This window comes from Hemiscyllium ocellatum, chromosome 4 (genome assembly GCF_020745735.1).
Source record: "Hemiscyllium ocellatum isolate sHemOce1 chromosome 4, sHemOce1.pat.X.cur, whole genome shotgun sequence".
Classification (NCBI taxonomy): domain Eukaryota; kingdom Metazoa; phylum Chordata; class Chondrichthyes; order Orectolobiformes; family Hemiscylliidae; genus Hemiscyllium; species Hemiscyllium ocellatum.
This window is the reverse complement of record NC_083404.1, coordinates 37,120,477-37,192,565: the sequence shown is the minus strand read 5'-3', so window position 1 is coordinate 37,192,565 and position 72,089 is coordinate 37,120,477. Positions and strand designations below refer to the sequence as shown.

The 72,089-nt window shown below is 40.7% G+C and overlaps 1 protein-coding gene across 1 annotated transcript; it reads right to left on the bottom strand.

Annotated features, from left to right (window-relative positions):
* Positions 1–23,570: 23,570 nt before the first annotated feature.
* stard3nl (STARD3 N-terminal like) lies at positions 23,571–54,126 on the bottom strand. The gene is made up of 9 exons (XM_060822931.1): positions 54,037–54,126; positions 51,207–51,466; positions 48,553–48,630; positions 48,389–48,466; positions 47,733–47,786; positions 44,768–44,888; positions 39,918–40,016; positions 34,046–34,089; positions 23,571–26,442 (listed from the first exon to the last, which is right to left on the bottom strand). Exons 2-8 carry the CDS (start codon positions 51,423–51,425, stop codon positions 34,049–34,051), a joined length of 690 nt encoding a protein of 229 aa, XP_060678914.1. The 5' UTR covers positions 51,426–51,466; positions 54,037–54,126; the 3' UTR covers positions 23,571–26,442; positions 34,046–34,048.
* Between the last annotated feature and the right edge of the window lie 17,963 nt (positions 54,127–72,089).

The following is a 72,089-nucleotide window of genomic DNA, read 5'->3' as shown; positions in this document are numbered from 1 at the left end:
GCATGGATGAGTTTGACTGAAGGGTCTGCTTCCGTGCTGTACATCTGTATGACGACATGATTAATCGGCACCGAATGCCTTCTGAAAAGCTAAGTGTAATATATCCACGAGAACACCTTTATCTACAGCACGAGTTACTTCTTCAAAGAACTCCAATAAATTATTTAAATTTGATCTCTTCGGCAAAACCATGTGGTTCTGTCTGATTATTTGAACTTATCCAAATCTTTAATAATAACTTCTAATGTTTTCCCTATTACAGATGTTAAGTTAATTGGCCTTTAGCTTCCTGTCCCCTTTCGAATAAAGGAGTTATAATTGTTATTTACCAATGTAAAGGAATCTTCCCAAAATCTAATGAGTTTTCGAAAATTAAGACAAACGCATCAAATATCTACAATTACAATAATCAACGATAATTTTGAACGGCTAACATCTCTTTAGCTCTCTCTATAGTCAAGGATTTTAGGTGCATTTTGGTAATGAAATTGCTGACAAGATTCAGTAGCACTGACGCCATCTTTAATTTTACAGAATATTCGCAAGGGCAATTAAGGTTGGCTAATAAATGCCCGTAAAGGAAAAAGAGTCTGGGAAGTTTTTTTTGAAGCCAATAATGACCATATTCCAGATGTAACGTGGCGTCAGTTTTACGGTCTCAGCAGTACAACGTATTGACAGCAGGGCAGAGTGGTCAGTGTGTTGTGTTGGAAAATGTGACGCAAAGTGACCCCAATAGTGAATTGTTGATCTCCTTGCTGGCTGTAGCAGAACGCGGAGGTCTGCCTGCCTGTCACTTTTGTTGAGTAATGTCCTCAAGCTATACATTTTTCTCTTCACTTGTGAGAGATGTCTATGGCTAATTACAAAACACAGAGGTTTATAAAATCATGAGGGACATGGCTAGGATAAATAGACAAAGTCTTTTCCCTGGGATGGGGGTGTCCAGAACTAGAGGGCATAGGTTTAGGATGAGAGGAGTAAGATATAAAATAGTCCTAAGGGGCAACCTTTTCAAGCCGAGGGTGGTATGTGTATGGAATAAGCTGCTAGAGGAAGTGGTAGAGGCTGGTACAGTTGTAACATTTAAAAGGCATCTGGATGAGTATATGAATAGGTAGGGTTTGGCGGGATATGGGCTGGGTGCTGGCAGGTGGGACTGGATTAGGTCGGGATATCTGGTCGGCATGGACCAGTTGGACTGAAGGATCTGTTTCCATGCTGTACATCTCAATGACTCTATGACATCTTAGCTTGCTGATGTTCAACTTTACTTCACAGACAATTCTGTGATTTCATATGCAATATATATAATATACATATTAAAAGTTGTTGATTTTGTCAGTTTCATACATTTTTCTGAAACTTGTAATGCAATGAATTTTGTTGACAAAAATATTACCTCTCCTGAATATATTCAGAACGAAGCTAAAAATCACACAACACCAGGTTATAGTCCAGCAGGTTTAATAGGAAATACTAGCTTTCTGAGTGCTACTCCTTCATCAGTTGGCTGTGGAGCAGGGCCATAAGATACAGAATTTAAAACAAAAGATTACAATGTCATGCAACTGAAATGATATATTGAATAAACTCAGATTTACATATTAATAAAGCAAAACTTGCAAACCATTCTAAAAGATAACAGCAATCGAGGTTTGTTCAATGTATCATTTCAATTGCATAACACTGTAACTTTTTAACTTTGTCCACCCCAGTCCAGCACCAGTTCCTCCACATCATATACTCAGAACCGTTACAAGTGGAAAGGTCAGCAAACTAACGGGAATGTTATGTATATTGTTCGAGAGGTGTGCTCTCCTCAAGGGGAATAAAGGATTAAGCGGTCGGAACGCCAACTATTTGTAAGTCGGTAACTCGCACTGTTCATGTAAACTCAGTCCCTTTACCAACTATCCTGAACATGATAGTAACATTCCAGATCCATGCTCGACAAAAGCCATTTCTCAACGACCGGTAGAAATGTTCACTCTGGCCGCCTCCCTCTACGGTTTTATCCAGAATCCGTCCTCTGCCCTAAACTTTAGGAGGCACCGTGTTGTCAGTAGTTAGCAACGCTGGCTCACAACGCCAGATTTGACGCGTGGGTTTCCGCCGTGTGCTCCAATTTCCTCCCGCAATCCAAAAATGTGTGGGTTACAGTGGATTGGCCGTGCTAGGTTGTCCCTAGTGTGCAGGTTAGGTGGATTAGCCGTGGCAAATGCGGACAAGACGGGCCGAATGACCTCTTTTCACACTGTAGGGATTCTGTGATAAGTGGACAGGAGCCTCGGACTGTGTTATCGTCAAGGAAAATAACAGTCCGATCACTTCTCTTTGTCTGGCCATGCTGAGGCAGTTCCAACATCGCCTTACGTTGAATCATAAAGAAGCATTAATCACACTAAGTTAGAACAAGCGCTTGGAGTTGATTATCAATGTAACTGCATTTATTTTAAACGCTTCAGACAAGTTGGAGTTTTTTTTATATTTAGCGATTTTTTGTTAGCGGGTTTAATGCCAGTTCAGTAACAGCCAGGTTGGTCTTCATTGACTGTCAAAATAATTAATCACTTAAATCCATTCACTGTTCACTGTGAACGCAGCTTTTAATTGGGATCTCTTTGTAAAATGAACACTTGTCAAATATGACCATCATTTTGTGGCAAATGCGATTCATCCGTACACATAAGAAGGAGTAAATTACCGATACACAAAAATTCATGTGAATGAAAGAGACACTGACTGACGTGAGTCGAATCGTTTCTGGCTCAATTTCTTGCTGATTTTTTCCCCTGTAAATTACATCCTGCGTTTCAACGCGAACCTAATTCACTGAACTTCGCAGACTTTCATCAGAAATATCAGCTAGCAATGCTCGCGAGTTATTCGCGTTTTGTACCTTGCAGTTTTTGTATTTTTTAAAAACAAAATTGTTCAAATTTGGACATCGCATTAACCCAGCAACCTATCGGGGTGATAGACTTTAATTTCCCCATATTCAAGTACAATTAAAGGCGCATTTATCATGTATCATATTTAAACAGTTAAGGTGTTGAATTAAAGATTAAACAAACATTTTCTTTTCTATAACCTGTAGCAAAAGATCTAGAAATAAAACTCCGTTAATCTGCACTTAAATTACAACTTACAAAATTGCTGATATAAAACATGTAGAACTCTTAGAATCTGTCTTGTACCACACCCGTGTAAATATTGACAGCTGATTCAAGCAGAGACTGCTTTTCGTACATGAAGCCTCGAGTTTCAGCAGACTTCACCTCTCTGAACTTTTGTTGTTTTTTTTGCCCTCAAATTCTATGTAAGTAGAATGGAGATTAGATTACAGTCACTATTTAACAAGTATCTAGTCAAATCTCGGGAGAAACAAGGCGTTGGATAAAAGATTGAAAACGGAGAGTAGGGACAAATGGGTCATTTTTGGGGGGTTGGCAAGCTGCATTTAGTATATTGACAGGGTCAGGGCTGAGGCTTCAACTATTTCCAATCTATATTAATAACTTGGATGAATGGATCAAATATGTGGAAGATAAATTATTTGATGGCACTAATGTTAATAGAAAACTAAATTATTGAGGAGATAAAGAGTCTGCAAATTCATTTACATTCATTACGTGATTTGCTAAAACAATTTACAGATGAAGCAAAAAAAAAGTGGGAAATTGTGATCTTGTTCACTTTGGCAGGAAATGGAGAAAAGTGACAAATTATTCACATGGAAAGTGATTGCAGGATTCTGCAGAGCAGAGAGCTCAGAATCCTGATCGATGCCTCAGTAAATGTTAGTATGCGGGTACAATAAGTGATTAGGAAAACAAAGTGATTTTTTTGGAAAGCAAACTGGAATATAACGGGGGGAGGTTTCCTATTGCTGTACAGGTCTTTGATGAACAAAATATCTGGCCTACTGTGCTAAGTTTTAATTTTACTTTAATTTGTATATATACACACTCGCAGCAGTTCGAAGAAGGTTTATACCTGAGATGGAGTATATTTAGTTAAGAAAAGCTGAAGATAAATCAGCTTTTTACCACTTGGAATTACAATAATGAATATCTTACTGAAACGAATTAAGTTGGAGAGAGAAATTGGATAGTAGGATTCCTCTAGTTGGGGTAACTAGAACTAAGGAGCACAGTTTAATAAAAGAGCTTCCTTTTAAGACAGAGATACCGAGCAATTTTTTTTTCTCTCTCAGAGAGTTGTTAGTCCACGGAATTCTCATCTATTAGTGAAAAGCTGAGTTAGATTTTTGTTGGACCGGGGAGTCGAAGGTAAAGAAGGAGCAGATGGGAGAGTGGATCCGAGACCACAACCACACCAGCCATGGTCTGTTACAATGGTAGAGCAGACTTGAAGGCAAATAGCCACTCCTCCTCCCAAGTTCCATGTTCACATCGTTCAGTAACATTCCAAATGAATTAAAAAACTTTAATGACTGGAATACCCTCTCCCAGTTCGGGATGTGACATCGGTATTGTATCCCCGACAATATTACTGGCCCCTGTCTCCGGTTGTCTGTATTATTCATGTCTGACTGGTTACGGGAACTTTTCAACGAACTCAGTGAAAAAACGTCAAACTTTACTTTTCAAAGTTCACAGTCACTCTTTCCATCCCCCCCCCCCCCCCCCACACACACACACTCCCTCCACAATGGTGTCCTGCGAGACTTTAAAATAAAAACAGCTCTAACTTCACCAATGTCAGAAATGGTTCGTTGTCCCTGAAACCTCACCTTGGCAGTTAAGGAACGGATTTGAACGGCTGATTTGTTCAAACTATAGAAAGAAGCTAAGCTCCTTCTCCGCATAACTAACGGACGGATTCTCGGTCACACTAACCACATCTGTTAAAGAGAGTGAACGACTCTCGACATCTGGAGTTTTGGAGGTTTTGTTTTTTAACCTCGACAGCTCCCACGCTGTAATTCTGAAAATTTTATGTAAAGCCAGGGCGGATTACCCTCTCCTCACCTCCCTTATGTTCTCTGCTATTTAATCTATTTTTTCCTTCTCTAAATACAGTTTGCATTTTAAACAATCCGAATCTTAAGAAAAATGATCGTATTTTCTAAATTGTTGAGACAAATGGCCCAACTAGAATGCAGCACAAAGCCGTCAAACTATTCATTTTAAGGCCAAAAATAACACACGTTTTGTAGATGAGTTTTACGCAATTTCTAACACAAGTTAAATAACTGTTTTAATAGACTTGACTGAATGCCGAGTTACAACTACCGGCGACAATTGCTTCCACTGAGACAACTGTCCCTGAAAATGTGATTATTTCTTCATTGCGCCACGGGCAATGAGGTGCAAAACTGATGTTTAAAGCACCTAGAGCACTGATGCAAAGTATATACTGTACATTGAAGGTTCTAGGTTATGTCCCCCACATAAATATAAATATTGAGTATAACGTTACAGAATTCGAGATGAACATTTATACAGCATCAGTTGGTTTCAGCTCGTGTATTGTATTCGATTTTGGGCACTAACGTTTAGAAAATAGACAAGACTATGGAGAGGACATGGATAAGATTTGCTGGATTAGATTACAATGGGGGTGGGGAGGTGGTGGGATGACAGCTTTTATTTATGCCCTCACGAGAGCTCGGAAGCGTTGGAATTGTTCTCTGCACAGCAGGCAAAAGTGAGGGCTGCAGATGCTGGAAATCAGAGTCTAGATTAGAGTGGTGCTGGAAAAGCACAGCCGGTCAGGCAGCAACTCCTCACAGCGGTACAGTTTAAAGGGGAGATTTATTGCAAAAGTGCAAACAATGATGAGTTTTGATACAGTAAATCAGGAGAAACTACTTGGTGTCAGATGGCCAGAAAACAAATTTAAAGCAATTGGTAAAATACCAAAGGGAGATGAACAGTTTTATTTTTACATAATGAGTGATGATGTGGGAAACGCCGTCTGAAAAGGTGGTAGGAACAGATTCAACAGTAAATTTCTAAAAAATAAATTGGATAAATACATTTTAAAAGAGAGGTGAGGTAAAATAGAACATTTGACACAATGTTCAGAGTTGTAAGCAAAAATATGAACACATTTTACACCGTTCTCTTAAACATTCTACAGAATAAATATTTTATGGTTGTGTTCTGTTCAGAGCATTCTCCCAACTTCCTGTTCTCAGACAAACATCCTGCAGTTGAGAAAACAGGAAATTATATTAACTAACTGTTGAATCAGTGAAGTTTCTAGCATTGAGACTAGTAATTCGAACAACCAATGAAGTTCTGGTCATCTTTATTCTGTTCAGTCGGCTCCAGAACTGTAACACATTTTACGTCAGTATCTCATTTAATGCGGTCTTCTTTGTTGCCTCCAGTACTCTCTTACATCATCTTTTAAAAACTATGCAAGCAAATACAGGTGGAAGCAATATTATCTTTTAAAATAATCTATTAATATAACAATATTGGGAAATAGAATGGCTGCCAGCAAATATTTTTCTGAAACAAAGGCAGGAATATTAAGTAATTATGTTGCTTCAGCATTTACCAGGAGGAAATAACAAGTGGGAATTAACAAAGTCAGTAAATATTTAAATGTTATTAATCATTTATAATTATATCATAATGGAATAAGTCTTTTTAAAATGAAAAAATGCAATAAATCATGTAAATAAACTCATAAGTGGATATTATTCATTCAGAGAACACAAAAAGCATGAAGTCACCATCTGACTGATTGACCTTTTCTCATTTGGCCAACCCAACAAATTTAGGTTGCTGCCTGCACACTTACCAGGCAATGGTCATTTCCAAACTTATTGGTTGTTTGTTGTTTTAGTGTTGTCATATGTACCAAAATTCAGTGAAAACTGTTGTTTTGTGTGCTCTACAGGTAGATCATACTATACAACGTGCATCAGGGTAACAGAACAGAGTGCAAAATGTAGGGTTACAACTGCAGAGAAGGTACAGAGAGCAAGAGGTTAACATTATCATTTAAGAGCTCCATTCAAAAATAGTGGGGAAGAAGCTGTTCTTGAATCTGTTCGTACATGTGTTCAAATCTAGCTGCCTGTCCTTGTTAGGGTTGGATTAAGACATGCTGAGGCCATCAGCAATGCCAAACTTAAGAGGCTTATAACATTATCAAAAAGTGTATCATTCTCATTGAAAGGACAATGAAAATAGAAACGTCAAAGCTTTTTGCATATATACATAGGTGAAGATGCAATAACAACTAAAATCTAATAAAATGTGCATCTTGCAATAAGCCAATTGGCATTATGAAATACCTTCAAATGAAAGTACTTTATGTTTTCTTAATTAGCATCTCTGACATCATTTAACCTGCAGCAACACAAGAACAATAACACAGATTAGTACTTACAAAATGGGTGCAACAAAACAACCTGCAAAAGTGTTAAAATACTCTCCTTTCATATTTTCAATTAGAAATTTATCTGATGATGTCTTCAACTGATAAGCTATGACATTTATCTCTTCTTATGCACATAATGCTTTGTGCAGACAACTTTCCTTATACCATTGTTGGCTGCAACTCATGCTTGACGTTTCTCAGCTGAGCTGATCACCTTTCTCCTCAGTAACTCTCCTGAAAAAAGAGCCACAGTATTGCTTCTCCATCAGGGATAACCAACTGAATTCTATCTCAGAAGATGACTTCTACAGGCCCTGGCAGTATATATTTTTTTTTACCTGAAAAGCTTTCTTTGAAGGAAAGGTGTTTTTTTTTGTTCTCCAAGAAAATTAATATTAATATCACAAAGATATTTTTCATCAGACATTTTGCACTTCTGAAAAACTGTTTGCAACATTTTCATGCAATTGCTGTTTTGTTCAAGTTAGTTTCTGGTAAATCCATCCTTAGGCAGAAAGGATTTAATTCAAAACTTGATTCTTGATGAGAGCATTTCATCAACATTAAGTGCATCACCATCACCTTTCTTTTTTCACATTCTTTCCCTTTTAATCACGCATGTAGTTTACATAGAAAAAAGATCTTCTTTTGTTTTGAGTTAAAATTCTTCAAAACTTTTGGGAGTTTCTTTCAAAGAGTGAGACAGTGATATGTAAAGCTTTGCACATGCACTGAGTGTTATCCCTGCTATTCTGCAGGGCATTGTTAGATTTGTAGAAGTGATCTAACAAATGATTCCAAGGTTCTATCATGAACACAAACTCTAACTCCTTCATTTTCTCCCCTAGAATATTAACTTCTCTCTTTGTATCATGTTTTTCACTGTCACCAGTATAAAGATAAGTAAGCTAATCAGTAATTGAACTGAAACTCTCAGTTAAAGATGGAGGGGTTTTTACATGTACTTTCCACATAGTAACAGAGAGATGTTTGGTATAGATTTCTAATTTCAGAATTTAATTTGCGAAATTACATTCCTATTGAGCAGAACTAATTATTGCTTCTCCATGTGACATCATATCGTAATTCTGACTGCTTTTCAACCCAATCTATCTAATTCTAATCATCATTACTTTCATTCTCTAAACCTGCTGTTTGATACTACAATAAAGAGGATTTAAAATGGTTACATTAAAATGCACCAAATAACTTTCTTCGTAGTGATTATTGTGCAATTTTGTTAAGAGATACTACAGAGGGGTTGCTTTCAAGACTATCTTCAGATAAGAATATCTCCCAAATTGATGAACTGTTATTGGTTCACAGGTAATGGGACCAGTAGAAAGTGGGAGGCCTTAAAAAATGTGATAATGACAGTTTAGAGATAGTATGTTCCTATTAGTGCAAAAGGCAAGGCTAGTGGGTGTAGGGAATATTGGATGATGACAGAAATTCAGGCTATAGTCAAGGAAAAGAAGGATGTATATGTTAAGTATAGACAACAGTGATCAAGTGAATCCCTGACAAGTATAAGGTAAATGGAGCATATTCAAGATGGAAATCAAGAGGGCAAAAAGGTGATGTGTGATAGTCATGAAGAATTGAAAAAGATTCTTAATATATTCTACAAATATGTTAAGGAGAAAAGAGTAACTAGGGAGCGAATAGAGTCCCTTAAAGATCAATAAGGCTGCCTATGGGTAGAAGTGCAGGAGTTAGGTGAGATACTAAATGAGTATTTCGCATCCATGTTTACATGGAGAAGGATGTGGAAGCTAGAGAACTTGGGGAAATAAATAGTGATATCTTGAAAATGTTTATGTTGCAGAGCAGGAGGTGCTGCACATCTTAAAACACATAATGGTGGGTACATTCCTGGGGCCTGATCTGGTATACACCAGAACTTTGTGGGAAGCTAGGTAAAGATTGTTGGGCTCCTTTCTGAGATATTTGTATCATCGATAGCTATGGGCAAGGCACCAGAAGACTGTAGATTGGTTAATGTGGTGCCATTATTTAAGAAAGTTGATAAGGAAAAGCCAGCGAACTGTAGATTGGTGAATCTGATATCAATGGTGAGTAAGTTGTTGGAGGGGATTCTGATGGACAGAATTTACATGCGTTTGGAAAGGCAAGGACTGATTAGGGGTGGTCAACATGACGTGTGTTTGGATCCCTTTGGATTCTCCTTAACTCTGCCCCCTTTTTGGCCTCCTGATTTCCCACTTAAGTATACTCCTACTGCCTTTATACTCTTCTAAGGATCCATTTGAATTATCCTGGCTATACCTGACATATGCTTCCTTCTTTTTCTTAACCAAAACCTCAATTTCTCTAGTCATCCAGCATTCCCTACACCTACCAACCTTTTCTTTCACAAGTAATATTGTGTCTCTGAACTCTTGTTATCTCATTTTTGAAAGCTTCCCATTTTCCAACCATCCCTTTAACTGTGAACATCTGCCGCCAATCAGCTTTTGAAAGTCCTTGCTCAATACTGTCAAAATTAGCCTTCCTTTAACATTTTGATCCTTTTCCATGACTACTTTAAAACAATTAGAATTATGGTCATTCATCTCAAAATACCCCCCAAATGACACCCCAGTCACCGGCTCTGCTTAATTTCCCAAAAGTAGGTCAAGAAGTAGTCCTACTAGTTCTCTAGTAGGTACATCTACATACTGAATCAGAAAATTTTCTTGTACAAACTTAACAAATTCCTCTCCATCTAAACCTTTAATACTATGGCAGTCCCAGTCTATGTTTGGAAAATGAAAATCCCCTATTATAAACACCATATTATTCTTCCAAATAACTGAAATCTCCTTACAAATATGTTTCTCAATTTTGCGCTGACTATTAGGAGGTCTATAATACAATCCCAATAAGGTGATCATCCCTTTCTTATTTCTCAGTTCCACCCAAATAACTTCCTTGGATGTATTTCTTCCTCAGTACAGCAGTAATGTTATCCCTTATCAAAAACGCCGCACCCCTTCCTCTCTTGTCTCCCTTTCTATCCTTCCTGTAGTATTTGTATACTGGAAAATTGAACTGCCAGTCCTGTCCATCCATGAGCCATATTTCTGTAATTGCTATGATATCCCAATCCCATGTTCCTAATCTACCCTGAGTTCATCTGCCATCCCCGTTACGCTTCTTGCATGGAAATAAATACAGTTTAATTTATCAGTCCTACCTTGCTTTCTGCTTTGCTCCTGCCTGCCCTGAGTGTTTGACTTGCTCCTTTTCCCAACTGTACCAATCTCAGATTGATCTCTTTCCTCACTATTTCCCTGGTTATAATATCAGTTTGTGTCAGCTACAACTCCATACTCTAGTACATCATCACATCTTGTGATTCCTCCACTGTCACTAAATTGCCACACCGCTTCTCCAACATGCAATATTGGATTAAGAAAAATTTCCTCCAATTTAGTTTTGAACAGACTGAGCCCATTGTCATTAGTCTCTACAATAAACTACCTCCGCTTTTCCATTTCCATGCCTCTGCTTGGCAAATATCTGAGGCTGCACATGTCTCACACCTTTATCCTGACCTGAGCTCTTCATATTCACAGCATCATGCAAATCAAAACCTCCACTGTTAAGTTGTCCAACTCTTCCCCTGCATTAGCTCATTTGTTACTGAAACCTTCACCCATTCCTTAGTTACCTCCAGATACGATTTTTTATTGCATTCCTGGCCGCTTCAGTGGCTTACTCTCTGTAAACTTGAAGTAGATGTGATGGTCAAGAAGGCACAACAACATCTCCTCTTCTTCAGCTGGGTCAGGAAATTTTGGCATGTCCATAAGGACCCTCAACAACATCTACAGATACACTATTGAAAGCATTCTGTCCAGGTGCATAATGGCCCAGTATGGCAACTGCTCTGCCCAGGACTTTAAGAAACTACAGAAGGTGGTGTGCCCTCTGTACATCCTTGCTTACTATGACCAGCCTGTACTGCTCATAAACAAAGTTTTTCACTGTACTTTGCTACACATGACAATCATTTAGTCAATCAATCAATCAATGTCTGCAGCCTTGTGGGCGGCACGGTGGCACAGTGGTTAGCACTGCTGTCTCACAGCGCCTGAGACCCGGGTTCATTTCCCAACTCAGGCGACTGACTGTGTGGAGTTTGCACGTTCTCCCTGTGTCTGCGTGGGTTTCCTCCGGGTGCTCCGGTTTCCTCCCACGGTCCAAAAATGTGCGAGTCAGGTGAATTGGTCATGCTCAATTGCCTGTAGTGTAAGGTAAGGGGTAAATCTAGGATATAGGTGGGTTGCGCTTCGGCGGGTCGGTGTGGACTTGTTGGGCTGAAGGGCCTGTTTCCACACTGTAAGTAATCTAATCTAATCTATGTCCTAACCAGCAGCCACTTCCATTCTTCCATTCGCCCAGTGCTTACTGGCTTGCATTAATTCTTGATTAAGCAATACTTCAATTCAAATTCTCACTGTTTCAAAATTCCTCTATTCGTATATCCATCTGTGACTGTGGAACGCCCTATAACCCTCCAAAATTATTTGCACTCCTTTAATTTTGGCGGCTATTTTCCCAAGTTTATTCTCCTTGCTTCATTATCAGCGGTTGTGCCTTTAGCTTCTTGAATCTTAATTTTTCTAAGAGTCCCCAGACACTTCAAGATTCTCCATAAATCTAATGTCAGATGTGGTTCAGTTGTGGTTCAGTTGGTAGCACTCTTGCCTTTGTAGATTGTGAGATTCAGGAATTGAGCACAAAAGACTGGACTGATTTTTCCAATGTCGTACTAAGGAAATCCTACACTGTTGGAGGTGCTGTCTTGTGAAGATGAAGATCTGTCTGCCCATTCCAATGGATGTATGGGATCCATGGCATAATTTTAACAGAAGTCTTTTCCTGGACAATATCTATTCCTTACTGAAAACTATAGGATTATCTGGTCATTCAGATATTGCTATTTGAGCAATTTGTTTGACTTATCGAGTTAGTTGTCACATATGCTGAATTACTATGTTTCAGAAAGTATTTTGTTGACTATGATATATGATGAGCTGAATGTGATTCTTCTCTGCTACATTGCTCTGTGGTTGTTCTAAATACTTTGACATTTTGACTTGTTCTGAAAGATGCCACATTACTTTAAGTCTTGTTATCAAAAACCTTTAAAGCTTTTGACCATTCGTGTTGAATATCTTTTCATGTTATGTCATAGAGTCATAGAGATGTACAGCATGGAAACAGACCCTTTGGTCCAACCCATCCATGCCGACCAGATATCCAACCCAATCTGTTCCCACCTACCAGCACCTGGCCCATATCCCACCAAACTCTTCCTATTCATATACCCATCCAATTGTCTTTTAAATGTTGCAATTGCACCAGCCTCCACCACATCCTCTGGCAGCTCATTCCATACACGTACCACCCTCTGTGTGAAAACGTTGCACAGAAGGTCTCTTTTATATCTTTCCCCTCTCACCCTAAAACTATGCCCTCTAGTTCTGGACTCCCCAACTCCAGGGAAAAGACTTTGTCTATTTATCCTATCCATGCTCCTCATAATTTTGTAAACCTCTATAAGGTCATCCCTCAGCTCCAAGCTGTTCAGCCTCTCCCTGTAGCTTAAATCCTCCAACCCGGGCAATATCCTTGTAAATCTTTTCTGAACCCTTTCAAGTTTCACAACATCTTTACGATAGGAAGGAAACCAAAATTGCATGCAATATTCCAACAGTGGCCTAACCAATGTCCAGTACAGCTGCAACATGACCTCCTAACTCCTGCACTCAATACTCTGACCAATAAAGGAAAGCATACCGAATGCCTTCTTCATTATCCTATCTACCTGTGACTCCACATTCAAGGAGCTATGAACCTGCACTCCAAGGTCTCTTTGTTCAGCAACACTCTCTAGGACCTTTCCATTAAGTATATAAATCCTGCTAAGATTTGCTTTCTCAAAATGCAGCGCCTTGCATTTATCTGAATTAAACTCCATCAGCCACTTCTCAGCCCATTGGCCCATCTGGTCCGGATCCTGTTGTAATCTCTTCGCTGTCCACTACACCTTCAATTTTGGTGTCATCTGCAAACTTATTAACTGTACCTCTTATGCTCGCATCCAAATCATTTATGTAAATGACAAAAAGTAGAGGGCCCAGCACTGATCCTTTTGGCACTCCACTGGTCACAGGCCTCCAGTCTGAAAAACAACCCTCCACCATCACCCTCTATCTTCCAGTTCTGTATCCAAATGGCTAGTTCTACCTGTATTCCATGAGATCTAACCTTGCTAATCAGTCTCCCATGGGGAACCTTGTCGAACGTCTCACTGATGTCCATCTCGATCACATCCACTGCTCTGCCCTCATCAATCTTCTTTGTTACTTCTTCAAAAAACTCAATCAAGTTTGTGAGACATGATTTCCCACGTACATAGCCATGTTGACTTTCCCAAATCAGTCTTTGCCTTTCTAAATACATGTACATCCTGTCCCTCAGGATTCCCTCCAACAACTTGCCCACCACCGAGGTCAGGCTCACCAGTCTATAGTTCCCTGGCTTGTCTTTACCGGCCTTATTAAACAGTGGCACCACTTTTGCCAACCTCCAGTCTTCCGGCACCTCACCTGTGACTATCGATGATACAAATATCTCAGCAAGAGGCCCAGCAATCACTTCTCTAGCTTCCCACAGAGTTCTCGGGTATATCTGATCAGTTCCTGGGGATTTATCCACCCGTAACCATTTCAAGACATCCAGCACTTCCTCCTCTGTAATCTGGACATTTTGCAAGATGTCACCATCTATTTCCCTACATCTTCCATATCCTTTTCCACAGTAAATACTGATGCAAGATATTCATTTAGTATCTCCCCCATTTTCTGTGGCTCCACACAAAGGCTGTGTTTTCATCTTTTTTTTATAAACTCCTGTGACTGCCTTGGAACTCCTATTTTGTTAAAGTTTCCAAATGCTTTTGAGATTTTTTTTGTTGTGTGGAATTATGTGGCAGTGTTTACCAGATTTAATGTAACACCCATTTTGTTGGTGAGAAACTCAATATGTACTGTCAATGTTTCATCACCAGAGGGAACAATTCGTTGTTTGCTGTGGTTTTGGAATGACGCACTCAACATCATCAGATTCTACAAAATGATCACTTCCTTTTCCATTGCAGAGTCATATAGTCATAGAGATATACAGAACAGAATCAGACCCTTCGGTCTAACTTGTCCATGTCGACCAGATAGCCTAAATTAATCTAGTCCCATTTGCCAGCACTTGGCCCTTATCCCTCTCAACCCTTCTTATTCATATACCCATCCAGATGCCTTTTAAATGTTGTTATTGTACCAGTCGCCACCACTCCCTCTGGCATCTCATTTTGTACAAGTACCACCCTCTGTGCGAAAAGTTGCTCCTTGGGTCACTTTCAGATCTCTCCCCTCTCATCTTAAACCTATGTGCTCAAGTTTTGGACTCCCCCACTCTGGGGAAAAGACCTTGGCTGTTCACCCTATCCATGCCTCTCATAATTTTATAAACCTCTATAAGACCCCCCCCCTCAGCCTCTGATGCTGCAGGGAAAATAGCCCGTGCCTGTTCAGCCTCTCCCTACAGCTCAAACTCTCCAACCCTGTCAAATTTCTTGTAATATTTTCTGTACCCTTCTAAGTTTCATAACATCTTTCCTATAGCAGGAAGACCAGAATTGAATGCAGTATTTCAAAAGTGGCCTAACCAACAATCTGCAAAGCTGCAGCATGACCGCCCAACTCCTATACTCAATGCACTGACCAATAAGGCAAGTATTCAAATGTCTTCTCCACCCTGTCTACGTGCAACTCCACTTTCAAGGTACTGCAAACCTGCACTCCAAAGTTTCTTTGCTCAGTAACATTCCTCAGGACATTACCGTAAAATGTACAAGTCCTGCCCTGATTTGCCTTACCAAAATGCAGTGTCTCACATTTATCTAAATTCAACTCCATCAGCCACTCCTTAATCCATTTGCCAATCTGATCAAGGTCCCATTGTACTCTGGGGTAACCTTCTTTGCTGTTCACTACATCTCCAATTTTGGTGTCATTTGCAAACTTCCTAAGCATACATGTTATATTCACATTAAAACCATTTTTATAAATGACAAAAAGTGTTGGACCCAGCACCAATCCTTGGCAGCCTGCTAGTCACAAGCCTACAGTCTGAAAAACAACCCTTAACAAACATGCTCGGTCTCCTACCATCAAACCATCAAAGTTTGTAATAAAATGGCTAGTTCTCCCTGTGTTCCACGTGTTCTAACTTTGCTAATCAGTGTACTATGCAGAACCATGTTGAATGCATTACTGAAGTCCATATAGACAACATCCACCACTCTGTCTTCTTTGTCACTTAGATTCACCGAATCATAGATGTGTACAGCATGGAACCAGACTTTCTGGTCCAACTCATATATGTTAAATCCACTCAGATGGTGGTGCATGTATGCCATGAGTTGCCAGGGGAAGTGGTAGAGGCTGGTTCAATTACAGCATTTAAAAGGCATTTACAGAGGAAGCTCGATTATTCCAAACAGATGGGTGGGCACTATTGCGTTCGGATAATTGATTATTCAGTTAATTGATTTCCTCTGGGGCTTGGAGTTTTCTGTGAAGTCTGTTCTCCATTCGGGAGACTAGGCAGCAGCACATCGCGCATGAGCCCCTGCCCGCACCCCCACAACCTCATCCGTCCCCATCCCCAACCTGCTCCCAAACCCTCTCCGTGCCCACCCCCACCCCCTGCCTGCCCCCAAGCCCATCTGGGTATGCCCCCACCCCGCCCCCGCCTGCTCCCAACACCGCACTTCCCCCGTCCACCCCCACCCACAGCTCTTTGACATGATTCTATCAGAACCTTGAGATCCCCTTCGGATAATCCCATATTCGGATAATTGGTATTTGGATAATCGAGGTTCCTCTGTAGTTGGGTATAAGAATGGGATGGGTTTAGAGGGATATGGGTCAAGTGCTGGCAAATTGCACGAGACTAGGTTAGGACATCTGGTTGGCATTGACGAGTTGGACCGAAGGGTCTATTTCTGTGCTGAACATCTCAATAACTCTATGACATTCTGGGCTCCATGAGGCCACATGCCACTATCTTCTCTCTGCTACCTTCCACTCAATCCACTCCTGGTCCTCTCATATTGCATTCAATATCTTCCTTCATTCACTCTTAACTGCCTCCATCATCTCCCTGTGTCCTCCCACATCCTCCGTCCCCCTCACCTGCTATACACATACATGCACTCTCGATTTTAGATGACCTCCATACTGCCTACTAACTCACTCAGGATACCTCACTACTTTCCCCCGCACACTAGTGCAAGCTATTTTCAACTCACACAATCCCTCCTTTTGCCTCATTCTCGGCAAAAATGACTCAGAAACAGACAGAAAGAGCCTAGAGAAGTGATGGAGTACAAAACAGAATTATTAGAGAAACTCAGCAGATCTGGTAGCATCTGTGGAGAGCAAGCAGAGTCAATGTTTCAGGTCCAGTGACCCTTCTTCAGTTCCACTTCATTCTCTGGCCTGTTCGGTGTTTTTCCAGCATCTGCAGTTGTTTTCTTTTTATAGGGGAAGGGATGCCTGACTTCCATCTCTTCACCCAAGAGGAGAGAATCCCAGCCTTTGCAAGAGACGACTCTTGTGGTGATACTGAAATCTCCATGTTCCAGCAAATAAATTAGATTTGCTGTCAACTGCTATGCTGTTTTCCTATTGTATTCATCCCATATACTCTTAATGTGCCTGAATCCCAATCCTTATCTGCAACTGATTTCCTCTTTTATCTAATGCAGATTCCAGTGTCAGCTGTACAATCTCTGCCCTCAAGAAAACAGCTCCATAAAGCATTATCTCCTCTGCCTTTGAGGAAGAAGTAACAGATGCCCCAGAGGATGCATTGGCAAAGCCCCCTGCATCCTTCAGCAGTTCAGACTGATACCTTGGTAGTGATTAAAGCTACATTGGAAACAGGAGCACATGCTGGTGAACACATCATTGCATTATCTCTGCAGCTGAACGAGAAAGAAATACTCCATATTACTGGAACTCAGAGGACTGCCATTGTCCTGGTAGCAGCAAAACCTAGCCTTAGCACCAATACAATGAAAGGTGTCAGTGCACTCCAAAACTACACTGAAGTGGAGAATTGCATTATAGGTGGATCAGAGGCTTGCCATGATAATATAATGAGGCTGGTCTGTTCTGATGCCAATCTTCATGGGAAGGGGGCAAGTATGGGCACTAAATGCCCATGGATTTTAACCTATGTTGTAGGTACCTTCTATCAATATGGAGGCTCAGAAGGGTAAGCAGTGAATTGGATCCTCAAAGTACCTGCTCTTTCATGCTAGGAATTCTTGCTGTCTAGTTTCTGACAATTGGAAGAATAGGAAAGTGTAATCAATGAGGCAAGATTACTAATGGCATGCAAATAGGCCTCTTACTGCTCATGAGCAAATTCTCATCATGTCAATCAAAACTTAGATTCCCTTCAGTGTGGAAACAGGCCTTTTGGCCCAAAACATCCACACCAACCCTCCAAAGAGTAACCCATCCAGGTCCATTTTCTTCTGACTAATGTATCTAATACTCTGGACAATTTTGAACAACCAATTCACCTGACCTGCACATCTTTGGAATGTGGGAGAAAACCAGAGCACCCTGAGGAAACCCATACAGACACATGGAGAATGTGCAAACTCCACACAGACAGTTGCCCAAGGCCAGAATTGAACCTGGGTCCCTGGCGCTGTGAGGCAGCAGTGCTAACCACTGAGCCACCATGCCTCCCCCAGTCACAGAATAGATTATTTTTCCTTTGAAGTTGTGAATCTTACCATATTTTCTGAACTGACTTGACATTGCTATGCCCTTCAAAGGCTGGGAAGATACTGCTGTATATATTTATGTTTTCAATTTACTTACTGTGATGGTCAGTCACTGAACATATTCACAATGGGGTTGTTAATATACATTTAATCAAAGAACAAAACACTTATTTTTTTCACTACACAAGAATATAATTGAAAAAAGTTTTGTTACAAATATAAAGAATAAAGGTTCAATTCTATTGCCCTCAACATTACATGTACTGAAACTGCATTGAAGTGTCACTGCTTGCATTTTAAAGATTATTATTCAGAGAACATGTCTAGTTGGTTTCTGTCTGGCAAATGTCTTTTCAGGAGACCCTTCAACAAACTAATGCATCACACATATTTCTTAACGCATGTTTTTAAAATTCCTCTTTTACAGCCTTCAGGTTCTTGAGCTTTCCCTTACCTATTTAATTAGGACATTTTTTCTGTGAAATTACTTTAAAAAATGATAATAGCCCCCTTACTTTCAAAGATCTGATTGCTCTAACAGAAACTTGCACCCTTACTGTACTTCTGAATAGTTCTGCATTTCCAAAAGCAAAACTATTTCCATCTCCTCATTTATTGCTAGGCAATAGTCCAGTTTTATCCCTCCTATTTTCTACTCTTATTTTTCTAAAGCACTGAACTAATCATCTCAAGGGATTTTCCTTTTTTAAAAAATTGCTCATCTAAATGCATGCAAACAGGTCTCCAGATACCACAATTTCACTCAAAGAACTCAAAAATGAAGTCAAGTCCTTCTCTTATTCACCCACATAATATAAAAATACAGATTAAACTTAAAATTATACATTCACTTTAGAAATGAAGTTTCCAAATAAAAGTAGTCTGAACATTTTTAACAAATTCAAATTGTTAAGTTATAGAGTCATATAGATGTACAGCATGGAAACAGACCCTTCAGTCCAACCTATCCATGCCGCTCAGATATCCCAACCCAATCTAGTCCCAACTGCCAGCACCCGGCTCATATCCCTCCAAACCCTTCCTATTCGTATACACATCCAAATGCCTCTTAAATGTTGCAATTGCACCAGTCTCCACCACTTCCTCTGGCAGCTCATTCCATACACGTACCACCCTCTGTGTGAAAACGTTGCACCTTAGGTATCTTTTATATCTTACCCCTCTCACCCTAAACCTATGTCCTCTGGTTCTGGATTCATCGATCCCAGGGAAAAGACTTTGCCTATTTACCCTATCCATGCTCCTCAATTTTGTAAACCTCTATAAGGTCACCCCTCAGCCTCCAATGCTCCAGGGAAAACAGCCCCAGCCCATTCAGCCTCTCCCTACAGCTCAAATCCTCCAACCCTGGCAACATCCTTGTAAATCTTGTCTGAACCCTTTCAAGTTTCACAACATCTTTCCGATAGGAAGGAGACCAGAATTGCACACAATATTCCAATATAGTGGCCTAACCAATGACCTGTACAGTTGCAACGTGACCTCCAAACTCCTGTACTCAATAAAGGAAAGCATACCAAATTCCTCCTTCACTATCCTATCTCCCTGTGACCCCACTTTCAAGGAGTTATGAACCTGCACTCCAAGGTCTCTTTGTTCAGCAACACTCCCTAGGACCTTACCATTAAATGTATAAGTCCTGCTACGATTTGCTTTCCTAAAATGCAGTACCTCGCATTTCTCTGAATTAAACTCCATCTGCCACTTCTCAGCCCATTGGCCCATCTGGTCAAGAAGCTGTTGTAATCTGAGGTAACCCTCTTCGCTGTCCACTACACCTCTAATTTTAGTGTCATCTGCAAGCTTACCAACCGGAATTCTTATGCTCACATTCAAATCATTTATGTAAATGACAAAACGTAGAGGACCCAGCACCCACTGGTCACAGGTCTCCAGTCTGAAAAATAACCCTCCATCACCACCCTCTGTCTTCTACCTTTTTGCCAGTTCTGTATCCAAATGGCGAGTTTTCCCTGTATTCCGTGAGAGCTAACTTTACTAATCAGCCTCCCATGGGGAACCTTGTCGAACGCCTTACTTAAGTTGATATTGGTCACATCAACCAATCTGCCCTCATCAATCCACTTTGTTACTTCCTCAAAAAACTCAATCAAGTTTGTGAGACATAATTTTCCACGCACAAAGCCATGTTAACTATCCCTAATCAGTCCTTGCCTTTCCAAATACACATACATCCTGTCCCTCAGGATTCCCTCCAACAACTTGTCCACCACCAATGTCAGGCTCACTGGTCTATAGCTCCCTGGCTTGTCCTGACCACCCCTCTTAAACAGTGGTACCATGTTAGTCAACCTCTAGTCTGCTGGCATCTCACCTGTGACTATCAATGATACAAATATCTCAGCAAGAGGCCCAGCAATCACTTCTCTAGCTTCCCACAGAGTTCTAGGGTACACCTGATCAGGTCCTGGGGTTTTATCCATCTTTACCCGTTTCAAGACATCTAGCACTTCCTTCTCTGTAATATGGACATTTTGCAAGATGTCACCATCTATTTCTCTACAGTCTATCTTCCATATCCTTTTCCACAGTAAAGATGGATGCAAAATACTAATTTAGTATCTTCCCCCATCTCCCATGGCTCCACACAAAGCCGTCTTGCTGATCTTTGAGGGGCCCTATTCTCTGCCTAGTTACTCCTTTTGTCCTTAACCTATTTGTAAAAACCCTTTCGATTCTCCTTAACTCTATTTGCCAAATCTATCTCATGTCTCCTTTTAGCCCTCCTGATTTCCCTCATAAGTATGCTCCTACTTCATTTATACTCTTCTAAGTATTCACGCGATCTATCCTGTCTATACCTTACACGTGCTTCCTTCTTTTTCTTAATCAAACCCTCAATTTCTTTAGTCATCCAGCATTCCCTATACCTACCAGCTTTTCTTTTCACCTTAACAGAAATATACTGTCTCTGGACTCTCGTTATCCCATTTCTGAAGGTTTCGAATTTTCCAGCCGTCCTTTTACCTATGAACATCTGCTCCCAATCAGCTTTTGAAAGTTCTTGCCTAATACCATCAAAATTGGCCTTTCTCCAATTTAGAACTTCAAGTTTCAGATCTGGTCTATCCCTTTCCATCATTATTTTAAATCTAATAGAATTATGGTCACTGGCCCCAAAGTGCTCCCCCACTGTCACCTGCCCTGCCTTATTTCCCAAGAGTAGGTCATGTTTTGCACCTTCTCTAGTAGGTACATTACTCTCCATCTAAACCCTTAACACTATGGCATTCCTAGTCTACGTTTACAAAGTTAAAATCCCCTACCATAACCACCTTATTATTCTTACAGATAGCTGAGATCTCCTTATAAATTTGTTTCTCAATTTCCCTCTGACTATGAGGGGGGTCTATAATACAAGCCCAATAAGGTGATCATCCCTTTCTTATTTCTCAGTTCCACCGAAATAACTTCCCTGGATGTACTTTCAGGAATATCCTCCCTCAGCACAGCTGTAATGCTATCCCTTACCAAAAATGCTCCCCCCCCACCCACCCCCCGCTCCCTCTTGCCTCCCTTTCTATCCTTCCTGTAGCATTTGTATCCTGGAACATTAAGCTGCCAGTCCTGCCCATCCCTGAGCCATGTTTCTGTAATTGCTTTGATATCCCAGTCCCATGTTCCTAACCATGCTGTGAGTTCATCTGCTGTCCCTGTTAGGCCCCTTGCATTGAAATAAATGCAGCTTAATTTACTAGTCCTGCCTTGTCCCTGCCTACCCTGACTGTTTGACTCGCTTCTGTTCTCAACTGTACCGGTTTCAGATTGATCTCTTTCCTCACTATCTCCCTGGGTACCCCCCCCCCCCCACCCCCATCTTACTAGGTTTAAATCCTCCTGAGCAGCTATAGTAAATCTCCCTGCCAGTATATTAGTCCCCTTCCAATTTAGGTGCAATCCGTCTTTGTTGTACAGGTCACTTCTACCCCAAAAGAGACTCCAATGATCCAAAATGTGAATCCTTCTCCCATACACCAGCTCCTCAGCCATGCATTCATCTGCTCTATCCTCCTATTCCTGCCTTCACTCGCTCATTGCTGCGTGAATAATCCAGATACTACTCTCAAGGACCTCCTTTTTAAATTTCTGCCTCTCTGTAATCTCCCTTCAGAATCTCAACCATTCCCCTTCCAATGTCATTGGTTCCAATGTGGACAATGACCTCTTGCTGGCCCCTCTCCCCCATGAAAACCCTCTCTGAGACATCCTTGATCCTGGCACCAGGGAAGCAAAACAACCTTTACCCGGGGCCCCTGTTCCCCCACTCACACGCCCACACCAGGGCTACTCTTTCTCCTCCCCCACCCCGGGGCCCCTCTCTCCCCCCGTGCTCACCCGTAGAAGTTCTCAGATCCTCCCACCGCCACCAGGCAGTATGTGATGGTGAGTTTGACGAAGCAGCTGACCTCATTGTTGTTCTCGAAAGATGCTCTGACCGCCATCGCCTGAGGTCAAGGGTTACACTAAAAAACACATTATTTTGAAAGATGCATTCAAATATTATTCTGTATAACAACACTGATGTGATTAACAGTTGAACTTTGAAACTTAGAGCTCTTCATCAAAACTGGATGCAGGGTTGTTAAATGCTTTGCAGAAACAGATTTTAAATGTCTCTGGTAGATCATTTAATACCAACAATCCTGTCTCTGGGTAATTTGACCTTTCCTGACCACTAGGCCTGTTCTGAAATGAATGAAAAAAAATGTATTAATGAGGCTACCATAATACATGTAGCAATTCCACAAACATAAACAGGGAGGCAAAGGCTGAATGGTATTATTGCTGAATTGTTAATCTAGAAACTGGGGTGATATTCTGGGTTCGAATCCAACACAGCAGATTATGAAATTTGAATTTTTAAAAAATTCTGAAATTAGGAGTCCAATGACGACCAGGAATAAGTTGTTGATTGTCTGATAAATCTACGTGGTTCACTAATGCCCTTTACAGAATTAAACTGCCACCCTAACCCTCGTGTGGCCTACATATGCCTCCAGACCCACAGCAATGTGGTTGACTCTTAACTGTTCTCTGGGCAATTAGAAATGGGCAATAAATGCTGATCTAGCCAGAGATGCCCTCATTCTGTGAATGAATATAAAAAAATTAAGGCGTTCAAAATAATTAGGTAATTAGAAATCAAAACAATAAAATTATTTGATGGGTTTAAAACACATGACTTTGTCAGGACAGTAAAATCAATAGATTAAAACAAGGTGATAAAAAGGCAGAGAATGGATCACAAATCAGTAAGCAACAAAAGACACTTTTCCTCTAATTCCACTGCTCCATTTACTTTTATTGCAAATGAGTTAATGTATAAATTGATCCATTTATTTCAGTGTAATAAAACAAGGCATGACTTGAAAGTTACAGACATAATATAACATGCACCAGCATAAAGGCAGGAGCTGAATTGATTCTGCTACCTCAGTTTGCATTTGTAGATTCCTTTCATCTCTTAATGATCTCCTGTGTTGAATATCAGTAGTTTGAATACATAGAGCCCAAAATGCCCGGTGTAATGTTTGGCCAGGGAGGTTGATGTGAATGCAATGCTGCAACAGTCTATTTCAGCAACACATAGTCTTGCTCCCATATAGAGTTGCGTTTTTAAAAGGCAGTCAGATTCGACCTTGTAAAGCCAAGTGACAGGAAACTCCAGAAGAATCACTAACAATGGAAGAGACATAAGTGGAGGAGAATGAAGGGCAACATTTGGAATATCAATCCTGAGAGGGAAATTGAATCTTAAGTAAAATCTGAATACAAATCAATCCATGACTGCAGCCATAAAAAGGATGCATGATGTTTATACAAGATGAACATCGAATTATTTAAGGAATTTATATATGGAGTCTGCTCTTAATAATTCAGCGTTGCTTTATATACTAAAGCATTTTTTTCCCAATAATTTGAAGTAAGTAGTGCAAATAAAGAACTAAAACAGTTATTGGAATTTTAATTAAGACCAGACTTCATTTGTATAAGTTCTGGATGAAGTCTATCACCTGCTTTGAGTTGCATTCAGAAGCAACCCAACTCTGAGAAGACACCGAGCTGAATAAGATGCAAGTCACAAGTCTCAGGTACATGCAGTAAGCAATTATAATCATTTCAGTGTGACAACAGATTTCTTTATATCACAACATTAGCTACTTTTACTGAAAATTAGTTATTTTCATAGCACCCTGGGGTTTTACATATCTATTTATATAAATTATGCTGGAGATGTTCAATCAAACACATTAAAGCAGTTGATTAAATCCAAATTATGTACATATCCATTCAAGCCAATTTAGGCTATTATAATATTTTCTCAAATGGTAGGAGGGTGGGTCTGGGTGAGATACTCCTCAGAAGGTTGATGTGGTCTGGATGGGCTGAATGGCCTGCTTCCATACTGTGGGGACTCTATGATCTGGGATCTTCTACAGCTGGTTAGATATTATATTTGAATATCCTCATGCCCAGATATTTAGTCTCGGTGAGGGGGGGGGGGGGGGGGGGGGGGGGAAGGTATAAACTATGTGCAACTAAAAGAAGAATACATGATTGTCTATTGATAGGGGTGTTGTCAATGCAATATGACTTGTTTTTATAAGTAAAGGAAAATGATATACACCTTTAGAACATGCTTACGCTAAATGAGATTCACCTTCCTTCAACTGTAGAGGTGGGTCTAATTTATTCCAGATCAAAAATTCATCCACAACCCACCTGGTGGCTCAAGAAATATTAATCTTCACTTCATTTTGACACCCAAAAGGTGAGAGGCTTTGGAAGGGTTAATGAACAGGTAAAGACATCTGTCAGCAGAGGAAGTTCTTATAGGATAGGGAAATGAAGCAGGGGCAGCCTTCCTACATGCCCAGGGTCAGTTTGTCTTAATCAAATAAGCCGCTTTGTTGCATAAAAGTCTGAAAATACAATATCATTTGCGCACAAGCTGGGGAGAAGGTCATCCACAGCTGGAGGATGCTAGGAGGATTTTTTAAATGAATGTATTAATACCTCATTGTACATATGTAATATTTACACAGCTCTTTAGGTAATCAAAATTGATTATAATGATTAATTGCATTAAATTATAAATCTACTGTCATTATTAGAAAGAAATATATTTAAAACATAAGGGTGCACATATTAAAGGACTGGACTATCTGCATTAATGCTTCTCATCCAACAGCATGTGCCAGATCATAAGAGCTTGCAGTGTGAAGAGTGTATTAAAATGGGAACATGTTGCTTAACATAAACCAACAGTCATTCGCAACAGAAAGTGCATCCTGCCACCTACACTGAACTTTGGGATGTTCTGCATTCGCCAAGTAGTTAATGGCAGAAGAAAACCATCCCTTAACTTTTTGCAAAATATTTTGCTTGGTTTTATTATCAAAGATGAAATGAACAATTTTGCCTAATTTATATCTAGTTTCAGCTAAATAAAAATGATTTTTAAAAATTTCCTTCAATAAACTTGTGTCACACAAAGTAACAACTGCAAGTTGTGATGTGCATCAATACTTCGGAATATTACCACTGCACAGTCAATCATCTGCAAACTTGTGCAATTCTCCCTCCACGTATCTTAAATACATCCCTTTGCAAGTAAGGCATAAATCTATAAAAATCGAATGTTCAGGAACACTTCATAATTTATAACGGTTTGTTGTATTTGGTCTATTTCATTTAAAATAATGAAAGACCTAACCAAAATAATATAGAATTTTAGTGCAACATAATGCTTAAAGTGAAAAGTACTGATCACATCAGTCAGGTAAATGAATCACACTCGTTGGTGATTTTCAAATGTTATTACAGTAGAATTACTAAGCACTGAAAATGACTGGATTGGAGCCTAAAATGAGCTATTTTGACAAATGTGCAGCAGCTGATTCTGGAACTGAAATTAGTTCAGCGATGGCAGGATCCTGAAGCCACTTCAGAGCTGGCATAAGGCAGTAAAGTGATAAACTTCCAACAGCTGAGTGTTCTGAGCATAAAGTGAATCACAGATTTCCCACCGCCAGTTACATCATGTTCTTCCCCAAAAGGAATTTGAGTATTGGGGGAATTCCGCAGCTCAGCCTCTCTCAGAAACGTTTCCACCATCCCTTTCAGCCCGAGCTGTGTCCATCTAGTGAATGCTAAGGGTGAAGTGAAGAGAAAATAAGTCAAGTTCCTTGCAATAAATATCTACACAGCTGAAAACATGGATGAATAACCAATGATCTAATCAGTCAAAAGTGCATGGGTGATATTTGCACTTAAATTTGGATATAAAAGCAAAGAGTAAGACAATTTTAGCTGTCATAGGAACGTTTGCTAAATACATACTGATGAGATTACAATTTAATTATAAGTAATAGCAACATAGTAGAAAGCAAAATATTGTAAGGGATGGAAACCTGAAATAAAAGCAGAAATACTCAGTAGATTAGACAGCATTTGTGGAGTTAACATTTCAGGTCTATGACCTTTCATAAGAACTGAAGAAAGAGAATTACAACAGACATCAGTAAATAGAAAAATACAATAGACATGCAGCAGTTTTTTTGGGGGGGATATTGTGGGAAGAGAGTTGCATTCAAGAAGAACAAGGATCAAGCCAAAATGGACAGGAAGCAGCTGTTTGTGAGAAAATCTACATCAGAACAGTAGTTGTTGTTAAAAGGAAATAATGACAGTGCAGGGCCAACACGTTCTTGTAAATGGCGAGGAGTGGGAGCTAACATTCTACAGAATCCTGGATATTAAGGATTGTAAAGGATTGGATAAGGAAATTAAAAAAAAGCTTAAAAGGCTTAAAACAGTAGATGCCCTAGAAGAGTATTGAACACGCAACAGGTTATTAAAAGTTAGGAAATTGAAGCAGGAGCATGACAAAACACTGGCAACAAAATATAGGAAAGTCCAATGCATTTTATAAGTATATTAGGGTAAGAATATAACCAGGCAAAGAGTGGGACCCATTTGGACTTAAGTGGTAAACTGGGAGGAGCCAGAATTTATAAGTGATGTTTTAAATGAGTACTTTACTGTATGCATGATAAAGGAGAAGGGTGTAGATACAGAGGAAGAGGACAGTGATGTACTTGAGCAAATTACAATTAGGAGGGGAAGTATCAGTGCCCTTTAATTTGAAAAGTCCTCAAGCCTGGATGAGATAAATTTCACGCTGCTGTAGGAGGCAAGGAAGTAAATTGCTAGGGTCCTGACATTACTTTTCAAATCCTCTCAGGACAGAGAAGGGTCCCAGAGGACTGGAAGACAACTAATATGGTACTAATATTCATGGATCTATAGGCCAGTGAGTCCAAATCTCAGTGGTAGGGAAATCATTGGAAAAAAACTCTGAGCGACAGAATTAATCTCCACTTGGAAGTCAAGGATTGTCAGCATGGCTTTGTGAGGAGAAGATCACTGCTGGCACGCTTGATTAACCTTTGAGAGGAGTGATTGGGGTATGGATGAGGGCTATGCCTGGATATTGTACACATGGATTTTGGTAAGGCTGCTGACAAGATCTTGCATGGGAGACTGTAAAGAAAGTAAAAGCCCATGAGATCCACAGCAACTTGGCAAACTGGATCCAACACTGGATTAATGGTGGGAGGTAGGGGATAGTTGAAGGTCATTTTTGTGACAGGGAGCTTGTGTAAAGTGGTGCAGTGCAGAGTTTGGTGCTAGGTCCCTTGCTGTTGGTAGTGTATATTAATGATCCAGAATCTCGAAGGTCTGATCAGTAAGTTCTCAGGTGACACAAACGTTGATGGTGTGATAAATAGTGAGGAGGAAAGCCCGAGACTTCAGCATGATATAGACGGACTAGTCAAATAGACAGAAGAACAGCAAATCGAAATTAATCCTGAAAAATGTATTTTGGGAGGACTAAAGACAATGGAGTACATGATAAATAGAAGAACCCTTGGAAACAACTACTGGTATTTCTAATGAATACCGAAGTTTAAAATTACTTTGTTCTGATATAAAGTAAATTGGTGCGAGTTGCAATGTTAAATATTCAAAGGGGAAATCACTCCATGTCTCAGGTGACAGCTGAAAAGTAGTCCATGTGGTCCTGTTCATGGTTCTGCCTCAGAAACGTTCCTCAATAAATAAAAGCAACCACTTACTAAACTTATCAGTCCACCAGCATTGCTGCCTGGGTTTGGGATCATTTAAAATTAATGAAATAGACTCATTCTGAATAAATCTAGTTTGTTTTGTAAACAGGTAAATCACAATTTAGCTGAATGGCAGAAAAAGCATAATGAGTTGAGGGACTTGCTGCTGTTCCTAAGGTACAAAGCTCTCCAATAATAAAAAGGATTTAACTTATCATAGTTGTCTGAGTCAACTTAAAACACAGGCTATTGCAACATTTGCTTAAAATTAAGAATGTATGAAATTTTATTTGGTTTTCATTTGAACCTGAAGCATAAGATTACTACATAAAAGTATTTCAAGTCAGTTGTGGACCACAACAACCTGAATATAGGGTTGCCTTTGTGTCAGGGATTCATGCCAGGAGCTGTTATGATAGATTAAACTGGTTATAACAGCTTAATCACCAGGTGTGAAACTGTCACACGGAAATTCACTGTTTTTTTTAATCAAGAACTATGCCATTGCAACACAATTACTGTGTTTAGATGTAGTTCTGAAGTTTCAAGGGATTAAACAATTATAATGGTGTCCAGCAGCTGGCCACTTTGGAGAGATGAATCCAGCATCATGGGTAGCTTCTCCACAAGAACAGAGAGAATATAATAAAACTAACAGATCTCTTTCGAATGTTAACCTGTCTTTTTTTCCTTTAGTTGTATGTGGCTTCCCTCTTAAGTTATTAACGCGCTCTTTATAGCACAGATGGGAGGCAATGGCCTAGTTGTGTTACCGCCGGATTGTTAATCCAGAAACTCAGGTACTATTCTGGGGATGCACAGCAGATAGTGGAATTTGAATTCAATCAATATCTGGAATTAAAGTCTAATAACCATGAAAGAATTGTTGGGGAAAAACCCAGCTGATTCGCTAATGCCCTTTAGGGAAGGAAACTATCATCCTTACCTGATCTGCCTTATATGTGACTCCAGACCCACAGCAATGTGGTTGACTCCTAACTGCCCCCAGGGATGGGCAATAAATGCTGGCCCAGCCAGGAATGCCCTCATCCCATGAATGAATTAATAAAAAGATATATTTCATTCCTTGTGATACGTGTTAGTCCACTTATCCCAATGTTTGAAATTCATGTTTAGGCCCTGCACATTAAAATTTATATGCCTTTGTTAAATCTTGTTTAATTCCAGCATTTATTCAAATTATTTAACGGCTACTACTATGGCCCGATGCACAACACCTACTACAGTTATCAATTTTAATTTTTAGTTTGCGCTATAAAATTTTCACCGTCTGCCTCTTGGTACATCCTCCCTTGTTGGAAATGATTTAATCCGTAATTGTTAAAACTTTTCCTTCTCCCTGCTTTTCCTTTAGATTTTGTAACCTGATATATATAGTTCGAGTTGTGACATGGTTTTGAAACATATTCACGCATGGGTCGTGGCTCACTGGCTTTTTCTTGTGGATTTCTATGCACATGAGAAGGTGGTGGTGATTTGTCATCTTAAACTAGTACTGTCAATATGTTGTATACGTATCAACAGCTATGTTCCCTCTAAATTGCATGGCTATACTTAGGCTCAGAGGTTCTGTGCAATACATTGTTGTGGGATTCTTTGGTTTCTGAGGCAATGGACCTTACAGATCTGTACAGCAGAAAAAAAATAATTGGGGGAAATCGTTGATCCACAATGCCGATAGGAAGGGAGTTCCAGGATTTTGATTCAGCAAAGGTGAAGGCAGAAACATGGTTCCAAGTCAGGATGCTGCAAGGTTTGGAGAGGAACTTGTAGGTGGTCACGTTCCATTACATCTGTTTATTTTGTATCTCTAGCTGGAAGAGGATGCAGTCTCAGTAGGGTGCTATTAAAATTATTATTACAGCAAGTTATTGCAGTGCACCTTGTAGATGGTATATACTTCTGCCACTGCATCGGTGGTGGAGGGAACAAACGTTTAAGGTGGTGGATGGGTTGACAATTGAGTAAGTTGCTTTTTCCTGGATGACATTGGCAATTGGGAGAGAACTTCATCACAGCTCTAAACATGTGCCTTGCAGATGGGGATTACATTTCGGGGAGTCGGGGGTGAGCTACTTCACTTCTCGGTTGATGCCCTGGGCAACTCCCAAATGGACTTGGCAGAAGTTTAGATTGAATCCGCGGGTTCTGGGATCACTTAGTCCTCTGTTGCATGTTGCTTCCACTGTCTGGCATACAAGTAGCTCTGCATTGTAACGCCAACAGATTGACACCTCATTATTAATTTGTGTTCTCAGCATGCCCACTTGCACTCTTCAATGAACCAGATTAATCCTCACGATGCCCTGTCAGTCTGGAGGATTGGAGGTTTATCAAAAACAAACTTATTCATGTCCCATGGGCTTTGTTGGCTCAGCCAGCAATTATAGCCTGTCATTAGCTGAATGGGAGATGGCGTTGGCAGTGAATGGTCTTCTCTAACCGTTGAAATCCATTTGGTATAGGTAAACCCACAATGCTGTTAGGAAGGGAATTCCAGAGTTTTGATTTAGTGACAGCGAAGGAACATCGATATATTTCCAAATCAAGATTAAGTGTGGCTTGGAGAGGTATGAAAACACACAAGTTCTACGAATTCATCTGCTACCCTTGGCCTTTGCTTTGGTAGTGGTCATAGGTTTCGAAGGTGCTGTCCAAGAAGCCATGGTGAATTTCCACAGTGCATCTTGTAAATGATACACACTACTACTACTGTGCATCGTAGGTGGAGGGAGAGAATATTCGTGGATACAGTGCCATTCAAGCAGTTAATCTGACAGCATTCAATTAGATTCCTGACTTGTGCCCTGCAGGTGATGTACAGATTTTGAAAGGCAAGTTACTCACTGGAGGGTTCCTAGCATCTGTCCTTCTCTTGTAGCCATAGGATCTACATAGCTAGTCAAATTTGGATCCTGGTCAACGGTAACCCCAGGATAACGATAGTGGAGGATTCAGTGATGGTAAAGCCATTGAATATCATTAGCAAGAGTTAGAGTTTTTCTTCTTGAGATGCTAATTGCCTGGCGTGGAGATGCAAATGTTATTTATCACTTATCAGCCCGAGCTTGGTTATTGCCCAGGTCTTGCTGCATGTGGACAAGGACTGCTTCAGTACCTTAGTTATCACAAACAGTGCTGAAAACTATGCAATTATCATGAGCATCAGACTCAGACCCTATGATGGCAGGAAGGTGATTAATAAAGTAGCTGAAGATGGTTGTGCATAACACATTATCAAGAGAAACACCTGTAGTGATGCCCTGGAGCTGACAAAGATTGGCCTTCAACAACCACATCCATCACCCTTTGTACTGAGCATGACTCCAATCAACTGAATGGTGTCATCAGTCACTGATGATGGGGATATTTGTGGTGCTTCCTCCTCCAAATTGTTTAATTGCTCACTACTATTTATAGAATCATAGAGATCTGCAAGATGGAAAAAGGCCCTTTGGCCTACTGTGTTCATGCCAGTTAAAAACCACCATCTAACTATTCTAATTTCATTTTCTAGCACTTTGCCCACAGCTTTGCAAACCTTGGCATCATAAATGTAATGACTGGAGATGGCAGGACTGCAAAGCTTATATCTGAAATGCTGCTGATTGAATCACTTAGCCTTGTTCATCACTTGTTTGGCCCTTGAATAGTGTATGTGTGTGTGTGTATGTTCCAGTTTACCCAGGCTGTCACTTTACTTTAGGCATGTACGGTCTTGTGCTTGGCATGCCCCATCAGTACTTTTCTTCCTATCAAGGTTGATCTACTGGTTTATCAGCAATAGTACACTGAGGTAAATAGTAGGCAGACTATCTTGCAGTACAATTCTGCTGCTGCTACTAATAGCCCAAAACATCTCTTGGATATTCAGATTGAGTTGCTAGATCTGTTGAAATCTAACTATATAGCATAGTGCTAGTGTCACATGTGGCAGAGTACTGTCCTCAAATATGAAGATGGGACTTCATTTCCACAAAGACTGAGTGATGACTTCTCTTACCAATACCATCACAGAAAGTTACATCTGTGGCAGGCAGATGGAGGTGAGTGAGAGGAGATATGTTCTTCCAACTTGTTGGTTCCTTCACCACCTACCACAGACCCAGTCCTTTACAACTCAACCAGCTCACTGCTGCTGAACCACTCTTGGCTATGGGCATCAAAAGCCTCCACCCAGACCACATTCTGTGCCCTAACCAGCCTCAGTGCTTCCATCAAGCAGAGTTCAACATGGAAACATGGTAATTGTTAGGAGGCAGGAGTTTCCTTGCCCAAGCTTGACTAAGTACCATGATATTTCAAGGAAAGATCTACAGTCAATGTTAAAGACTGCCAGAGCAACTCTGTCCTGACTATACCACTGTGTCGTTACCTTTGGTGCATCTGTCTGACGAAACATAGCCAGGGATTGTGGTGGTCATGGCTGAGAAGTTATAATTCATACTTTGCAATTCAGGTTGTTGCTTGACTAGTACGTAGGGCAGCTCTCCCAATTTTGGCACAAGTTGCCAGCTGTTAGAAAGGAGAACTTCGCAGAACTCAGTGGTTTGCTAGCCTACCTCAAAAGGAATTTAAGATTTGACCATATTGCTGTGTCTGGAGTCAAATGTGGAGCAGACCAAGCAACAGCAGATTTATTTTTGTAAAGAACTTTTGTGAACCAGATAGGATTTTACAATAATTGGCAATGCTTTCATGGTCATTATGCAATCAATTTGTAATTCCAGATTTATTATATGAACTTAAACTCTCTTAGCTACTGTAGTTAAATCTGAACCACATACGGCTTATGCTCAAAACAGCGATTCTTGTTGGATGCTGCCTGACCTGCTGTGCTTTTCCAGTACCACACTCTCGACCCCCATGTACTAGGTGAATCAATTCTAAATTACTGGTCCACTTACATTGCCTCTAGCAACTCCCCCATGTCTTGCAGTCATATATCTATAATAGCCACCATGTTAGACTCTTCAAATTAAACTTGGGCCTGGAATTCACTTAAGGGGTTTACTATATTCTACAACGTTTTATAAACCTATTGGACTGCACAGGCTAGCTGCCCTTCTGGTTTCAGTTCTGTTTTTCTCTTCTGGCTTAAATTACTTTACATTTTATTTCCTCATTTACCTGTGGTATCTAAAGCAAAACTTTTGATTATTTCTTTACTCTCTTCATCTTTGTCCATTTATCTCTACTAATGTTCCCATTCAGCCCCTTCTCTTCATTTACTGGCTTAAGTTCATCATCCGCTAGGTTCCAGCCTGGTTCAGGTGGAGTCCATCCCAATGGTACAGGTTGATTCTGGAAAATCCATCTGCACTTACTCAATGAGCAATGACGCTGGTTATCTGGAACCCTTTGGGTTGTGTTTCTAAGTATAACACTTTTCAGAGGACAGGGAGAATGCTGTATGTTACTAAGATCAGTGGAGACCAAATTGAGCATGCACGTGCCAGGGAAAAGAGATCGAAGTGAAGTGCAATTATCAATAGCCTCTATGTTTTTGCCTAACTGAAACCATGCAGCTGTTAATATTTTCAGTTAAAAGTCTGGATTGATTAGTGCAAACAGGAATCAACAGCTCTGCCATTTTCCACACCTGTTAATGTTTTGGATTCTCAGCATCGTCTTCTTCATCAGAATCTACAAATTAAACAGAAGCAATAAAGGTCAACCTCTGTGCTTCAGAGACAATGGAAGTGAATTATGCCAACAAGCAGGCAGATACATGTTCAGCCAATGCTACTCACGGTGTTTTCTAGTCTGAAAATGATTAATGAATACAAACACATCATTGTAACACAAATGGGTGATTCTGTCTAATCTGTTCTGTAGGTGTTACATTTAAATCCCATGTTTGTCTTGCTATTTTCCTTCAAACACCTCTTAACCGATTTTAAGAAGTTGGTATGGTTCTGTTTCAGTTAGAAGTGATTTGACAGTCTTATAATTTCAAGGGATTTCTCCTCCTTCCAAATCTCTTAATTTAATCTTTTATCAATGGACTGTATCATGTTGCAGCTGTGTAGGACTTTGGTTTGGCCACTTTTGGAATATCGTGTGCAATTTTGGTCTCGTTCCTATCGGAAAGATGTTGTGAAACTTGAAAAGGGTTCAGAAAAGATTTACAAGGATGTTGCCAGGGTTGGAGGGTTTGAGCCATGACGTGAGGTTGAAGAGGCTGGGGCTGTTTTCCCTAGAGTAGCAGAGGCTAAGGGATGACTTCAGATGTTTATAAAATCATGATGGGCATGGATAGAGTTAATAGACAAGGTATTTTCCCTGGGGTGGGGTAGTCCAGAACTAGAGGGAAAAGGTTTAGGGTGAGAGGCGAAAGATTTAAAAAGGGGCCTAAGGGGAAGCTTTTTCACACAAAAGGTCGTGTGTGTCTGGAATGAGCTGGCTGAGGGAGTGGAGAAGGCTGGTACAACTACAACATTTGAAAGAGATCTGGAAGGGTATATGAATAGGAAGGGTTTAGAAGGATATGGGCCAAATGCTGATAAATGGGACTAGGATATCTGGTCAGCATGGACAAGTTGGACCAAAGGATCTGTTTCCCTGCTTTACCTCCCTGTGACCCTATGACGCTTGATCGCAGCCTTCACAGCTGGAAACACAGTCTGCTTCTATCAATTTTGCCTCTCTTCTCATAATCTGTTTCTCTCCATGATGTTGCCTAACTTGCAGAGTATTTCTAGCATTTTTTCATTACTATTTCAGATTTCCAGCATCTGCAGAATTTTCCTTTTGTGTTAAACAGACACTCTCCCATTAAAGTGAGTGGAATGGCACTGAAAGCTAGAGCTCCCTTGGTAGCGAATTAAATACAACTTTAATAAAATTAAATAAACATGAAAAAACCAAATCAATGGATGTCAGTTCATAATTTAATAGGGAACCAAGGTGAATATGGGAAGTACAGAGGAAACTGAAAAGAAAAGGACAAAGAAAATACATGAATAGTTTTGCAGATAATGGGTGGTTTGAGAGTTATATTATGGAGCTGCTGAGTACATTGGCCATAGCCTGTATTCTAGTGATGATGGCTGTAGTGTAGCAGCAAGGGAGACATGAGGAGCAATATTGGATTGGGTAACATAAAGAGAGGTAGTTAAAAGGTTTGACAGCAATTAACTGGCACATATAGGTGTAAACCCTAGGTCACCAAAAGTGTAAATTGTGGAGGAAGTAAGCACAATCTTCCAAATATCCTTAAATAGGGGAGCTCTGAAAGGGCACAGAAGGTTTAAAAAAAAACCCCTCAACTCAAGAAAGGAGACAGATAAACTGTTATACCTCCAGGATAGCCAACTTAACATTAAATGGTGCAAAAATCTTAAAGGCCCAAGATAAAATGAATTGCCATTTGGAAAACATGAGCTAATATGAAACTAATGGTTAAAAAAACACCCAAAAGAACTACAGATGCAGGAAATATGAAGTGAAATCAATTTGCTAAATATATTAATTTCATCAAGACGTTTGAACTAGACAGATTTGATGAAGGTGGTGCAGCTTATATTGAGTATATGGATTTTCAGAAAGTCACTGGATAGATGACAATATAATAGAGTTGTTAGAAAAAAAGCTATAGGGAGAGGTTGAATAGGCTAGGGTTGTTTTCCCTGGAGCATCACAGACTGAGGAGTGACCTGATTGAGGTTTATAAAATCATGAGGGGCATGGATAGAGTGAATAACCAGGGCCTTTTCCCCAGGGTAGGGAGTCAAAAACTAGACAGCGTAGGTTTAAAGGTGAGAGGGGAAAGAGGCAGAGGGTGATGTGTGTATGGATTGAGCTTCCAGAGGAACTGGTGGAGATGGGTACAATTACAACATTTAAAAGGCATCTGGATGGGTACATGAATACATAGGGTTTATATTGGTCAAATGCTGGCAAATGGGACTAGACTAATTTAAGATATCTGGTCGGCATGGATGAGTTGGACCGAAGGGTCTGTTCCACACTGTATGTCTCTATGACTCTAATCGAAGTGCATGGGCTTCAACTGAGCGACCATCGATACAAAGTTGGCTAAGAGACAAAAAGAATCAAGCAGCGTTGAATGGTGGTTTTCAGTTGCAAGGAAACATATATGCACCCCCCAGGGACTAGTAATTGTTTTTAAAAAAAGTATACTAAGATGGCCTGGACACAGGTATATACGGTAAAACTTCAGATTTTGCTGATGATATGAAACTTGGAAATGTAATAAACAATGAGGAAGTTGGAAACAAATTTCATGTCTCAGGCTGGTGAAATAGGTAATGTATAACAGGTACAATTCAGTGTGCAGTGATGTACCTAGGTATGAAGAATAAGAAATGATATAAACTAAGTTATATAATTTTAGAGAACATACAGAGACTTGGAGTATTTACATAAATAAGCCTTTGATAAGGCAGGACAAATTGAAATGGCACAGAGTGTCCTACGTATTTTGAGACATTTTAAGGACCACACTTCAGGTTGTCAAGCCTTAGAAAGGATGCAGAAGAAGTTGACCAGAATGGTACTAGTATGAGAGATGGGCATAGGTAGAGAAACCAATAATGCAGCTGCTCTCCCTACAACTGAAGAAATGCTTCCAATTGATTGTGGAGATAGGACAGTCTTGAAATGACATGAGGAATTTTTAAAATTTAAAACACATCAAGTTGCTGTGATCCAGATGAACTGCCTGAAAGATGTAGACACAGATGCAACAGTAATATTCAAAAAGAGATTGGAAAAACATTTGAAAAGAAATATTTTTAGATGCTATCTGGAAAGGGTAAAGGGGAACTATTTTGATAGCTCTATCGAAGAGTTAGCACAGGCTCAATTAGCCAAATAGCCTCTTTTTGTGCTGCATCATATGCTGCCAGCTACAATCTTGGTTCAACACAAACAATTCTAATTTAGATCTTTTTCACATTTCTAACTTCCTGCAGTAGGCAGTGGTCCAGTGTATCTGTCCTGCACATATCCATTGTCTCAACATCTTTCTTATAAATGTAAATGTATATTTATTATAATTGCAAAGGTTACCCCAACTGTTGTCTTACTGTCCCCTGGCAAGGCTTTTTAACACATTAACTTATTTTGTTGCACAGCACAAACATGTTAAAACATTCAAATATTACTCAGCAGAATATTTAAATGCTACACGGACAATCCTTTCAGTTACAGCTAGCCTGTGCAATTATATTTTAGTTCCTCTTAAAGATAAACATTTTTGGAATTTTTTTTATTTATAGCAGATTCTGAAGGACAGCCCCCAAGATAAGTGAATTGATAGTTATTCTGTGGTTAAAAACAGTTAAACTCCCACAACTCACACCTGCAACACTTAACCCAGACAAAACAGCTGCAATTAACACAATGCAGGAAATACTCACTGCGGTTTAAGATCATGAGTTGGCTCTAAAGATTTAGGAAACAGGCCCCTGCAGCAGAGAATCAATCCCTCAAAAGAAAAGTTTCAATCCACCCTTATGAAAATAACTGAACAAGGGAGGATATGGTGGAGAGATGGTGCTCCTACTGTATTGCACATTGTTCAAAAAATTGGCAACTGAAATGGCACAGCCCACAAAAAGGGGGTCTTCTATTGAATGTTGGGCTCATTAACCTACAATAAGTTATGCATCCTAGTTTATGGAGAAAATTGAATTATTTCCAAAGCAAAAATAAAAAAAAAAATCAGCACTCATGATAGCTTCAATGCAAAATGATCACATCAACCCTGATCAACCAACCTAAAAATAGCAATCAGCATGGTTACATTGCAGGATAGTCATTGGTTAGCAGCTGCTTTGTGCTTCAGAAAAATGTACTTCTGAGAATCAGCGTCACTTCAACCTCTTCCGAACTGGTTAGAACTGAATTTACACTTCAAAAGACTGTCCAGAGAACAGAAGACCATGTTTGAAAAATGCTCAGCAATTGCTCATAACACAATACAATTCAAAAATTGAGTTTTGTCCTATGGTGCCGGAAAGCATATTCTGGAGAGGAATAACAATAACTATTCAGTCAGCATTTTACTCAGGAATATGAATAGGTTGTAGCTTATTTTAAGCATGCAAAAAACAAATATAAGAGCAAACTGGAAAAACTGCAGCATTTATAAAAAAGTTACAAAACCTTTGCCAACATCTGGATCATAAGCTTATTAGTGAACAAGTGAACCAACACAATTCTTATGAGAGCATGTTAACACTTGATTTTCTGCATGTGCTTCTAGCCAGCATGACTCTTGGTTCACAGTCAAAGATAAATTGATGACGCCTACACCAGTGAAAGGCAAGTACCTTCTAGTACCACCAATGCTTAACTGTTTAGAACTTGCTTACAGAAGGACTGGTCCCGTTCCGTGCAAGAATGCTTAAATTTCAGAAGCACTTAGGAATATGATATATAATACATTAGGAAAACAATAATCTGTATTTAATTTGTATCTTTACCATAAAAACTGATTACATAGACACATGATTAGACAAAACACAAAAATAAATATTTGATGAGTGGTCATACTACTTTGTGAAAGAGGAAGTGGAAAGTGAAAAGCAGCAGAAGTACAGATGGAAAAAAGTTCAGGAGGCCAGGGATCAGAGGTTTTATTGATGGTGCAGGTGAGACAGAATTTCACTTGGAAGAGGAACTTTCTTCTACCAATGTGGATGCAGCAAGTGGAAGATGGTTGGGACACTGCAGATCTGGAGGAGTGAAATTGCTCCCATTGTATTCCACCACTGACAGCTGAGTTAGTTAGTGGTGGAAGACTATGGGAGGAATTTAGTTCTAGGAGATGGTGGGTTTCAGTGGCTTGCACCAAGTGTTAAGGCAGGATTAAATTGTCTATGATAACAGGTGCTAAGAAAGGGAATGCAGTGCCAGTAGGCACTAGATTCAGAACCACATTTTTTTCCGCAGACTACAGCGTGCATTACAGCATGCAGTCAGTTTATGGGTGGAAATAAATTGTGCAGGGAAGTGGATAAGTTGGAAGTCCAAATTCTCAAGAATGATGTATGTCACACAGGGAGAAAAAAAGAGACTACTGCTATTATGAGAAGAGTAGATGGGACCATAGAATAACACGCCCACTCAGTTTCTGAAGTGTCCTGGACAACTGCCATTTCCTGAATATCTCATGGGTTTCCTTTAAGCCGAAATTTCGATGAACGGTTAATTAATGCAGATTTGCAGTCAGGATAGCAATCAGATATTTAAGTGGAAATTAATTAGACCATCCATATTCTTAATATGATTGTACATTTCACACAATGAACACAAATCTGTTGCAAATTAACATTCCATGGTGCGTAAAAGTGCATAAATCCCCAGGACACGATCAAGTGTACAATAGAACTTTGTGGAAATCTAGGAAAGTCATTAACAATCCATTAATGATTATTGGTAGTTATGAGCCTGTACAGGTTGAAACTTCCCCACAATTTCCATTGCACATCTATGATACTCACCAGCAACAGATTCAGGAGGAGAATAAAACTGTCCATCAGATAGGGGGCCAGGAAGAATAAGAGGTGCATGCTCTGATACATCAGACACCACAAAGACTCCTAGAATAAAAAGAATGATACTTGTATTACAGATGCTGGAAAAAAAAATGTATATGATTTATTAGCGTTTATAAGCCAAAGCAACAAGTTAGAAGTTATAATTTAATTTACAGACCTGACATGCATTATACTATCCAATATATAAATAAACCTATTATTGATTTAAATGATCTTACAAGATTAGAATGTTGTTGATTCATGAAGGAGAAAACCAGGACTGAAATTTACCAGAATTCTTTGAGGATGTAACAGCAGGATAGATATAGGGAATACAGTGGACGTAATTTGTTTGGATTTTCAGAAGGCATTGATACGGCAACACGTTAGGCTGCTTAATAAGGTAAGGGGAAAAGGCAAGGCTGGTAGGGAAAGCTGAATGTTGAAATAAATTGAAGTTTTGATTAAGAACAAAAAAGGAAGCATGTGCTTGGTATAGACAGCAGAGATTAAGTTAATTCTTAAAAAGGATATAAACGCAGTAGGAGTATAATTAAGAAGGAAATCAGCAAAAAAACGGCAGATGAGATAACTGTTGGCAAATAGGATTAAGGAGAATCCAAAGGGAGGTTATAAATTTATTAAGGACAAAAAAAGGGTAACTACGGAGAGAATAGGGCCCGTTAACGATCAGCAAGACAGCCTGTGTGTGGAACCAGAGGAGATGGGGGAAGATTCTAAAGTGAGTATTTTGCATCAGTGTTTACTGTGGAGAAGGACATAGAAGATATAGAATGTGGGGTAATAGATGGTGAAATCTTGAAAAATGTCCATATTACAGAGGTGATGGTGCGTAAAAGTGCATAAATCCCCAGGACACGATCAAGTGTACAATAGAACTTTGTGGAAATCTAGGAAAGTCATTGCTGGTACCCTTGCTGAGATATTTGTATCATCAATAGTCACAGGTTAGGTGCTGAAAACTGGAGGTTGGCCAACGTGGTGCCACTATTTAAGAAAGGTGGTAAGGAAAAGGCAGGGAATTATAGACAGGTAAGCCTGATATTGGTGGTGGGCAAGTTGTTGGAGGGAATTCCGAGGAACAGGATCTACCCGAATTTGGAATGGAAAGGACTGATAAGGGATAGACATCATGGCTTTGTGCGAGGGAAATCATGTCTCACAAACATGGTTGAGTTTTCTGAAGAAGTGGTGAAGAGGTTTCATGAGGGCAAAGCATTGGTCATGATCTATATAGACTTTAAGGTATTTAGAGTCATAGAAATGTACAGCATGGAAACAGACCTTTTGGTCCAACCCATCCATGCTGACCAGATATCCTAACCCAATCTAGTCCCACCTGCCAGCACCTGCCTCATATCCCTCCTAACCCTTCTTATTCATATACCCATCCAAGTGCCTCTTAAATGTTGCAATTGTACCAGCCTCCACCACTTCCTCTGGCAGCTCATTCCATACACTTAACACCCTCTGTGTCAATTCGATATCTTTCCCCTCTCACCCTAAACTGATCTCTAGTTCTGGACTCCCCGCCCCTAGGGAAAAGACTTTATCTATTTACCCTATACATGCTCCTCAATCTTGTAAACCTCTATTAGGTCACCTCTCAGCCTCCGACACTCTGGGGAAAAGAGCCCCAGCCTTTTCAATCTCTCCCTATAGTTTAAATTCTCCAACTCTGGCAACATCCTTGTAAATCTTTTCTGAACCCTCTCAAGTTTCACAACATCTTTCCAAAAGGAAGAATTGCAAGCAATATTCCAACAGTGGCCTAACCAATGTCCTGTACAGCCGCAACATGACCTCCCAACTCCTGTACTCAATACTCTGACCAATTAAAAAGAAAACATACCAAATGCCTTCTTCACTATCCTATCTACCTGCAACTCCACTTTCAAGGAGCTATGAACCTACACTTCAAGGGGTCTTTGTTCAGCAACACTCCCTAGGACCTTACCATTAAGTGTATAAGACCTGCTAAGATTTGCTTTCCCAAAATACAGCACCTTGCATTTATCTGAATTAAACTCCATCTGCAACTTCCCAGCCCATTGGCCTATCTGGTAAAGATCCTGTTGTAATCTGAGGTAACCCTCTTCGCTGTCCACTACACCTCCAATTTTGGTGTCATTTGACAAGGTCCCTCATGGAAGACTTGTTAGCAAGGTTAGATCGCATGGAATACAAGTAGAAGTAGCTATTTGGATACAGAACAGGCACAAACGTAGAAGAGAGGGCAGGGTGGAGGGCTCTTTTGTCAGACTGGAGGCCTGTGACCAGTGGTGTGCCACAAGGATCGATGCTGGGTCCACTGCTTTTTGTCATTTATATAAATGATTTGGATGTGCACGTAAGAGGTATAGTTAGTAAGTTTGCAGATGACACCAAAATTGGAAGTGTAGCGGACAGCAAAGAAGGATACCTCAGTGTACAATGGGATCTTGATCAGATGGACCAATTGGCAGATGGAGTTTAATTTAGATAAATGTGAGGTGCTGCATTTTGGAAAGGCAAATCAGGACAGGACTTATACACTTAATGTTAAGGTCCTAGAGAATGTTGCTCAACAAAGAGACTGTGGAGAACAGGTTAATAATTCCTTGAAAGTGGAGTCACATGGAGATAGGATAGTGAAGGTGTTTGATATGCTTTCCTTTATTGGTCAGAATATTGAGTACAGGAGTTTGGAGGTCATGTTGCAGCTGTACAGGACATTGGTCAGGCCACTGTTGGAATATTATGTGCAATTATTATCTCCCTCTTATCGGAAAGATGTTGTGAAACTTGAAAGGGTTCAGAAAAGATTCACAACGATGTTGCCAGGATTGGAGGATTTGAGCTACACAGAGAGAGGCTGAATAGGCTAAGGCATTTTCCCTGGAGTGCTGGAGACTAAGGGATGACCTTATAAGAGGTTTAAAAAAATCATGGAGGGGCAAAGATAAGGTAGACGGACAAGGTCTTTTCCCTGGGGTGGAGGAGCCAGAACTAGAGGGCATAGGTTTAGGGTAAGAGTGAGAAATTTAAGAGGTACCAAAGGGGCAACGTTTTCACGCAGAGGTTGGTGTGTGTGCATGGAATGAGTTGCCAGAGGAAGTGCTGGAGGCTGATACAATTAAAACATTTAAAGGGAATCTGGATGGGTATGTGAATAGGAAGGGTTCAGAGGGATATGGGCCAAATGGAACTAGATTAGGTTTGAATATCTGGCCAGCTGAGTTGGACTGAAGGGTCTGTTTCCGTGTTGTACATCTCAAGGGATCTATGACTCATGGTGTTCTAGGTAGTATATTAGCATGAATAGGTGATTAGCGAACTAATAAAAGAGAGAGAGTGTTGGGGTAAGGAGGCCATTTTCAGGACAGTAATCTAAAGTTACTGGTGTGCTACAGAGATCAGTGGTGGGGCCACAATTACTTACGATATATATATACAGATTACATGGATGAAGATAGTACATTAACTATCTGCAGATGACACAAAAATAGTTGAGAAGGCTAATAGTGAGGGTGTCTGTAGAAGGAAATAGACAGATTAACAGAGTAGACAAAACTTGGCACATAGAATATGGTAAAATGTGAGGCAAGGAAGAAAAAAAAAGTTGATTATTTAAATGAAGAAAGACTGCAGAAAGCTATGGAATAAAGGGATTGGGATCTTTTGTCTACGAATCACAAAACATTAGCACCATGTTCAGCAAGTAATAGGAAAGACAAATGGAGTGTCGGCTTTTATTTAGAAGATAACAGTGTGTAAAAAGAGGGAGATTTTGCTAAAACTATACAAGGTACTGGTTAAATCACAATTGGAATACTTTGAACAGCTTTGGCTCCCTCATGTAAGGAAAGATATTCTGGCATTACAGGCAGTGCAAAGAAGGTTCACAAAGCTGACACCATGACAGAGGGACTGTCTTAAAATGTGACATTGAGTAGGTTAGGTTTCTACTCAATGGAATTTAGATTAGATTACTTACAGTGTGGAAACAGGCCCTTCGGCCCAACAAGTCCACACCGACCCGCCGAAGCGCAACACACCCATACCCCTACATATATCCCTTACCTAACACTACGGGCAATTTAGCATGGCCAATTCACCTGACCCGCACATCTTTGGAGTGTGGGAGGAAACCGGAGCACCCGGAGGAAACCCACGCAGACACGGGGAGAACGTGCAAACTCCACACAGTCAGTTGCCTGAGGCGGGAATTGAACCCAGGTCCCTGGCGCCGTGAGGCAGCAGTGCTAACCACTGTGCCACCGTGCCGCCCTTCTTAAAAAGAATAAAAATAGAAGAAGGAGAGACGACTTTATTGAACATGCAACACTTTTAGGGGTTTTGGCAGGGTAGATACGGAAAGATTGTTTCCCCTTATCGAGAACAAGATGGCATAATCTCAGAATAAGGATTCGCACATGAAGACAAAGATGAGGAGGAACTTCTTCTCTCAAATGATAGCAAATCTGTTGGAATTCTTTACCAAAGAGCGTCGTTGAAGCCGGGTTGTTAACCGTGTTCAAGACTGAGACAGAATTTTAAATAGAAAAGAAATCAAGGGTTACGGGGAAGAGGCAGGGAAGTGGAGTTGAGGATTATCAGATCAGTCATGATCTCATTGAATAGCCTATATCTGCTGTATGTCTTGTGGATAAAATTAGGACTTGAACTGGCTTCATTGCAAAATTTGGTGTTACAAATCAAATTATTGTGTACCATCTGTATCACATGCCTATAATTATCTGAGGACAGCCTGTGGGGAATAGACAACGCAAAGAAGCAGTAGATGTACTTACTGTTTTCATCCTTTGCCTCTTGTGGCAACACTTTAAAATCCAGGAACCAAGTCTCAATCCAGGCTAGTATGAAGGAGATGATTGGCAGTAAATAAGCAAAGGCAGTACCTTGGACCAAGAGCTAAATTAAAATGAAAACCATTGACAAATTAAAGATAGTGATGGAAGAAAACCTCAGTTTTTAATGGATTTATTCTTTCACAAGATGTGGATGTTGCTGGTTAAACTCAATTTATTGCCATGTCTAACTGCCCTTGAGAAAGTGATCATGAGCCGCATTCTTGAACTGCTACAATCCTTGGGTATACCCAGTACAAGGAGGAAGTGAATTCTAGGATTCTGAACCATGACAGTGAATGAACAGCAATATTGTCCCAAATCAGGACAGTGGGTGGTTTGTAGAGGAGCCTCGAGATGGTGGTGTTCGAAGGACCCTTACAATATTCCATAAACAATGCTTCAGAATGTTTACACATTCATTTTAACATTTCACACTGTTACAGTATGATTACAATACTGGCATCCACTCAGCGTATATGTCCAGTAGATAAAAAGCAGAACAAATTTAACCTGGTTAATTATTGCCCCATCAGTTCACACTCACTTATCTGTAAAAATGATGAAAGGAATCTTTCACAATGCTATTAATCAGCAGTTACTTGGCAATAACTTACTCACTGACACTTAATTTAAAGTTCTGCTTAGGTTGCTTAGCTCCTGACTTTATTATGGCTTTGACTCAAACATGGACAAAAGAGCTGAACTCCAGAGTGAAGTGAGAGTTACAGGCTCTAGGCATCATGGCTGTATTTGACAGTGTGCCATTAAGGAGCTCCAGCAAAACTAGTCAATGGGAACTGTGGCAAAACTCTGTGCTGATTGGAGTCATACTTCGCACCAAGAGATAGATGGTTGCAGTTGCTAAGAGTTTAAACATTTTGGTTTCAGGACATAGGTGCAGACATTTCTCAGAATAGTATCCAAGAGCTAACCATCTTCATTGATGATCTTCTTCCCATCATAGGGGTCAGAAATGGGAACACTGGCTAATGACTGCACAATATTCAGTAGCATTTATGACTCCTCAGACACTGACGCAGTCTACGTCTAAATGCAGCAAGACCTGGACAATATCCAGGCTTGGACTGATAGGTGACAAATAACATTTACCCTACAGAAGTGCCAAGCAATGACCATATCCTTCAAGTCAGAATCTATCCATTGCCCCATTACATTTGAAGGTATTACCACTGCTGAATCCTCCACTGCTGACATCCTGGTGGTTACTATTAACCAGAAAATTGCCATATAAATACTATAGCTACAAGAGCAGGACAGAGGCTAGAAATCCTGCAACAAGTCACCTACCCCACACAGCCTGCTCTTCATTTACAAGGCACAAATTAAGAATGTGATGTAATTCTTCCTAATTGTCTGAATGCGTGCAGTTGCAACAATGCACACCAAAGCTTGACAACATCCATGACAAAGCAACATGAATATTCAATCTCTCCATCACAAACACACGCTGGCAGTAGAGCGTACCATCTACAATATGTATTATAAAAATTCGCTAAAGTTCCTTAGACAGCACCTTCCAAACCTCCTACCACTACAATCTAAGGGGCAGTATGATGGCTCAGTGGTTAGCACTGCTGCCTACAACACCAGGGTCCCAAGTTCAATTCCAGCCTCGGGCGACTGTCTGCGTCGGTTTCCTCCGACAGTCACAAAGATGTGCAGGTCAGGTGAATTGGCCATGGTAAATTGCTCACAGAGGGAAATGGGTCTGGGCTGGTTACTCTTCGGAGGGTCAGTGTGGACTGATTGGGCCGAAGGGCCTGTTTCCACACTGTACGGAATCTAATCTAATCTAATCTAAAAGGACATGACATCAAATGCACGGGAATATCGACGCTTCCAAGTTCCTCTCATAACTTGGACTACATCACCTTTCTTACACTGTCATTGGGTCAAAATCCTGGATCTCCTTCCCTAACATACTGTGGGTGTACCTGCACACAATGGTTCATGAAAACAGCTCACCATCACCTCCAAGGGCAAGCAGGGATAGGCAATAAATGCTGGCCCACATCTCCTGATGATTAACAAAAAGCAAGCCCAGGGCTCCATTCCTTCTAGGTACTAGAGGGCACGAGTTTGGAAGGCGCTGTCAAAGGAATCTTGGTGAATTAACGTTGTAGATGGTTCTCACTGCTGGCATTGTGCATTGGTGATGCTGAGTTAGGGGAATGTTGGAAGTTGCACCCATCCAAGAAACTGGAGAACAGTCCACTTCACTCTTGAATTCTGCCTTATAAATAGTGGGAGACTTTGGGAGTCAGGTGCTGAGGTGCTCACTGTAGAATTCCTAGACTCTAACCTGCTGTTGCAACTGTAATGGATGGTCAAGTTCAGTTTCTGGTCAATGGTTAGCCAGTTTGTTGATTGTGAGAAATTCATGATGGTAACATCAGTTAAATCAAGGGGAGACACAGATTCTTTCAAGTTTGAGATTGCCATTATCTGAGTGATTAGTAACATTTATGTGTACATCAGCTCTGAATGTTACCTAGTCCTTGTTGAAAAGACAGCCTGCTTCAGTATCTGAGGTCTGGTGTTGAACAAGGTACAATCATTAACAAACATGCCCACTTCTGACTGCAGAGTAGATCTTTGAGATAGCTGATGATGGGTGGCTTAGGACACTATCTTGATAAACATTGGCAGTGGTGGCCTGGGAGTAAGATGACTGACTGCTAACAATCACAACCATCTTCTTTTGGACTATGTACTAGTTCAAAACGTGAAGAGTTTTTCCACCCAATTCCAACACAGCTGACTTCATTTTTGCTATTTTTCTTTGATGTCATACTCTGTCAAATGCTACTTTAACGTTCAAGGGCAGTCAGTCTCACCTTAGTGACTATTTTATTCAGCATTTTGATGCAAAGTCAGTACATACCTTGGAAACAATTACTTTTACAATTAGAAAGGCACTGGTGACAGCTGTTGTAATCTGTGAAAGAGAAGAACAGTGAAGACAAGAAGCATTTACAGTAACAGGAGGAGAAATTATAGATTCTGTAATTCACTGCTCAGTACTGATGAAAGATTAATCTAACCTTCTTTAAAAGTTGGAGTGGTGGCCCCACTCCTGAAAATGATAATACTTTATCCAAAATTATTCATTCGATCAGACACACACAATAGCAATTAAGTCATCACTACCCAACACCTTATCTGCACTGTCCAGCCCTTACAGGGGTCACCGTTTCTGCATTGTTCAAAAGTATGTGGGACAGTGAAACAACATTTGAAGTAAATTTTTTTTGTGTGCACCAGATTAGCTACTTAAATTAAAGGCTGACAGATCACTCAACGTAAATCGCCAAGTCACTGGATTAAGAAGAAGTCCCTTTTGAAGACTTTGGTTACAGCAAACTGCTGGCCAATTTGCAAGAATTTTATTCTACACATTTCCTAAATGGATATGATAATGGCTTCTTTCCACTGCATCGATTGCCCAGGATTCAAGAAAAGGGCAGTTTCTGTCTGACATTTAGTAGATTTTCAATGTCTTAAGAAAGGGAGCAAGAACAATATTGTCATAGCACTCACCGCAATCATCCACCAGTGGTTTAACCTACACAGAGCATACGCAATAACCAGCATAAGGAATCGGAATACTGCCAGTAACTGGGAAGGTCAAAGAGAATTAGATTAAAAACTGCAAAGTATTTAAAGCCACATTAAGTAAGAATTTCAAGAGAAAATCTACTCACGAAGATATCAAAGTAAGATTTATGGAAGTCATAGTGAATGACTTCACTTTCTAAACTATGAATTATGCCACCATCTACCTAGAAAACAAAAAGACACAAGTGGAATTATTTTGCTAGCAATGGTTATTGAAACTGGGAGTTAAATAATCAAACATCCAGATATATATTGGCAGTTATTCAGATGTTAAAGATGGATCAGATATACTAAACACTATGAATTTGTAAACACTAAGAAATGCCCTCATTATCACCATCAATTAGAGTTGGGCACCAAATGCTGACTTTACATTCCATGAGAAAATAAAATTATCAAGCTATCCTAAAAGAATCAATACAGTTTGTGATATTCCAATACATTGCGGTTATTAATCACGTTTCCCATGGGATCACTGCCAGTGTAAGTGTGGTGGTCCATTCCGAAACTCTTCAAAATACTGATTTACCGTGGAAATCTAGAACTAATAACTCAATGAACATCCAAAAGAATTGGCTTTTTGTTACTCTGGGTGTATTTGTATGGAGTTAGCTAATATCACGAAAAATAAATAAGAGGGCATAGTCAGGGTGCGGAACTCTATCAGAGAGAGTTGGACATGTTAGGCCAAATGGACTCACCACATTGGAAAGTTCTAGGAGTCTATATTATTATGGTCATATTATTCAAAACAGATCTGAATGATTTACAGTCCTCAAACCAGTGGGATCAGTTTAAGTGCGAATGAATGCCAAAAACCCATTAAGTTGACCTTAAGTTAAACTAAACCAAAATAATCAGTTTCAGTTCTGCAAATCCAAGAGCCTCAGAAAAAAGAACTAGGAAAACATGAGACAGAGTCTCTCTCTTTGGAATATTGCGACATTTTCACCCACTAGTCCAACACATGAAACCCACTCCCTTAACATACATGTCCGAAAAGTACATAGTGTGAAGAGGAAATGGTAATGGGCCAAATATATTGGGACAATTCTTTCTGGGGTAAACTCAAAATGTGACAATTGCAAACTGGGAGCGTGGAAGAAATTAAAGGTTAGTAGCATCTATTTTGGCAAAAATCAACACTGCAGTCAATCATTCTGGAAACTAGTTCTTAGCTGGTTGTGCAAGGAATGGGAAACTTAAACTTCTAGGGGCTTGTAATATGGCATCTGCTGAGTAGAGTTTAGGCAGGCCTTCGGGAATTACTAAAAGATTATATTTCGGTTAAAGCTGAGTGTACAGCAATACTGGAAGCTTAAATGAGGTTCACACAAGGAAAGCTATCTATCAGAAGTCTTTTAAAACACATAATATGCAGATCTCTGGCAAGATCAAAGTTTTGTGACCCTCCTGAATTTCCCTCGAGTTAGCGGTAGCGAGAGGCCTTCTCGAACAGAGCAAATTGCTCTGCTATTTCAGAAGGTAGTTTAGAGTCAACCACATTGTTGGGAATCTGAAGTCATGTATGCCAGACCAGGCATACTCCCTTTCCTAAAGGGCATTAGTGAACGAGATGATTGGTCTTTACAACAATCAATGATAGTTTCATGGTCACCACTACTGAGGCTAACTATCAATTCCAGAATTTTATTAAATTAACTATTTAAATTGAAACTAATGAAGGTTTAAATAATACACACTGGAATGTGCTCTGACTATGGAAAGAAGGTACAATCAGATCTCTTCAAGACAGCATTGTATGTAATCTGGTCATCCAACCAATAGAACATCGCTAATGCTATCTAAGGAACAGATGTGAAAATTTAGAGTGGCAAACAGAACTTAAAATATGAGTAAAGCTGGACTAAAGGAGCAAGAAAGAAACTTTGAGGAACAAATCAGCAATTCTCTGCTCAAAAGGAGAACAAGTGTTTTCATGTACTTGTAATTTCGCATCCCTGAAACCATTTTAATAAATCTGTGTCCCTTCCAAAGTGTTCATGCCCGTCCTAAATTAGATTTGGATTCAACGCAACTATTGGCGTCAAATTAGTATTTGATATGGACTCGGTTCATTTTCCTGAATTTTGTACTCAGTCCTTTATAAAGTGCATTATTCAAAATACTGTATTAACTGCTTTGTTAAACAGTCATGCTTACGTCAAAGATTTGTGCACAAATAACCTTGACTCTGCCTTCTTGCATAGACCAGTCGAGTCAAATGGTAACTTTTGTGCCTTACACTGATCGAGAGTGTGCATAAAGTGAGGTGACACTTTGCCTAAGTGTGGCTAAGTTGTTAAACATGTGACTAGCAATGTGCAGAGATACCAGCCAAACTTACATTTAGTGACTTAAGAGGAGAGACTCTCACAATGGCAATAAAATAAAACTATTTTAAAAAGTACAAAAAATATTTGGTCCTTTGATCTCCAAAAAAGTAGTTAGTCTCATTGACGGATGGTTATAATTGTTAACCACATGCTATCCATATTTTATCAAAGCCTCTATCCATCCATTCCCAGCATGGTTAACTCACCAACTCATCTCAATTCTCTATCTGAGCCTCTCATCACACTTCTTCCATTTCAAACAATTTGATCAACTTAACCCAGTCTGCATGTGTTGTCAAAGGGTACCAGGGGCAACAAGTCATTTGCAGAATATACACAGGGATATATACAAAGCTATTAACTTGATCGCAGAAGCCTACATTAAAAAGAAGTTTAATACTTACATTTAATTCTATTATCCACAGCAAACCAACAAATAAAAGGTCAAAAGTAACAAATAAGCAGAAAGTCCTCCTGACATCAGAAATAGGTTTCCTGTCACTGTAAGGCTCTAATCTAGCTGCAAGTTGAGATGTATGAATGGAATGTGTGGTACTAAGAGAAGCACTGGAATTGAAACGATCAGCTCGAGCTTCCTCCTGGACATTCGGCAATCTGCTCATCCTGCACGGCTCTGCCGCAACTTCAGCATCACCAGGAGCAGCTGTATAAGAACAGAAATATGAGTGTTCAGCAAAGAAGTACAGCAGGAGAATGTAAAAATAGAAAGCATATGGTTTGCTTTCCTTGAGTAAGGCCCAGGAAACTTGTATTAATATAACTATCATTCTCAATCTAACTCCAATTGCTACTATCACATCCCAGTGTTAAGCCCCAACCACCAGAATGTCTGATGCCCAAAAGAAGGGTTACTCAGGTCAAGGAGAGTGGCTCCCGTGAGCTCCCAAACTGTCAACTGGTAGGTGCATACCATGGTATGAAACACTGAATTAACTTCCTTCTGTGCATTGTGATTTTGACTATCAAGACTGCATTGGCTCTTTGAAGGAACAAACCAGTTAGCCCTACTTTTTCAATGCAACTTGCTTTTCCAAACATTTATCCAGTTTCCATTTGAAGTCTCTGTTTCTTCCACCCTTTCTAAATCTAACTGCTCACTGCACAATAAGTTTGTTCTTTCTAAGGGTCTTTTACCAACCTTTTCAAATTTCTCTCCTTAGGATTTTCACTTTTCAGCCATTACAAAGTTTCTATATTTAGAATATTTAAAACAAAGACTTTGAATATTGTTATCAAATCGAGTGCTTGCTGTTAATTGTTGTCTTTCTCTCCACAGATGCTGCCAGATGTCCAGCACTCTGCTTTTATATCAGATTTCTAGCATCCACAATATGCCTTTTCTACTCAAGGGAGGAGGTGGTGAGCATCTTCAGTCTTTCCACATACGAGTAATTCCTCGTCAGAGTCCATTGTAACAGATTTCTTTCTATCCCCTCCAAAGCATTCATGCCCCTCGTAAATTGGATTTGTACTGAATATATCTACTGGAATCAAACTAATGTTCTACCTGTATATAGATTCAGTACAATTCCTTGACTTTTGTACTCAGTCTTTTAATGGACTTTATGAAGCCCATCACCCAAAATACTGTAATAACTACAGTGTTAAACAGGCATGCTTTCAACAAATATTTGTGTGCAAACAATCCCTTGTCTTTTTGCATCTCCTTTAAAATTGTATCACTTAGTTTGTATTGCCACTCCTCATTCTTCCTATCAAAAGTAGTGAGGTAAATAGTATATTGCAGATGCATTTAAGAGAAAACTAGATATATTCACGAAAAAAAAAGAACATGTTATTGAGTTGAGATTAAGTCAGGCAAACAGATTCTCATTTCAGACTTTAAAACAATTGCACAGAACAGTTGAGTCAAATGGTCATTTTTGTGCCTTACATTGGCTGAAAGTAAAGTGAGGTGACTCTTTGACTAAAGTCTCAGCTGGAGAAGGTAACCTCAGTTCATTCACTGCCCTGTGCTTTGAGGCTCCTCACACGTTTGATTAGGGATCAAGATTGACAAATAAGTTGCATTGAGACAGTGACAAGAACATAAAGCAGCAAAGTGCCTGACTAAATTCAGCTCATCTGCTGATAAAGGTGTGTACACAATAACAAAAAAACCAGCTCAGCTCTTCTTCATGTTGATCAAATCAATAATGCTGTTTGCAAACCTCTGATATAGGCTCTGTTTCTGTGCAATACAAAACTAAATTACAAAACATTATTTTCATTTTGTCTGTGCCATCTATTACTAAACCTGCTTCAATATGAATCAGGGCACCCTGAGGAAAATTAGCTTACCCTATCTGAACTTGTCAAAACAAGTAGACTGGTGACAAGTTCAAGCAAGACACGAGAGCGACAACATCTATTTATAAACTTATCACTGTTTAAACAACTGCTCCGACCCTGTCAGAATATCAAAGGTAAGTGAGTATCTGAACACCTAAGGGGCAAACTTTTTCACACAGAGGGTGGTGCGTGTATGGAATGAGCTGCCAGAGGAAGTGGTGGAGGCTGGCACAATTGCAACATTTAAAAGGCATTTGGATGGGTATATGAATAGGAAGGGTTTGGAGGGATATGGGCCAGGTGCTGACAGGTGGGACTGGATTGGGTTGAGATATCTGGTCGGCATGGACGTGTTGGACCGAAGGGTCTGTTTCCATGCTGTGACTATGACTATTCCATGGTTAACTGTAAACAAGGGGTAATTTCAGTGAGTGCAAATGAAGTTACTACTCCAGAGGGTTCTGAGTTTGTGTCACTCCACCAGCTGGCCTGTCAGGATGATTGTGGCCAAATGTATCTGAGATGTAAATTCCAAATATAACGCGGGGAGGAAAGAATTAGACTTTTACTTGGGGGCGGGGGGGGGTGGGTTTGGGGAGTTGGGACGTGAACCTGGGGAGCCCAAAGGGCTTGGGGCCTCTCCAGGGGGAGGAAGGGTCTCCCGGGCGGAGAGGCGGGGTCACTCACACCCGCTTCAGATCGGGATGAGATTTCACTCAGTTTCCACCTCCCGGAGCCGCCACAGAGACTCGGGACGGGACAGCCCGGCTCCGGGAACAGCCCTGAAACCAGGCCCAGTATCTGCAGACCTGGCCTCGACTCCCCCACAGACACAGACAGACAGCCGACCGGCCGGCCGACCGACCGACCGACAGCCAGCCAGCCAGCCAGCCAGCCAGCCCGGCCGCCGCCCGGATTTACCTGAGAATCCGTCGCCCAACACCGGAACCACCACCCGGGACCCTCAGCTCCGGGGGCAAGTTAGAGAGGAACACACACGTGACCCGATGAAGTCCTGCCTCCCGAGCGGAAGGGGCGGGGCTACAAATCAAGGAGGGGAGGGTTGTCGCCTGCAGCATGTAGTTCCACGGTGCACCTGTGTGTGTCTCCCTCTCTCCCCTTTCATTTTCAAACTTCCACCTCAGTCCCACAAATTGTGCAAACAAAAGGTAACAAGTAAACACACAGTCACCTTTCATTCTTTTCCAGCCTCATTTCGACTGAATTTGTTTCATACTTTTTGGAGTGTTTAGTGGTTTTTCATGTTTTAGAGTCTGCATAAAATGTCCACAAAGATTTTGAATCATGTTGAGACAGGTGATGTCTAGAAATTTATTAACACTTTTTCACACAACGACAGTATCATAGACCCATGCGTAATCTGGGTTCTGTGCTTATTGGGGTACATTATGCAGCTATATAAAATCAAAATACTGAAGGTGCTGGAAACTTGAAACAGAATGATGGAGAAACCTCAGCAGGTGAGTCAGCGTCTGTGGAGAAAGAAACAAAGTTAACATTCAGAGTCAAGTATGACTTCTTCAGATCTATTTGTTACCTAGATGGAGGTGACTGAATATGCTACACTTACTCCATGACACAACAATGACTGAATGTGAGATGGGACCTTTATACTGAAATGTCATATGTGATGACAGTCAAATGTCTTAAAGGTACAGCACTATCTGGTCCAAAGTCTATGCCATATTCACATATTTAACTTGGGTAAAAACAATAACTGCAAATGCTGGAAACCAGAGTCTAGATTAGAGTGGTGCTGGAAAAGCACAGCAGTTTTGATGTACATTTAACAAAAGTATTGTCATGGGATGATAGTACGTTGCAATTTTAAAAAGGACAAAAAAAATCTGAGCAGAAGAATATTGTTCAAATGAAACATTGGACAGCTGAGGTTTGGAAAAGGGGATGAAAGTATAGTTAAAATAGTTGCATCATTGCTGCTGGGCAAGACTGGTTACTTGAAGCAGATGACAAATGCCAAAAGTAAATGTTAGCAACCACCAGTAGATTCAGCACAGCATGCAAAATCATTTGCTGAACTTGATAACAGGAGTGGAAAATTATCACTACAGGTGAGAAGAAATGTTTTCACAGAACAGACCTTTAATACTTTATCACTTAGTGTTGTTGACTTTAATATTATTTACAATAGAATGGGTGGGTATTGTAAAGGAAAAAGAACATTTCAGAACTCAGGACATCCCAAAAAATGGTTTACAGTTATTGAAGTAATAACTGGCCCCGAGGAAGTAAGGCTCTACTGGTTGCATAGCCAAGAGTTCAAATTACACAGAAAATATTGAAAATACTCAGCAGCTCTGGCAGCATTGATAGGTCCTCATGAAAGATCATTTTCACAAAATTTTAACTCTATTTCTTTATCCAAAGATGTATCTAATATGAATTATTCCTGCATTTTCTATGTTATCAGATTTCCAGCATCCATAGTATTTTGCTTGTGTGAAAGCTCAGTGCAGTTGTACATGTGGATATAAATAATACAAGCAGAAATGACTGTTTAGCACTAAAGACTGCCCCACCATCCAATAAAGTCATGGTTTGTGTTTCAAATTCTACATTCCCATATACCAACAATAACTTGCCACAAAAATCTATCTACTTATGCTTAAAAGTTATTGATGACCCTCTTCCATAACCTTCTGGGGCAAAACATTCCAAAGTCACATAACCTTCTGATAGAAAAAAGTTCTCTTCAATTCTGTCCTGAAAGAGTGACACCTAATTTTGAAACAGTACCCCTTACACCTGGATTCACCTTAGGAGGAAGCATCCTTTCTATGGAAATCACAGTGGATCAGGCAGCATCTGTGGAGAGAGCAAGCTAATGTTTTGAGATGAGATGACTCTTCATATGTCTGCAGTAATTTGCACCACTTCGTCAAGACCATTCAGGATATATACACTTCAATCAAGTCATCCTTCACTGTTCTAATCCTCAGTGGAAACAAACTCAGTGCATCCAACCTATTCTCATAAGACAACTCACTATTTCCGTGTATCAATTGCTCTAAACCAGCTCAAACATGTATACATCTTAAATAAGACGATCAAAACTGCACAATGTTTGAAGTCTAGCCTCACTGTCCTGTATAACTAAAGCACAACTGCCTTACATTTATGTTCAGCTTTTCTTATAAAGAAAGATAGAATCCCACCATCCTTCTTAATTACTTGTTAGACCTTTTTAATAACTTTTTGTGACTCATGCACAAGAAAATCTAGATGTCGCTATACCTCAGATTTCTGTAATTGTTCCCATTTTAGCTAATACTCTGCTTTTTTGTTCTTCCTGCCTACGTGAACAATTTTCACACTTTTCCATATTGTAATCTGAAGATGATGTTTGTGCGGTTATGTTGAATGATGTAAACTATCAGTATGATGACCAAACTGTCAAATAAGTGCAACAGAGAAAAATGCTGACTTCTCCAGGTGGATATACAATCTGCAGATTAGGATGCATTGTCAAACCCCCGAAGGTTACAATGAGGTTTGAAATGTTCATGTTCGTGTTCGTAATCTTTGTTTTAATTCTTTCTATAATTATCGAATTGACAATACATGCCTATGTACAATCATATGCATTGGCTTTGGGTAAATATTTATCTTTGCAGAAAGGGCGTGTGGTGTTATGACAGTCATGTGTACCTTGCCAGATCAAACTCATATTAACACAGAGAGGATAAAGTGAGGACTGCAGATGCTGGAGAATCAGAGTTGAAAAGGGTGGCATTGGAAAAGCACAACAGGTTAGGCACCATCGGAGGAGCAGGAGGGTTGACGTTTCAGGCATAAGCTCTTCATCCTGATGATGGGCTTAGGCCCAAAACATCGATTCTCCTGCTCCTCGGATGTGCCTGACTGCTGTGCTTTTCCAAATGCCACACTTTTTGACTCATATTAACCCAAACCTGGTCAATCCAATACAATAAAACCTCACACATGTAACTGGAAGTAGAGACTCTTGACTATGTTATGCACTCTTCTTATCTTGTCATGCACCTCTATCAAAACGCCATCATGGATGAGGATGTCCAATACTGTATCATCTGTGCCAGTTCAGTCTTCTACAAACTATGGCAGTGTGTATTTGACATCAAAAATCTCTGAAGTCAACAAATGTTCCAGTGTACACGGAAGCTGTTCTCATCATACACTTGTACTGCAGTGAGATTTGCTCTGCATAACAGTAGCACATGAGAATGTGAGAGAAGTTCCACTGACAATGCCTCTGCCTCATTCTTCTGATTCAATAGTAGGATCACCCTTAATGAAGGACAAGCATTCAGTAAAATCTGCTGCAAAACCAATCATGATGGATGTGACATTGCATTCAGGTAGTCAAAAAGCATCTTTCCTGCCAAAACCTTTTATCTGACCTTTCAAATGAACAGTTTTTGAGGCGGGTGGGGGTAGCAAAATAAATGTTGGAAAGACTCTGAAGTTTTCTCTGAAGTATGGTGGCAGTGACATCAATAATTGTGAGGAGCTTGCTACCAATCTTTCAAAATGATGACAACTTGTCCATCGATCTGCATGATGCTTTGAGTCCTGAATGATAAGGCAGAGTGGTGACAGAGAAGCAAAGTAAAGAAAGCAAATTCTGCATTCTGGATCTCACTACCACACATGATGTCCTTCCCTACATACCCAAAGAGAATCAGCCTGTTCAGTGATGTGAATACTCATGCCAGAAACCCACAATGCTGAGTAGATAGCATGTTCAAATTGATGGACAGCTAATGAGAACTAATTCTCTGTAAATATTAACAGTTTAAGTTTCATACTTCTTCAAGCATATTGTGCTTTGCTATTCTTATGATCAAAGTGAATGACCTCATGCTAACCCATAATATACTCTATCTGATAATTTCTTGTGCATGCTCTTAACTTTTTCAAACCTCTTTGTGGACTCTGTGCCCTCCTCACAGCTTACATTCCCAACTAACTTTGCATCATCACCAAATGTCTGTTAAACAATCCTCTGCCATTGCTAATATATTACCTACAATACACGAGCGCATATTTTGTGTATGAACCTAATGTGTGACATCTTATTGAATTATTTTTGATACTCCAAACATATTACATCTACTGCATCCTCTTTATCGACAGTACTAGTTCGATCCTCACATTAACCCCTGATCATAGTGAAGAGAACTTTGCGCAGTCATCTGGGCAAGTGTCCTTTTGTAATTTCCAGTATCTAAATCAATGTCAGTTGGTGGGTTCAGTTTTATTTCTTCTTCTCGGCAGTGGTTTTGTTACAACTAAATGGCTTATTAGGCTATTTCAGAATCAAGATTAAAGTGGTGTGGGAAAAGCACAAGATGTCAGGCAGCATCCGAGGAGCAGGAAAATTGATGTTTCGGGCAGGAGCTCTTCATCAGGAATGAGGCTGGAAGCCTTGGGGGTGGAGAGATAAATGGGAGGGGGTGGGGCTGGGGAGAAGGTAGTTGAGAGTGTAATAGGTGGATGGAGGAAGGGGTAAAGGTGATAGGTCAGAGAGGAGGGTGGAGCAGATAGTTGGGAAGAAAGATTAACAGGTGGGTCATGAGGATGGTGCTGAACTGGAAGTTTGGAACTGGGGTAACGTGGGGGGAGGGGGAATGAGGAAACTGGTGAAGTCTACATTGATACCCTGGAATTGAAGGATTCCGAGTTGGAAGATGAGGCATTCTTCCTCCAGTGGTGAGGGAGTAGTGGTGGAGGAGGCCCAGGACCTGCATGTGCTCAGCAGAGTGGGAGGGGGAGTCGAAATGTTCGACCACGGGGTGGTGGGTTGATTGATGCGGGTATCCTGGAGATGTTCCCTGAAGCACTCTGTGAGAAGATGTCCAGTTTGCCCAATGTAAAGGAGACTGCATCAGGAGCAATGGATGGTTCTGTGGTGGAACTGGTCCTCCTAGGACCAGATACAGTCGAGGCAGAGGAATTGGGAATACGGGATAGCATTTTTGCAGGAGGTAGGGTGGGAGGAGGTGTAATCCAGGTAGCTGTGGGAGTCGGTGGATTTGTAAAAAATGTTGGTGTTGAGTTGGTCGTCACTGATGGAGATGGAGAGGTCCATGAAGGGAAGGGAGGTGTCAGAGATGGTCCATGTGAATTTAAGATTGGGTTGGAATGTGTTGGTGAAATTGATGAACTGCTCAACCTCCTCATGGGAGCACAAGGTGGTGCCGCAGTCATCAATGTAACAGAGGAAGAGGTGGGGAGTGGTGCTGATGTAACTATGTTCTATGTAGCCGACAAAGAGACAGGCATAGCTGGTGCCCATGTGGGTGCCCATGCCCTTTTGTCTGGAAGAATTGGGAGGATTTGAAAGAGAAATTGTTGAGGGTGAAGACCAGTTCAGCCTATTTCAGAATCGACCAATACCCATGCAAGTACCTAAAGCCACACTTTTGATTGGAAGAAAGATAAAGGAGAAGTTATTCAAAGTGAGAATGAGCTCTGCCAAGTGGAGGAAGATGGTGGTGGATGGGAACAGTTCAGGACTTCTTTCTTTTCTGGAAGAAGAACGATCTGTAAGACCATCCTGGTGCAGAATGGACATGTAAAAGCTTTGCACGTGCAGAGAAGGTGAAGAGGAGGCAACTGGAGCCTGGGAACTGGAAATTCTGAAACTGACATAAAGCATCAGAAGGATTTTGGATATAAATGGGGAGGGACTGGACAAGGGGAGAAAAAGTAGAGTTGCAGTGGGGTAGGAAGAAATACATTCTATGGGGCAGGAGCAAGCAGAAACAAAGGTTATGCCCAGGCAGTCCAGTTTGTGGATTTTGGGGAGAAGGTAGATGCAGACTGCATGAGGTTGAAGAACTATGAGCTTGGAGGCAATGGTGGAGAGATCACTAGATGAAATTAGATCAGTGACTGTTGTAGATACAATGCCCTGATGTTCTATAGTTGGGTCAGATAGGAGGAGGTGTTCAAGAACTGGTTCTTGCAATATAGAAGTCAATGTGTAGACAACACCAGAACCACCCTTGTTGGCAGACTTAATTACAAAGTCAGGGTTGGATCTGAGAGCACAGAGTGCAGTCAGTTCAGAGGGAGATAGATTTGAATGCGTAAGGGGGGACGCAGAGAACTTAAGACAATCAATGTCACATCAACAGTTCTCAATTAACGGGTAAAGTATACAGGTAAAAGGCCAGAGGGAGGAATCCAGGTGGAGGAGGAGTGTTGGAGATGGATGAAGGGATTTGTGGGGCAGGAAGAGGACTCGCTCTTGTCCAAAGAAATGGGCAGGGACAAGAAGACAACAGAACAAGATTTCAATGTCAATGTTGTGCCTGAAATTCATTAAAGTGGGGGCACAGAGGGATAAAACTGCGACCTTTGCTGAGTACATAACATTCAGCATCAGACAGCAGAAAGTCAGAAAGGATAATAAATATATGACAAGGAGGTTGGGTTTGGTAGAGGGGATGGAGTCAGAGGGACGGGGAGAGGAGAAATATTCCAGTGGGTACCTCTAGGATGTTTCCTCTTACAGTCCTTAATGCCTGAAAGAAAGCGAAAGGTTTTTTCTCCCCCAACTTTGGCTTCAGTATAAAAACCACCTCTTCCTAGCTGTCAACAATAATGCAACAGCTTCCCAATCCCCCAACAACTTACATCCTACTTTTCTACCACCTTTCCATAATCTACATGTAGAGTGGTCCAGGCAGACCCATTGCTTCTGCTTGCTCATGCCCCACAGAACTTACTTTTCCTACTTTGAGTTGATATTTTCTCCTCTTATCCAGTCCCTTCCCACTTACATCTGTCATTCTTTGAACTTTACATCAGTATCAGAATTTCCAGTTTGTGGGCTCCAGCTGCTTCCTCTTCATTATGAATGTGCAATCCTTTGGCACATCTGCCCCACCCCCCATATCAGGATAATTGCAGGGCTGTCCATTTCTTCCTTGAAAAAAGAGACCTGAACCATCCCCATCCACCACTATCCTCCTCTGCCTGACCAAGCTCATCCTCACCCTGAACAACTTCTGTTTTAGCACCTCTCACTTTCTTCCACATAGGCCCCAGTTATGTCTGTCTGTTTGTGGGGTTCCTGGAACTTTCCTTGTTACGGTCCTACTCTGGACCCCCCACGCAACTCTTTCTCTGGTACATTGATGACATCATTGGTGCTGCTTCCTTATCTCGCCCTGATTAGAACCATTTATCCATTTCACTTCCAATTTCCATCCCGCTCTCACCTTCACCTGGTCCATCTCTGTCTAATCACTTTCCTTCCTCAACATCTCTGGTGAAAGCCTGGCCACCGATATCCACTACAAACCCACCGACTCCCACAGTTACTTTGACTATACTTGATTATACATCCTCACATCCTGCTTCCTGTAAGGACTCCAATGCATTCTCCCAATTTCTCCCTTGTTTCTGTTCTGATTATGCCAACTTCTGCTGGGAGGCCTCAGAAATGTCCACCATTTTCCTCAACCAAGGATTCCCCACTTATATTCTCAATAAGCCCTGAGCTGTGTTCGATTTATCTCCCATACTCCTGCCCTCATCCCTTCCCTTCCATACCTCAACAATGATAGGGTTTCCCCGTGTTCAATTACCACCCCATCAGCCTCCACATTCCAAAGGATTGTAAGCTGCCATTTCTGCCACCTCCAACAGGATGTCACAACCAGGCACATTTTCCCCTCCCCTCCCATGTCAACATTCCACAGGGACAGTTTCCACCAAGACACTCTGGCCCACTCTTCCTCAATTCTCAACACCTCTCCCTGCGTCCAATGCACCTTCCCATGCAATTGCTGAAGGTGGAACACCCATCCATTTACCTCCTCCCTCCTCACAATCCAAGATATACCTTCAAGGTAAAGCGTGGTTTACCTGTAATTCATTCAATCTTGCCTACTGTACTCATCATTCTCAAAGCGGTCTCTTCTACATTGGTGAGATAAAACATAGACACAGGTGATTGCTTTGTAAAGTACTTACATTTTATCAATGTTCTAGCAAACCTCAGCGCAAGCTTGAAGAACAACATCTCATTTCCCACTTGGGGATCCTGAAGCTTCCAGGGCTCAATATCAAGTTTAGTAACTTTAGCGCCTGATTCCATCCTTCCATTTTTTTACCCACACCAAACCTGGTCCTGTTATGGGTTGCTTTCAGTACAGTTCATCCGATGTCTCCAGCTCTTAGCTCTCACTAGCACTTTTTCAGTCTTTCTTCTGTCCTGGCCTGCTATCAATCATGTCCTTGTTTACTTACCCTTTTCACATCTCTCTCTCTCTGGGCTCCATCTCCACCTAGCTATTCACCTCCCCCACTGCCCCCCAACTTCAGCTTCATTATAAATGCGAGTAAAAAATGAGGTCTGCAGATGCTGGAGATCACAGCTGAAAATGTGTTGCTGGTCAAAGCACAGCAGGCCAGGCGAGCTGCCTGGCCTGCTGTGCTTTGACCAGCAACACATTTTCATTATAAATGCCACATTTTCCCAGCTGCTGACAGTTCTGATGTCATGAGACATCAATCACCAGACTTGAAACGTTAACTCTGCTTTCTGCCCACAGATAGGTAGATTCTTGACCAGTAGGGGAAATCAAGAATTACAAGGAAAGTGCAGGAAAGTGGAAATGAGGAATGTCATGACACTATTGAATGGTGGATCAGGCTCAAAGGGCCACATGGCCTACTTTTGTTCCTGCTTCTTTTGATCCAATTGCTTTATAGCATTATTCTACACCCCTGCATTACTACTCCAGTAACGTTATACTATCATCCCCTCAGGGGGCAAGATAGCCATAATTTTTCTCGGCATTTGTGCCTAGACCTGTCATTCATGTTAGTTCTGGAAGTTGTATACTTACCTCAAAGATTAATAACATTTTATTTGATACCTATTTGGTTCTTTCATTTTAGACAAAAACAAAATACTGTGTTTGTCAGAAATCTGAAATAAAAACAGCATTGCCTCTAGTCCCACATTTGCACCTTGCAGCAGAGGTGATAGGTACCTGTCAGGGTGAAAAAGAGAAAGAGAGAAATAGAATCACCATGAAAGAAAGGCAGGCTGGGTGTGAAGGTGAGAGAAAGATAATAAAGAGGAGAGGCAGAGGTATGAAAGAGGTGTAGGCAGTGCGAGAGGTGGAGAGAAGATGAGAATGGAAATGAAAGGGAGGCAGGGAGGTGAAAGAGAGGTAGACAATGAGAAATATGTTGGAAAGATTGAGGGAGTATTGGAGATAATGGGTCCAAATGTGTAAGAGAAAAAAAAATTGACAGAGGCTGCGAGAGGAAGTCAAACAAGTTGCAACTGGTGACAGAAAGTGTGAGAATGTGGTTGATGAAGACTGGCTAGTGTTGATGAACCAGAAGCTGTGTAAAGGAATACAGTCATTGAGATGTACAGCATGAAAACAGATCCTTCGGTCTAGCTTGCCTTGCTGACCAGATATCCTAAATTAATCTAGTCCTATTTGCCAGCATTTGGTCCATAACCCTTTAAACCCTTCCCATTTATAAACCTATCCAGATGTCTTTTAAATTTTGTGATTGTACCAACCCCCTCCACTTCCTCTGGCAGCTAATACCAGACACACTACCCTCTGCATGAAAAAGTTGCCTCTTAGGTCACTTTTAAATACCTCTCATGAGTTTTTAAACTTCTGTAAGGTCATCCCTCAGCCCCCGAAGCTCCAGGGAAAATGCCTGGCTCTCCCTGTAGCTCAAAGCCTCCAAACTTGACAACATCCTTGTAAGTTTTTTCTGAACCCTTTTGAGTTTCACAGCATCTTTTCCATTGTAGGGAGACCAAAATTGAATGCAGTATTCCAAAAGTGGCCGAACCAATGTCCTGCAATATGATCTCACAACTTCTACTCTCAATGCATTGACTGATGAAGGCAAGCATACCAAATGCTTTCTTCATTATCCTGTCTACCTGTGACTCCAAGTTCAAGGGATTAGGTCCCTTTGTTTGGCAATACTCTAACCTTACTACATAGAATTGAGGAGAATAGAAGAGAACAGATTAGCAGTTTATTGTCACTTGTATTTACGAAAATTCAGTGAGATGTGTATAGGTTGCCACAATTCGGCACCATGTTAATTACAGAAATTATATTTTTAAAAAATGGAGACAGAGTTTGGCCCACATGGGGACTCAGTGGTTAGCACTGCTGCCTCACAGAGCCAGGAACCTGGGTTTGATTCCACCCTCGCTGACTGTCTGTGTAGAGTTTGCACATTCTCCCCACTTGAAAGAGTTTCCTCTGCATTATCTTGTTTTCTCTCACAGTCCAAAGATGTGCCGGTTGGGTGGATTGGCCATACTGAATTTCCAATAGTGTTCAGGGATGTGCAAAGCTAGGTGGATTAGCCATGGAAAATGCAGGGTTATAAGGATAGGGTAGGGAGTGGATCTGGGTGAGATGTTCTTCAGCGGTTTATGTGAACATGGTGGGCAGACTTTCCTGCTCCAACACTGGAGGGATTCTAAGTTAGGTCATCTTCTGTTCCCTGTCAAAAAGTGTGGTGCTGGAAAAGCATGGTCAGGCAGCATACGAGGAGCAAGAGAGTCGATGTTTTGAGCACAAGCTCTTCATCTTCTGCTGCTCCTTGGATGCTGCCTGACCAGCTGTGCTTTTCTAGCACCACACCTTTTGACTCTGATGTCCAGCATCTGCAGTCCACTTTTTCCCATCTTTTGTTCCCTCCATGGCAATCTGGGTTTATGGAATGGCTATGTGATGCCTTCTCTGAAACCCCGCCTGAGGCCACTGAAGCACGGATTTCCGGACAGGACATGCCACCGCCAAAGCTCACACTGAAGCCACTGCAACACTGCCATAGGAAGGAAGGACAGACTGGATGCATCAAGGTGCCAATGCAGAAGCTGTCGCCATTTTGGTCGCACCTGAAGCCGCCTTATTGTCACCATAGCCTCAAGGAATGAATCAGAACCACCAAATTTGCTGCCAGGGCGAACAGACTAGAGCCACCGACCATGGCCATGATGAACTGACATCCGGATCCATCACACAGCTGCCACTGCTGCAGGCCCTTGTAACCACCTTCCTCCACCACAGTCACAGAAAAGAATAAAAGGTGAACTTTGATACAAAAGAGAAATGAAGAACTAAAACAAAATAAAAAGCAAAGAAGAATGCGGCCAGCCAAGCAAGCAGGAACGGGAGCGTACAGGCACAGAGCCTGAATACTTGAGGGCTCTGGGCCTATACTCGATGGAGTTTAGAAGGATGAGTGGGGACCTAATTGAAACTTACAGAATACTGAATGGCCTGGACAGAGTAGATGTTGGGAAGATGTTTCCATTGGTAGGAGAGATTAGGACCTGAGGGCACAGCCTTAGAGAAAAGGGAAGACCTTTTAGAATGGCGATAAGGAGAAACTCCTTCGGCCGGAGAGTGGTGAATCTTTGGAATTCACTGCCACAGAAGGCTGTGGAGGCCAGGTCATTGAGTATATTTAAGATAATGATAGATAGGGGATCAAGGGTTATGGGGAGAAGGCAAGAGAATGGAGTTGAGAAACCTATCAGGCATGATTGAATGGCAACGCAGACTCAAATGGCCTAATTTCTTCACCTGTGTCTTATGGTCTTCTAGTTTTACTTCTTACCCACCACCATCTTGTAATGATATCATGGAAGTCAAGTATGTAGAAAGATGCAAAGATGAGAATAAGAGAGCTAAAGCAGTAATGGTGAAGTCATGGAATCATTAGGACCTACAGAACAGAAATAGGCTCTTCAGCCCATCACGTCCACACTATTCTACCTACCTAGTTTAATTCCAATTTCCAACACTTATGCATACTGAAATGATAAGAGGGTTTATGCCTATATCACCCTTACACAAATTCCCACCAGCTTCTGAGGAAATTAGTTTTTCTTCAAATATTGTCTAAATCTCCTTTAAATTTATGACCCATTTGTTGATCCTTCCATTAAAGAGAAAAGTATCTTCTTATCTACTCTAACTATGTGCCTTCATAATGTTAAACATCTCAATTATGTCCACATTCATTGTCCTGTGCTCCAAGGAAATCAACACCAGTTTGTCCAATCTCTCTTCATAACAGAAACTTTCCAATCCAGGCAAGTCTTCTGTGCCCCCTCACCACTGCTATCACATCCGTCCTATAATGTAGATTCCAGAATTGCAGACAATACTCCAGTTGTGACATAACCAACTTTTTATATAGCTCCAGCATAATGGTTCTGCTCTTACATTCTATGCCCTGACTATCAAAGGCAAATATACCAATGCTTTCTTAACCACTTTGTCCACATGTTCTTAAGGGACATGCACACCAAAGTCCTTCTGATCCTTGATGCTTCCTAGGGTCCTCCCGCTCATCACCTTGTTTGTCCCGCCTGGATTGAATTCCATTTGCTACTGATGAGACCTTCTGACCAGCATGTCTATATCCTCTTGTTATCCAAAGCCATCCTCCTCAATATTTACCACACCAATGTTTGTATCATCTGCAAATTTACTGATCAACATTCAAACATTCAAAACTAAATCATTAATATAAAACACAAACAGCAAGGATCCAACACTGACCCCTGTGGGACCCTACTAGTCACAGATGTCCATTTGGAAAAACACATTTCAAATATCACTCTCTATTTTCTGCCACTCAGCCAACTGTGAATCCAATTTTTCAAATTTCCTTGGATCCTATGACTCCTATCTTTGCTATCAGTCTCCCATGTGGGATATTATTGAAAGCCTTGCTGAAGTCTAAATAGACTACATCAAAAACATTGCTTTTATTATGAAGATGTGGGTATACTGTACATTTAAGAAAGTTAAAAGGTAGCAGAACTACCTGACAGCACCAAGTGTTCTTAACAAGATACAATGTAACCTTTTGGTTCAGCAGCTAGAGTAGCTGGTTGCTTGGAGACAAAAACAAATTTGAGTTAGGCCAATCAGTTTAAATTATACCCCAAAAAACTCCAAACACCAACCAAGTTTGAACTGAGTATATTGACAATATTAAAAGCCAATGACACAATCCGATGCTTTGGGGGTATAAGATCGGGAAAAATTGAACAGCTGGGGGAGAACTGCCAAAAGACCAACAGTAAAACTCTCTGAGAGGTAACTGTCTGGAGAATGAGTTTGCACAGAGCAAAAACATCAACACTGTTATAAGTGAATTCTGTCTAGGTATTCTAAATCTCCGGAGAATAGTCCCTGACACTCGGCTAACTACTCTACACTAGGGCTATGGTTCAGATCAACCGAGTTCTGCCTCCACACTCTGCCGACGGCGGACTGTCCTTTAACCCTTGACTTCAAGGGAGACTGTCCACAAGGTCCCGTCCTAGGAGGCGAACTCCAAGCTGACAGCACCAGCCCTCATCCCCTCCGGCTACCGCTTTTCCCGTGGCAAATCGAAATGCTGCGAGACACACAAATGAGCAACGGATGTTTATTTCAAACTTGCAAGTTTGGGCGGCTTCCAAAAAAAAGACCTTTGGAAGAATCGCGACGGAAGATTTTACAGCAGTAATATTTATACATTACTTTTACATGTGAAAACATTAATGACAATTCCATTGGTTAAAACATTTCATGCTTTTCTCTGCCAATTCTTTGATTAAATATTATTTTACAATTCCATTGGTTAAAACATTTCACGCTTTTCTCTGCCAATTCTTTAATTAAATGTTATATTGTTTTTAACAATTCTGCTGGTTAAAGCATTTATCTGCTAAAGCATTCCTTGGTATCTTGCCCAAGGTTACCATGTTCCTGACATAACAGAGGTGACTTCTGGTTCATGTTCTCACGTGGCCTAGTTGCTTATAATTAGCCTTTACTAATTAAACCTCAGTCTTAATACAGAAATCACCTTACCCATACCAAAAGAATGTGTGTGGTGTGAGTGTGTGTGTGTGTGTGTGAGTGTATGTGTGTGAGTGTATGTGTGTGTGTGAGAGTGTGTGTGTGTGTTTGTGTGTGTGTGTGGTGTGAGTGTGTGTGTGTATATGTGAGAATGCGTGACTCCTGCGTGAGAGAGAGTGTATGAAACTGCAGAAATTACATTACCCATATCAATTTCCCCTGTCTTTTTATATAGTCTGTAATTTCTGCAGCATAATCATGGCCTTTCTATCCCAATCAGCCTCAGGCTCATCAGCATCAGTCTGGAGGTGAATGCCCACGACTGTACGCGGGTCGCCCTTCATTAGGGCCGTTTCAATAAGGCGGGTAATCAGGCCCCGTAAACAGGGAATTATACAACAGCCCAAAGCGATTAAGGCCCCTGTTACCACTAGAAGAGTAATCATTACTGAGACCATCACTCCCTTCCATTTACCGAACCACCGCTCTAGCCAGCCAGTCCAATCAGTATTAACTCCTGAATTTTCAGTTATTTCCTCTGCCAGTGACTTAAGTCCCTCCAAGGCACGGGTGACCGAGCCATCAGGGGCCGTGTTGTTAGGAATAAAAGTGCAGTATTAAGAGCCGATCATGGCACAAACACCCCCCTTTTCAGCTAGGAGCATATCTAAGGCCAGTCTATTTTCCCAAGTCATACGACTGGTAGCATCCAGTTGTTCCGCCAGCCCCTTGACTGCATCTCTAGTATGGTTAATAAATCGTGCTTGGTTATAATAAATGTAGTTTATCCAATCGACATTCTTGTTTATAGTGACCCACCAGAACAGGGACGACTCAAAGCCTTCTGCAACTCAGTTACGAGCTTTGAACTCATCAGGCACCCCCCTAGGGACCCCTATTGAGTCAAGATAAATCCTATCATCAAAAGACGTGTGTAACAGCGATCTCCTATCCCTTCCCTTTCTCCCGACTATCTGTTCTTCCTCAAACCTGGACAGCACATTTACAGAGGAAGATATAAAAGAAAAGATTCGAAGCTGGCTGGTTTTGAAACTTGAATTTTTCGGTAAATCTTAATTGGGGTTTTATCAGACTAGTCTTACCAAAGGGAATTTAAAAGATAGGTTAGAGGGAGGAGTTGTAATTAGTTGTTAGTTAAGTATTCTCTGTTATATTTAAGAAATAAAGTTATTAATTTTTATTTTAAATAGTTCTTGGCCTTTTGAATTTTCTCAGATTACTGCGCGGGATAAATCTTTTCCGTGTTTCTGGTTTAAAATTAGCGGGGTGGGGGGGGGGGGGGGCGGGGTTTACTCCATGTCATAACTGTTTATGGGCTTTTGTCCGAGATTTGAACTGGTTTACAGAGATATGAATAGATTTGGGGCAAAAAATCCCAGCATTTTAAATACTTGTAGGTTAGTGTCTTAGATCTTTAAATAAAACATAGATGAGGTAATTTGTTTAATTTCAGTGATTTGTGGTTGATTGAACTAGAAGTGAGAGAAATAGCTCTTAAAATTGCTAAAGAGGATCTGGGATTTGAAGATTCTCAAATTTGCCAAGAAAATTAGATGGAAAGAAAAAGGTCATTCTTTTAGAAATAGCAAATAAGTTAGATTTGGGTTTAACCAAGGACAAAAGTAAAGCTGAAATTGTAAGGGAGTTACTCAAACACTTAGGTGTATCAAAGAAACAGATAAGTGTAGGCGAGGTAGAAAAATGTCGATTACAATTGAGGAAAATGGAGTTAGAAGATAAACAAGGGGAGAGAGAAAGAGAGTAGAGAGAGCGAAGGTGCTTAGGCTGAGCAAAGAGAGAGATGAAAGGGAGAGAGGAACAGACAGAGAGGAAAAAGAAGGAGAGAGAAGGTTCTTAGCTGAGCAAAAAGAGAGAGAATTTGAACTTGAGAAGTTGCAACTTGGTCAGCCAAGCCAAGTTAACAGGATGGAGATTAAAAGAGAAGGTAGTGATATATACAAATATATCAAAACTCTGCCACATTTTGATGAGAAAGATATTGAAGCCTTCTTTATTTCATTTGAAAAATTGGAGAGGCAGCTGGAGTGGTCCAAGGATTTATGGGTAATGCTAGTTCAGACTAAACTGGTAGGCAGAGTGAGAGAGGTATTTGCCGTATTTTCAGATGATGGGTCAAGAGATTATGAAGAGGTTAAACAGGCTATTTTAAATGCTTATGATTTAGTACCAGAAGCATACAGATAGCAGTTCAGAAACACAAAGAAGGGACTAGGTCAGACTTATGTTGAGTTTGAAAGAATTAAACATAGTCATTTTGATCGATGGGTGCGTGCTTTCAAAATAGATAGCATCTTTGAGGCTCTACGAAAGATTATTCTGCTGGACGAGTTTAAAAAGTCACATCCAGAGATGGTAAGAATTCATGTGGAGGAACAGAAAGTTCAGGAAGTGAGAAGGGCAGCAGAGTTAGCAGATGAATACATGTTGGTGCATAAGACAAACTTCCTGCCAGATTTTCGTCCTGTGAGGGATAGAAGTTGGGAGAAGGGGAGATCCTACATTATGAATCCAAGAATAGAGAACACTGTAAAGAGTCTACCACAGGTAAAAGAAGCCCAAGAGGATGGAAAGGAGGTGAAATGCCTCGGGTGTTTTCACTGCAAATGAGTGGGACACAAAATTACAGTCCCGGTGGTTTCAGAAGGGCTCTGGGAAAAGGTGTTTTCACTGCCAGAAAGTGGGACACATAAAGTCACAGGGCTGGTCATTAAAGAAAGGCACTGGGGGAAAAGATGTGGCAAAAGAAGCTAAGCCAGTGGCATTAGTGAAGGTATAAAGGAGACCCAAGAAAAGCTGAGGAGCTGCAGGAGAGTGCACAGTCTAGGCAGGGGCAGGGTATGGAGTTAGTACCTGGTCTCTACAAAGAATTTGCCTCTGTAGGTAAAGTTTACTCAGAAAGAACAGGGGGAGAAGGATAAGAAGTCATAATTTGAGAGATACAGGATCTAACCAGTCGCTGCTAGTAAGGGATGAGCAAATATGCACTCTTTCTGATCGGTAACCCGAGAGTGTGGTAATCTGTGGGATAGATGGACAGAAATTTAGTGTTCCCCTATGTAAGATCAAGTTGGAGTGCCAACTCAAGACTGGGGAAGTAACATTGGGAGTGATTGACCGAGTGTCACTTCCAGGAATTCAGTTTGTTCTTGGGAATGATTTGGCAGGATCCAAGGTGGGAGTGACACCTCTTGTTGTGGAGAAGTCCAAAGAAGACAAAGAAACTGAGGAGTTAAAACAGAAATATCTTGGTATTTTCACAGAGTATGTGGTAACCAGATCCCACTATCATAACTTACAGCACAAAGTGAAAAGTAAATAGAAAGATGAAGGTTCAGTTAGGAGATACCCTGTTTGACGTAACATTGCAGGAAAAATCTGAACAGGCACAGGGTCAGACAGAAGTGTTTAGTCCTGAAAGGACTTGTAATAGCAAGACGATAAAAAATATATATGTGGATGCTTACTCCAGAAAGGAGGCAGACAGGGTTATTATCTGAAAGATAGAATCCTAAGATGGAAATGGAGACCACAGCTGGTTAGTGCAGAGGAGAAATGGGCCGAAGTGCACCAGATTGTGTTGCCGGTAGCATACAGACAGGAAGTGTTATGGGTAGCACATGAAGTACCTGTAGGAGGTCACCTAGGGGTATGAAAGACTCAAGCTAAGGTATAAAACGTTTTTATTGGACTGGATTGCACAAGGATGTGGTTAACTTTCACCATAGTGTCATACATGCCAAATGGTAAATCAGCCACAGGTAATAAAGCCAGCACCTTAGTTGCCAATTCCCACATTTGAAGAACCTTTCACGTGGGTTATGATTGTGTAGGTCCCCTCCTGAGAACTAAAAGTGGGAACCAGGAATTGTTAACCATAATGGACGTGTCTACCAGATTTCCAGAGGCAATTCCATTCAGAGTATCAAGGCAATTCAGGTGACAGAGGAGTTAGTAGCTTTCTTCACATGGTATGGGCTACCTAGAAAGACTCAGTCAGACCAATGGTCAAATTGACTGCTAAGCTGTTTA

What these genes read in the sequence shown, in the direction of transcription:
- stard3nl (XM_060822931.1), bottom strand. Translation starts at nt 51,425, where the DNA reads ATGAGCAGATTGCCGAATGTCCAGGAGGAAGCTCGAGCTGATCGTTTC. An exon ending in TGTGGATAATAGAATTAAAT is followed by an intron (nt 48,631 to 51,206) that starts GTAAGTATTAAA and finishes TTTGTTTTCTAG; the next exon opens with GTAGATGGTGGCATAATTCA. An exon ending in TCCTCCTGAATCTGTTGCTG is followed by an intron (nt 34,090 to 39,917) that starts GTGAGTATCATA and finishes TTTAATTTGTAG; the next exon opens with ATTCTGATGAAGAAGACGAT.